General features: G+C 35.2%; 3 protein-coding genes across 4 annotated transcripts; 2 read left to right on the top strand and 1 right to left on the bottom strand.

Moving 5' to 3' along the window:
• Nucleotides 1–15,571: 15,571 nt before the first annotated feature.
• LOC120079685 (ATPase 11, plasma membrane-type-like) lies at nt 15,572–21,871 on the top strand. The gene is made up of 21 exons (XM_039033991.1): nt 15,572–15,625; nt 15,737–15,856; nt 16,096–16,194; nt 16,441–16,578; nt 16,745–16,879; nt 16,996–17,175; nt 17,351–17,557; nt 17,653–17,772; nt 17,866–17,985; nt 18,162–18,284; nt 18,368–18,472; nt 18,573–18,717; nt 18,857–19,021; nt 19,250–19,488; nt 19,619–19,651; nt 19,773–19,854; nt 20,008–20,168; nt 20,542–20,727; nt 20,810–20,992; nt 21,075–21,253; nt 21,554–21,871. The coding sequence occupies exons 1-21, from the start codon at nt 15,572–15,574 to the stop codon at nt 21,648–21,650; spliced, it is 2,871 nt and encodes a 956-aa protein (XP_038889919.1). The 3' UTR covers nt 21,651–21,871.
• Nucleotides 21,872–21,889: 18 nt separating this feature from the next.
• LOC120079687 (protein arginine methyltransferase NDUFAF7 homolog, mitochondrial) lies at nt 21,890–25,852 on the bottom strand. The gene is made up of 10 exons (XM_039033992.1): nt 25,487–25,852; nt 25,350–25,411; nt 24,876–25,019; nt 24,617–24,727; nt 24,287–24,491; nt 23,718–23,776; nt 23,181–23,233; nt 22,874–23,096; nt 22,629–22,737; nt 21,890–22,325 (listed from the first exon to the last, which is right to left on the bottom strand). The coding sequence occupies exons 1-10, from the start codon at nt 25,752–25,754 to the stop codon at nt 22,063–22,065; spliced, it is 1,497 nt and encodes a 498-aa protein (XP_038889920.1). The 5' UTR covers nt 25,755–25,852; the 3' UTR covers nt 21,890–22,062.
• Nucleotides 25,853–49,822: 23,970 nt separating this feature from the next.
• On the top strand, nt 49,823–54,546 carry LOC120079029 (protein CLP1 homolog). 2 transcript variants are annotated; one of them, XM_039033211.1, is made up of 11 exons: nt 49,823–50,081; nt 50,423–50,762; nt 50,975–51,043; nt 51,176–51,271; nt 51,371–51,612; nt 51,734–51,872; nt 51,975–52,031; nt 52,873–53,007; nt 53,233–53,468; nt 54,004–54,048; nt 54,151–54,546. In XM_039033211.1, exons 2-11 carry the CDS (start codon nt 50,553–50,555, stop codon nt 54,236–54,238), a joined length of 1,317 nt encoding a protein of 438 aa, XP_038889139.1. In that variant the 5' UTR covers nt 49,823–50,081; nt 50,423–50,552; the 3' UTR covers nt 54,239–54,546. The 2 variants fall into 2 exon arrangements, with proteins under 2 accessions (XP_038889139.1, XP_038889140.1); XM_039033212.1 differs by lacking the exon at nt 50,423–50,762.
• Nucleotides 54,547–72,089: the final 17,543 nt, after the last annotated feature.

Genomic DNA, 72,089 nt, shown 5'->3' with positions numbered 1-72,089 from the left:
TGAATTAAATCTAAAGGCTCAGAAATCCTATGTACAGATTTATGCGGAGTTTTAGTAATTTTAGCCTGACTACAATACTCGCATTTATCAAATTCATTCGTGGATAATTTAGGTATCATTTTCAGCCTAATCATGTTACTAATTAAATTCTTATTCACATGACAGAGTCTAACATGCCAAACATTCATAGAACACAACGTATACACAGAAAATTTCATTTTATAAAGTCTAAATTTAATTTGAACATTCCCACAGTTGCATATCCTGTCCCTACAAATAAATTATTTTTGGTAAGGGTATATAAGTTTGCCCATATGATTTGAGCAAACCCGACTTTGTTGAAGAGATAGCCCGAGACCAAGTTATTTCTTATCTCCGGAGTGTGCAAGACGTCCTTCAATATAAGGGTCTTTCTGGAGGTAAACTTCAGTTCCACCTTGTCGGTTCTAGCAACTTTCGTGACGTGGCGATCCCCCAACAAAATATTCTTATCCTTAGTTTCAGTATAAGTTTTAAAGAGACTAAGGTTGTGACAGACATGGCATGCAACGCTAGTGTCTATCTACCACCCTTCACAACCACCAATCACATTTACTTCAGTGATCATGGCAACTAACGGTTCTTCTATCAGGTTTTCCTGACTAGCAAGATGATGCCTATTCCAACAATTCCTAGCCATGTGTCCAGGTTTATTACAATTAAAGTAAAGGAACTGTACCGTTTCTCCTGAAAGGGGTTTCTATTTTTTCTGTTGGTTCTGGTTGCTGGAGGCATAGTTCTAACTTTTTCTCTTTGTCCCCTTTGATTTTTGGTCAGGTTTTACCACGGCAGAGGCGAATCTCCCAGGTACGGCATTCACCTTCTCCCTCTGGTCCAGCTTCTAGGTTTCCTCCTCAATCCTTAACCGGGTGATAAGACTCTTCAAAGAAAATTCCTTGGTCTTAGGCCTCAAAGTGTTCTTAAAATCCTTCCACAAGGGGGCAGATTATCAATAATAACATCAACATGGAATTGTCATCTAGATGCATACCTTTAGTAATTATCTCATGGGATATCTTTTGCAGTTCATGGGACTGGGCCTCCATAGATTTGTCATCCGTCTTCTAGAACTTGAGATAACGGTTGACAACATATTTTTTCAACCCGACCTCCTCGGTGTCGTACTTCTTTTACAGGGTATCCTAGACCTCCTTCGCTATCTTCATTGTGTTGTAGTAGTCATACATATCATCAATCAAACCATTTAATATAGAGTTCTTACATAGAAAATCTTTGTCCTCCCAGTCAGCAGTTTCTTTTATCTGTTGTTCAGTTGATTCTTTTAACGGGACGATTGGCTTATCTCTAGTACATGTGTCAGCAACTTTCTTGACGATAATAAAGAACAACATCTTTTGCTTCCACCGTTTGAAGTTCGCTCCTTCGAATCAGAATGGGCAGTTGAGGTTCGATGTCATAATGTCGTTGTTGCTAGTGCGAGCCATTAGTGATATGGCATAGATACGTCTTAAAATTTGTTGTAAATGACAAGAACTTCAAACGAAGAATAGAACAGTAGCAAATGATCAAGAAATGCAAGTGGGGAAATAAAAAATAAGCAGAGGAGAGCGATCGGAATGGAAAAAAGTGTAAAAAAAATGTTGTGCTCTAAGCTGCTGAAGAACGTGCCTTTTATAAGCCTTCAGAGCTTAACTGCCGCGAGAAGGTTGCGCGGTTAGCCTCTGAACGTACGCGCGGAAGGCAAACGACCGGAAGATGCGGACGATAGACGCGTGCGAGAAGACCTAGATGACGTAGCCAACTGAGGAATCTTTTCCTTTTAAAAAACTAAAAAGAAAATAAAAATAATGAAATAAATAAAAAAATAAGAATAATTTTATTGAAAAAAAAATCACACACACATGCCTCGCCCTGATGGATGGTGGTGGTGCACATGTGGTAGTGGTGTTCAAAAAACCCGATAACCCGACCAACCCGGACTACCCAACCCAAACCGCAAGGATTGGGTTAGGTTAGATTTTATTTTGGGTTGGGTTGGGTTAAAAATTTTCAAAAATATTAAAATTCTTGGGTCGAGTCTCGGTTACTCCATTTCAACCCGACACAAATATATATATAATATATATATATATATATATATATATATATATATATATAATATATATATATATATTAATAAAAGCAAAGAGAGAGCGCATCGCACACCGCGGCCTCATGGTGAGAGTGAGAGAGAGTGACGGTGAGAGAGACCGAGAGAGTTAATTTTTTTATTATATTATATAATATATACATTAAAAAAAAACAAAACAAAAATTGAATTGAAGTCCGACTTCGAAGTCAGAACTTGAAGAAATGAAACCCTCGATCCCTCGCCAGTTAGTCGTCTCGCCCTCGTAGTCGCCATTCCCCTTGCTGCTTCCGATCAAAATGATCGAATCTTTGCTCGTCGTCGCCCTCTTCGCTCCCTATCAAAACCCTCACCTCTTCGCTCGCCCTTGTCGCTTCCGTCGAAACGAAACCCCTCCGTCTTAGTCGAACGAAAACCCTTCGCTTCATGCCCCGGTCTCCCTCAATCCCCTCACGCTTTCACTTTTGGTACATTTTTTTTTGGTACTTTTGCTTATCTATTTAATTTTGGGGGTTTTATTTGGGAATTTTGATCCTATTGGCTATTTTTATTATTGTGTTGTAATGTTGACAGTTTTGAAGAGGTTTCAGCTTTCATTTGAACTTGAATGGTGGTTGTATTTTAATGTAAATGTTAAAATTTCACATAGATTACAATAAAAATTAAATTGTTCAATAGCATGTGGGATGTCTACCGAACCTACATTAGCATATCTCCCTACCCTCACCAAAATATGGGTATCTTTTGAGCCCAAACCCATAGTCCAAGGTTGAAGTACAAAAAGGAGACTTATTTTTCAAAATTTTTCAATATGGGATTCTCCAACCAAAGGTTGGTTCCCTTTTGTTTTTTTTTTTTTTTTTTGAAAAAATAAAATTTCACCCAACATCTAGTTTTTTTATTTTCTTTATTGCTCTCTCGGTAATGGATATTGTAGTGTAGATATAGTATAAACAAGGACAAAGGATAAGAGTTAGACATATGGATGACTATTTGAGTGGAGGTTTGGTGGTCCCTTGTTCGAGGAGGAGATGGTTGGAAATGTGGTCAAAATCTCATATTGGATAGAAAAGAGGAATATCATAAGTACATAATTGAAGACAACTATCTCTTTTAGAATGTGAGTTTTTGGGTAGTTTCCAAAAGTAAAGTCACAAAAATTTATGGATCATAGAAAAAGCACATTGGACTATCAAATCTCAGTTTTATCATCAATTTGCACATGCTTCAGTTTTTTGCATGGTTTTAACTTGGTTCCAAATTGGTTCCGTTTTCTAAAAGTTTTATAGTCTTTATTGTAATTTTTTTAGGAGATATAATAAAGGTATTTTTTACTAATATAACTCAGCTAGTCTAGATTCAATGAAAACTGTTGCTGTTCTACATTAATATAAGTCTCCCTTGTATACCGATCATGATTTTCTTATCTCAAAGGAAAATGACCCTATTTTTATACTTAGTTTGGGCAAGATGGGATTTGAATAGCCCTCTACACCGTGGTTTGTAGTCATGTGTTATAATCTTTTGAGCTATAGGCCCCACCTCGACTCCACCTAACTAGATCTATTTGTGGGATACGCTTAAAAAAAAAAAAAAAAAAAAATCCTTTTTCATCCACCCAATTATTTTCATTTTGGGTTAAGAAAATGTGAAAACATCTCTCGTTTGTAAGAAAAGGCGTCTCAAGGTGTGAAGTGAGAAAAAGAAAGTGAAAGAATGAGTTTACCCAATTTTTTCCCTCGTATTAAATAGAACAGGATAATTGCAATGGGTAATATTTTTAGAATTAATAATTAAGCGTATAACAATATTTTTAAAGAATTGCAAATCAGTGATAGACTTTATCATGATAGATCTCTAATACTGATAGCTAATAAGAGTCTATCATTGATAAACTCCGAAAGTTCATCTAAGTTTTACTATATCTACAAATTCTTTTACATTGTATTATATCTGCTGATAGTTTAAACCCAATTACTATCAAATTTTGGCCAGTGCAATTTTAGGCCAATTGTGTATTTTTGTTGGGCAACTTGGTAGTAGTTAATTACCTAAAAAATTTGCCATCGTTTCCCTCCTCATGAGATATATTCAATACTGCACCTAAGGAGTTTGAATTTTTAACTAGTCCATGTTCTTTTATTCATTGGCTCTTATTTGTTAGGATTTCTAACAATTTGTTTAGGAAAGATTTGAAGTTTTCAACTTGTATTTGGTGTAGAATTAGTTGCAAATTTGGATAGTTATTTCAAAGTAATTAAGTAATTTCAATAACATTCCCCACCTCACCTATTACAAATTTCTTTCAAAGAAAGTTAACTATGAATTTTAATTTTTCCTTTTCCAAAATCTTACTTCGATTGATGAACGGTTGTTAAAGTGACATGTTTATTAGGTAAATTTTGACAATGTAATGAAATGGACAACTAGATAGGTTAATGGTCTTGTCACAATTCCAAAATGAACATACTTTAACAATAATTAACATAAACTTCTTTTTTCGAAATCGAAGTTTTAAACATCTGAATCTAGTCTATTTATTGTACTAAAATTCACTTCAATATTCTATTAATTGTGTTAAATGACAATACTTTTTACACATGTTTTAATTACAGGTTCAATTTATATTTAATTTCAAAAAATCGTTATAAATGTTGTTAGCTTAGGTAAGCTAGTGCCCCACTACACCAATATTTAAACTTTATAGTGAAAGAATTCTTCAACTATTGAGAAAGCAATATTTGTTAGATTCTATGCAATAAAGTTTCATCATAATTATTTGAAAAACTATATTACCATGTCAAGTTGATATGTATATATATAGTTATTCGTTATCAATTCCGAATCTAGAGTGCAAACAAATCAAAGCTCAAAATCAGCATCAGAATTAGATGAAGGAGCATGTCCAGACCTGACGAGCTTCTAATTTTTTAAGAAGAAGAGAAGTACAATGTTCATATCTTGAGCATGTCGTTGTCACTATTATCCATCTGTCTGTACAATGACATCATGCTTATGAGAAGAGACTTAACTACCACTCTATCTACTTTTGCAAGTCTCTTAGAGAGCTCATATATTTATACCTTCTACCGAACTCTTAAATTTCTAATGTAGAACAAAAGAAATTTCTTCCATATACGAACTTACTATTGGTCATGATTGTCTAAGTAATTGTGAGTCATTTTGGATCGTTTTAATCTTTAAAAAAAAAATTATTAAAATTTTAGCATACACTTGGATTATAAAACATAAAATATTAATTAATGTAATACTTTAATGATTCCAATACCCCAATGTTCTCCTTTTATTCGACCTAATCTCTACTTTTGTTTTTCTTTTTGCCTTTTATGATGAATGGGAAACTTCTTTCTTCTTTTGGTTTTTTTTCCCTTAATGCAATATGACTCATTCTTTAATTATGCATAGCTAATTAACAAACATGTTGCCTTAATGAAATACTTAAATATAAAAACTTTATATTAAAGATATAAATCGTATTATGTTCATCAAGATATTGATCATTAAAATTTCTCTATTTACTTCTTTACGAACTTTCAATTTTCATAGAAATAAATAACCAATAAAAAATAACAGAAATTATAGAAATAACAAACTGCATGTGTATATTTATTTATGTTATTATTTTTTAAAACAAGAATTAAAAAAATTAATACTTCAGTAACCATTTGGATTTTTGTTTTCATTATTAAAAATCAAGCATATAAACACTACGTTCACCTCCAAATTTCTTCCTATATTATCTACTTTTTACCAATAGTTTAAAAAAAAAAACCAAATTTTGAAAACTAAAAAAAAAAGTAGCTTTTCATTTTTTTTTTTTAGAATTTGATTAAGAATTTAACTATTGTACTTAAGAAATATGCAAAATCAATGTAAAAAAATGAGGAGAAAATAAGTTTAATTTTCAAAAAGTAAAAAAAAAAAAAAAAAAACCAAATGATTACCGAACAATGCCTAAAAAACTAAAAGTCGCGTTCTTTACGTGTAATATAGAAAATGTTTTACTTAATTAGAGTAATTCAAGGTAGTATAGTCAAATCATTTCTCACGAATATTAACTTTATAAAAAGTGAGAATTAGATAGAGCTTCCTTTTTTCTTTTTGAAAATTACTAAAGTAAGAATATAGTTTAGAATGGATTCATTTATATACATACGTATAAGAATAATAAGTAAATTATGTTAAAAAAAAGTAAATTATGAAATTAATATCATTTTTCTAATTTAGAATTAAATTCAATAAGAAATAAAAGACTAAAAAAATATTCTTCTGTCAACCTAAATATAAATTAACTAACATAAAATTTAATCGTAATATCAATTTCAAAGTAAGATATTCGGTTCTTTTATTCTACGTGTTATTAAATATAGTTCTTATTCAATTATAAAATGAGCATAATTTAGGATATTTGTAATAAGTAGAATAAAAAGAGAAAAAATCTAAAAATATGTACCTCTTTAAAGTATTTGCTTCATTTTTCTGATTTTTTTTTATTTTCTTTCTTTTCTCGAGTTTTTGCTTCCATCTTCTCAATCTCCTCATCTCTCCAAACATTTTCCTCTCTCCCTCATCGTCCCACTTCCCACTTCCCACTATAATCATTAAATTACGAGACTGAGTTTTAAAACCCAAGACTTAAAAGTGTAACTCATAAGTGACTTAACACCAACAAGACAATCATTAAGTTTGATTATAATAACAAAACATTAAATATAAATAGTAAATAAAAACGAATCTGAAAGAAACTACTTCTTTTAGTCCTCAAGTTTGCACCATTTTTAGAAATATTTATTAAATATTTGAAATAAGAAGCGATCATAGCTATTAAACAAGTTAATTTATATATATAAAAAAAAAAAAAAGAGAGAGAGAAATGAGAACGTTATCAAACAGGCTAATAGTTTTTTTTTTTTCTTTTTATAAGACTTTAAGAGTATGAGTCGTCTATCAGTAGTATCGTTGATAACATGTTACAATGGATAGCATATTATTAGTGATACTATGATATCATGCTATCAATGAAAACTTTATGCACAATCAAACAATCTCGATGAATCATTTCATCTCACATTACATAATACATAAATACTATCAGTGATATCCTTTACATTGATAGCAATAAAAAGATATCACTGACGTAGCTACCAATGATATCCTTTATGATTATTAACGTAAAAGGATATCATTCTATACCTATATGCATCAATAACTACATAAAAACATACTACATGTATCAACAGATTAATCAAAAGACCCCGATTATTTACAAACAAGTATAACATGATATGACAAACAACAAAAAAAATCAAAACATTACCAATGGAAACATATCAGCAATGGCCACTATTTGGCTATCATTGATAAAAACATATCAGTGATAGCAATGGATAACCCATTTTTCAAATTGAAAGTTATAACTTAATAGTAGCATAACAAATAATAGCTATCAATGATAGCAACTAATAGCACATTTCTCTAAATGAAAGTTATTACTGATAGTAGCTATCAATTGCTATCACTAATAGCAACTATCAATGATATTCATCGATAGCAGCATCACTGATAGCAACTGATAACAGCTATTAGTCATAGCAACTGATAGCACATCTCTTAAATTGAAAGTTATAACTGATAACAATATCATTGATTATAGTTATCAGCGATAGCAACTAATAGCACCCTTCTCAAATTGAAAGCTATCACTGATATCTGCTATCAGTGATAGCAATTGATAACACACTTCTCAAATCGAACAGCTATCATTGATAGTAGCTATCAATGATAGCCACTGATAGTACACTTTTCAAATTGAAAGTTATAACTGATAGCAGCTATCAGTGATAGCTTTTAATTTGAGAAAATCGGGAAGCAATGTGCAAAATGGTGGTTGAGCGTGAGTTTTTTGGTCTTTTACCATTTTTTATTCTATATATGCAATTATTTTATCCTTGTACTACATATTATATTTTTTTGGGCTTGAATTCCATTTATGCATCTAGCCCCATAATTTAGTATAAAGCTTGTATTATTGATCTCGTATTTAGAAGTTTCCTTATTCCATGTACCTCCACATATATATATATTTTTTTAAATTATGTTTTCAATTTTATATATTAATATATGTTTCAATACTTGTCACTAAAAATTCAAAAGTAAGGTGTACCATATTGACTAAAAGTTATAGTTTATAAACCACAATACGACTACAAATGTATCATGTCTAGCTATTATTTAATATAAAAAAAAAAATAAAGAAACTAACATTTTAAGCAATTATTCTTATTTTTTGAAAAATTAAATAAGAACTAAGATAGATCATTGTTTTCAAATAAAAAAATGATTAATTATTTATAAATATAGTAAAATTTCTCTATTTATCCGTGATAACGCAATAGATTGTGATAGACATCTATAAGTATTAGTGACAGATGTCTATTGCGGTTTATCACTGATACATAGTGACATTTTGTTATACTTGGAAATATTTTCGACAATTTTATATTTAAAATAATTATCTTAAGATAAATTTTTTTTTTGATAATATAGAATAAAAATAAAGACGAAAGACAAAAGTAGAATTTGGATCCAATCTAAATCACAACTTTGGCATAAAGGGAAAAAGAATTATTTTATTCAAAGAAAAATTGTCTTGACTAAAAAAGGTTAAGGGTTGTTCTAGATACACAACACATAATGAGATTCTAACATTCTAGACAAAATGGTTGAAAAATAACATACACTACAGGTCCAAGCATATTTCTTCTTATTTTGAAAAAGTAGGAAAAAATAAATATATTGTTTCTTAGGCTTTAATTTAATGATATAAAATATACATTTTATTTTTAGACTTTTTTAATCATTGATTTAAAATTCATACATCCAAACAAGATTTGTTGACAAATCTTTTTCCACTGATGTAATTGTCATTTTATTTAATATTATCATAGGAAAGAAAATGACAAAGCCTATTTATTAAGGGACAAGCTTTTTTAAATGATTTTTTTACTTCTAAAACATAATAAAATTCTCAAATTAAAATAAAATGTGTAGAACTTTTTCAAGAAGTCGCTTTTAATGTTCAAAGTTTTTGAAATATGTATTTGAATGGATAGACTACCTTAAAACTTCTTTTTTCTTTTTCTTTTTTTTTTTTTCAACAAACCGACGAAAAATTATTACTATCTATTTTATTTACATTAAAGTTCTTGCATTTAAATTCTTATACACATGTGAAAGTTATGTATTAAGTATTGATTATTTGAAAATAAAATTCGTATTATAAAGGATCTTAAATTGATTTACTTATTATATAAAAGTTTAGAATTTAAAATTATTAATTTGATATTTCAATTTGATAAGAACTCAAAAACTTAAGACTATATCCTTAAAAAGAATCACAATAAAAAGAAGTTGAGTTGAAAACTACAAAAGGAAATACAATCGTGTGAATGAAAGATAAAATAGAATAATAACAAAGAATCTTTAGAAATCGATGTGATCAAATGGTTGTTTTGGGTAACAATCTAGTCTCTATAAATTCTTTCTTTATTCTCCCATCATAATTTCCACGATATAACAAAAAAAGAAAAATGTAAATATGGCAAGAAAATTTTTATTATTATGGTAGTATGAAAACTTTCTTATACTACCCCATTATTGTTGGTCTCAATAGTAACATAAAAAAATTATGTGCGGTTAATAAAATAAATTAATATATCATTTGATAACATGTCAAATTATGAATAAGAGTAGTATGTATAAATATTTTTCCAATATAATATACTAAAATCTCTCCCATTGTCACAAAATGGTAGGGTTGGCAATGGGTCCCTATCCCTATCCCTACCATTTGAAGGCGAGGATGAGGGCGGAGATTCCCTGACGGGGAAACGAGTCCCATTCCTTGTTTCCTTTTAATTTCCTGGGGATTCCCCTACTAAAACCTAATATGGACTAAATTAGGATTAGATTTGGGCATGGACATTTTAATTGGGCTAAATGTAAAAAGTTAAATACCTAATATACATATATAATATTTTAAAATCTAATCAGGGACGGGGTCAGGGCAGAGATACCCATGCGGTCAAGCTAGGTGTTCACTGTCTCGATCAAGGTGGGACCTTGTAAAGAATTTTGCCAACACTACAAAATGGTGCATGGATGGTTGACATGTGGACGAAAAAGAAGTAAAAAAATGGGTCCCAAAAGAAGTAGTCTATTCAAATCAAATGGTTGAAATACCTTAGAAATTCAACAAATGAGACCCTATGATTTCAAAAAACTTGAACTTGGCATAAAGGATATTTTGTCCCATATGTATGAAAAATTGGCCATTTTGTTGACAATGTCAAAAGAGTAAAGATTCATGGTAAAACTTGGTAGTCCAATATGGAAAAATATTGTTTTCTAGGGTGTAACCTAGCTTTATTGACCAATGAATTCAACTTAGTATTCATAATTATGACATAAGAAAAGTACACATAAATTTTGAAAGGTAGAAAGTTAATGTCAAACAAGTTGTCAATATTGTTGAAATGAAATTAGATGATCGAAAAAGAAAAGAAAAAAACAAAAAAACAAGAGTTGGTAAGAGAAACAAAACCATATACATTAACTCTACGTAAACATCTATTTATATAGATTTATATATTGAAAAATACAAATAAATAAAGAGAGAAATTTTGAGATATATATCTAATACAATGGTTTTTGCTGACGTTTTGATAGAGGATATTGTCATCGTTGAGTTATATGTTTAGGTCAATAATATGATCATTTTTCATTGTTATAAAAATATGTAAAGAAATGAATTAATTATTATAAAGTTGTAAAGAATGAAACAAGAATAAGTCGAAAGAGATTATGTGAATAATCAATATTTAGATTAGATTTTGATTGGTTATTTGAAAACAAAATTTTCAAAAGAAAAAATCAATAAAAGAATAATTTTATTGTTATTTTAAATGTGTTTGGCCTCAATTTAAGAAGTTGGTCAAATTAATATTTATGAACCATAATGTTTAGTATTTTTTTTCTTTTTATGAGAAAACCCATAGTTAGTTAACCCTCTAAATATTTAGTTAAAATCAAATAATATTAATTAATTTTATAACATTATATTTATTAAAGTCACTATGATAAATCTAGTTTTTTTAGTGATGAAAAAAATTTATCGCAAAATCTATATTTTATGGCAAATATTATTTAGCAATGAAAATATTTCGTCATAGACATCTCTAAAATTTAATGAGTGAAATATTTTTGCAACGATATTTAAAGAAACATAGCAAGATGCGATGGATTTATAAAACGTTGTTATTTCTGTTGCAACGAATCATAAAAAGTTGCAATATGCAATGTTTCGTCAAAATCACGGAATACGACATTTATCCCGATGTCGCAAATTGTGACGTTTTATTATTTGTTGCATTTACGATATTTATGTTTTCAACACAATAATCTTGCAATGTTTTACGTTTGTTACAAATTTTAATAATATTTTAAAAATAATTAATATTCTTTGTAGACATTTTTAAAGAACATTATCCTTGATAGAAAACACTTTCGGTGAAATTCTATTTTCAAATGATGAAATTAAACAAACATGAACCAAATATCATACTAGATTAATATATATTTATAAAATGTTTAATATTCACTACAACAAAAATAAGTTTTCAACATAAAGTTTGAATATTGTCTATTTTACCAAAATTAATTCTTTCAGAAAGATTGAATATTACTATCAACAAGTGAAGTTTTAGCCTTGCATACATAAAGATTGAATATTGTCACTAACAAGTGCCTATAAATTTTTTTTAATTATATCTTTTCAAATTTTATCTATATCTATAATTGCTATAGTATATTACAAAGTGAAAATGTTGAAAAAGAAATTTTTTTTGAATACTGCTATACAGAACAAGTTCAATTGACATACAAATATGCTTGAAATCAAGAGATTTGTGATTCAAATTTCCTACCTTCAATTATACATTGTACTATAAAAAAAAAATGCTTTGAGCACATTTAAATTGCAAATGATGTATGTGTCATACCGGTATCTCAAATCTTAAGATTGCCATATTACAACTCAACTTCGATGAAATTGAATAAGATTGTTTGTCTACTCATTGCTATAGAGTATATAGCTGGTTCTTTTTCTAAGTTTATATATATATATATATATATATATATTTGAATCTTTGTTAAAAATAAAAAAATAAAAAATAACATTCATCTATGCCTATATGTATACTATGTATATATAAACGGCTATGATAGACAAATTTTACTGATAATTTTGTGTATGTGTGCATAATTTCAAAAGTGATAAAATTGTAAAAGCTGTAAAGATAATTAAAAATGAACATTATATTGGAACCAATAATTTAGAATGCTTTTATAAATTTGACATATTAAAAGAATATAAAAAATTAGAATACAAAGTTTTTAAAATTAATTTTTAAGTTATGACTTTACTTTAATTATAAATATGAGTGAATTATAAAAATTTAAGTAGTTAAACCATTTTAAAAATAGAAGTATAATATATACTCCACATACTCACATACATATTAACGTGAATAATAATAACGTTTTCTTAATATATTATGATTCGACTTTCTAAGATCTCTCATTAAAGTTATTATTACATGCATGTGATTTATAAAACCAAAATTAATATTTAAGAAGATAGAAATGTTATTACCAAATCTTAAAATTTATAATCCATAAATAGTTAAAAAAAACTAAATTAGTTCTTTCTAAAAAGAAAAAAAAAAGACTAAATTAGTTTTAATTTAATGAACTGCATGCCAAATGGGCACTGATTTAATTGTTAATGTGTAATATTTTTAAAATAAAACAATTACTATTATTATGTCAGTTATTAAAATAACATTTATAAAAGCTAAATTTATAATTATTGCCTTTTAAAATGTGCTATATTCATAATCATAATTACATTTGTTAAAAAATGTGCAAAAAATCCATTCAAGCTAAAACTTTGTTTTTTATACCTGATAAAAATTTCGTGATTATAATTTTGTAGAACTTCTTAAATAGTTAATAAATCAATGCTCTATTATCATCAAATTAAAACTAATATCATTCATCAATGATAAAAATTATGGCTAAATTTTAGCCAATTATAGGAGCAAAAAATAAAAAATAATAAAAATGTAGAGATCATGAAAATCTTAAGGACCATTGTAAATATAGAAATCAGTCTAAAATATTAGCAAATATAATACAATATAAAAAAATTTACAAATATAAAAAAAAAAAATTAGATCCAATTGTTTGAGTCCATCAATGATAGACCACATCGTTAGTAAGAATCTATCACGGATAGATTTTGCTATGTTTGCAATTATTTAAAAGTATTATTATACATTTATTTATTATCCCTAAAAATGTTACTCATTCCAATTACCCAAAACTTTAACATTGCAAAAATGTGCACAACTTAACTGGCATAGAATTTATATTATCAATCTCCAATTTAGAAATTCTATTCTTTCCCCCCGTATATTGTTAAAAGAAAAACTTAATATTTTAAATTAAGTGAGATATGAAAATTGAAATCTACGATTTGAAAGAAGTAACATGTGTTAATTACTATCGAAATATATATATGCTCACAACTTTTGGCAAGTTAACCACTGCTCTTTATTTGAACTTTAAAACCCTATTTATTATTGTATAACAAAACCAAACGTCTTTAAACACACTAGAAATGGGCAAGTTTGGCATGAGTGAATCTTTTTATGGAACTCGGAAAAGACCAATTCTTCCTCACAAATTGTCCCTTTTCTTGCTTAAAAATCTCACACAGAAAATAAGTAACTTTAAAGTTTAGGTCTATTTAGCCCAACAATTTTTTTCAGAAATTTCTAATAGATTTTTAAATTTATAATTTTACGTGAAATAAATTTTTAATCTTTCTTTCAACTTTTGTATCTAATATATCCAATAAATTTAAATTTTTAAAAAGTGATTGGCATAATAAATATAAATATAATTTTTTGTATTGAATTTTAAAAACATGTTTAGCATAAGGAGTAGAAGTTAGGTGAGTGAAGTTGTCAACTCCACACTTTGATTAGTCATGAAGTTCATGACCTCTACTACCAAAAAAACATAATTTTCGTGTCAAACCAAGCATAATTCAATTGACATACATGTGTTTAATAATCACGATGTTGCTCACATCTCTCTATCCCTAATTGTACTAAAAAAAACTTCTTACACTACGAGCTTCAACTAAATAACTCTTCATACTAAACAACTTGCGTCTGTTTGGTGGTTTTTAAGTTTTGAAAGTTATTTTTGTTTCCTAATTTTCTATGTAAACATTTGAATTCTTAGCCAATTTTCAAAAGTAAAAATAAGTTTTTAAAAACTATTTTTTTTAGTTAGTTTTCAAAATTTGGCTTTGATTTTGATTTTGAAAATGTTCTTAACATGTAGACAACAAAACAAAAAAACTAATAGATGAAAGTGGTGTTTATGGGTTAAATTTTCACAAATGAAAAAAACAAAAAGTTACCAAATGAGACATTAATTTCTTACTCCAACATCCTCTAGACCTTCAATTGTGTAATTTAAAAACATTAAAAATACTAAATTACATTGTTTTAAAAGTCTAAAGATTAGCTAGATGCAAAACTCAAAGTTTAGGTACTAAAGGAATGTTTGGAGTTATGAAGTCCGAATTTAATATGTTAGAGTTAAAAAGTACGTATTTGGAATATAAAGTTGTTTAATTGAACTCAAATGGAAGGAGAGAGAAAATAAATAGATGGAGGTTCTCGCTAAATATGTAAGAGAGATAAAGAAGAGAATATGGAGTTCGAGGGAAAGATGATGAAATACTTGATAAATGTGTAAACTTCAATATTAAATATTATTAAAATTGATAAAATTAAATTATTTAATACCGACTAGCCAAACACCCGTAAAATTATAACTTAATCAATCTAATAGCTTGAGAGAGAGAGAGTTGTGGGATGGCATAATTTACCAAAAGTAGGAGTGCAGTCACCAACAATGAAACACCTGTACAAGAAACTTGTACCACTATAATGCAATGTAATGATGGTCAATTACAAAACTCTGAATAATTTTTTCAAAAAAGTGGAATTTTTATGGAAACCGAATGTACCCGCAAGTACATAATCTTCTTAGAGCCTTCATTTCTATCCACGCCAAAAATCTGCCAGCTTTATACAGCCTTTGGGCAGAGTGATTTTGAGAGAAATTCAGAGACCAAAAAAAGAAAAAAAAAAAAACTTCTCCTCTCTTAGAGAGGAAAGAAGAAAGGATCACCAACCCTTTTCCCCTTCCCCTGTTTTGTTTATGCATTTGAACTTCTTTTCACTTCATCTTCTCAAGTTTTTCCTCTGCTGAAGCTCGAACATGGGGGACAAGGATAAAATTTTGGAAGCTGTTGTGAAGGAAGCTGTTGATTTGGTACCTTTAATCTGTTTCAATATGGGTTTTTTCTTCTATGTTTGTCCTGTTCTTGTTCCTGTTCTTGGTGATTTTTGTTTTGGATTTTTATTGAGTTTCTTGAATTTGCAGGAGAACGTTCCACTTGAAGAGGTTTTTCAAACGTTGAGATGTAATACAAATGGTTTGACAACAGAGGCGGCTCATGAGAGGTTGGCTATTTTTGGACACAACAAGCTTGAAGAAAAGAAGGTTTTTCTCTTCACTACTTAGTTGAGTTACTTCTTTGTTTAGTTTTGTATGAACCGAAAAGAACAATATATAAAGTTCATAGCTTAAATCCTCTGTTTTTTTGGAAGATATAAACTGCAATCATTTTAACTGGAGAGAGAGAGATAGAGAGAGAGTAAATTCTATTATATATTTGAATCCTCTATTAAAATTTAGCTCTTGTGATATCTATGTTGATTCTGTGGTTCTTTCTGTTTCAGGAGAGTAAGGTTTTGAAGTTCTTGGGATTTATGTGGAACCCTCTCTCATGGGTCATGGAAGCTGCTGCTATAATGGCTATTGCTCTAGCTAATGGAGGAGTGAGTTTTGAGTTTCTTATCTAAGAAAAAGTATCTGCCTTTGTTTTTATTTTTTTTGTTTTATTTATTATGGGAATGGAATTTTTTGTGCTAACTTATGTTATTCACTTCCCTTCTGATCAACTAGTCAAGAGTTTTCCTACAGAAATGAAGTGTTCATCATGTTAAATAATCTACTGAAATTGTCCAGTGATGTTTAGTTTTCAACCGTAGTTTTCAATGGGCTAAGAGCATGTTTTTTTGCAGGGAAAACCTCCAGATTGGCAGGATTTTGTTGGGATCATAACCTTGTTAATTATCAATTCAACTATTAGTTTTATAGAGGAGAACAATGCTGGAAATGCTGCGGCTGCTCTCATGGCTCGTCTTGCACCGAAAGCTAAGGTTCTTACTATGATCCATATGCTTATAAACCATGAACTCTTATAGATGAATATAATGTATCTGAAATCATGTTCATTGTTCAATTGGTAGTCAGTTCGTCATATAAAGGTATTTGCATTTCAGTTTTTGCGTGTTTGTATCTTTATTATTTTCACTATTTTTGTAGGTTCTTAGAGATGGGAAGTGGGTTGAGGAGGAAGCATCAGTTCTTGTTCCAGGTGATATAATTAGCGTCAAGCTCGGTGACATTATTCCTGCTGATGCTCGCCTCCTTGAAGGTGATCCGTTAAAGATTGATCAAGTAATGTTATAACCATTTCTAATCTCCTTTTTCCTTCCTTTGTCTTCTGAAAACTTTTCAAACAGTCTTCACTGTTTTTGAGGTAACTTACTTGAGTGTCTTGGTTGAGATTGCAGTCTGCTCTCACAGGCGAGTCACTTCCTGTGACTAAAGGCCCCGGTGACAGTGTGTATTCAGGTTCAACATGCAAACAGGGAGAAATTGAAGCAGTTGTTATTGCTACTGGTGTTCATACATTCTTTGGCAAAGCTGCTCATCTTGTAGACTCCACGAATCAAGTGGGTCACTTCCAGAAGGTAATAGATGGCCATGAAGGCTCAAATGGACTTTAATTTAGGGGATGAAAGTATAGATTGGGCCATTTTGCATCTGAAGTCCTTTGAAGTCTGATTGTTTGATAAAATTTGATTGCAAATATCTTGCTAGTCATTGATATCATCGTTGCTAAACAGCTGTTCTCTTGTTAAATAGGTCTTGACTGCTATTGGAAATTTCTGCATATGTTCTATTGCTGTGGGCATGATTGTTGAGATTATTGTCATGTACCCCATCCAACATCGGGCATACCGACCAGGGATCGACAATCTCTTGGTTCTCCTCATTGGAGGAATTCCCATTGCAATGCCAACTGTTTTGTCGGTCACGATGGCGATTGGATCGCACCGTCTATCTCAACAGGTAGCTAAATCTCGATGCTAAAATGCTTGCTGCTAATATATGCTTAAATTTGATTGCTTATGGTGAGTGTCAACTTATCTTGATGGCTTTCTCAGGGAGCTATCACTAAACGAATGACTGCAATAGAAGAAATGGCTGGAATGGACGTGCTCTGTAGCGACAAAACAGGAACACTGACATTAAATAAGCTTACTGTTGACAAGACTCTGATAGAGGTTATTTGAGGATTCCACAATTCATGTTTACATTTGTAATACTTTGATTCTTCTAGTTCATTGTCCTGACTCACTAATATTTGTTCTCATTAGGTTTTTGCCAAGGGAGTGGTTGTGGATGCTGTCGTTCTCATGGCAGCTCGGGCCTCTCGAGTTGAAAATCAAGATGCTATAGATGCTGCTATAGTAGGGATGTTAAGTGATCCAAAGGAGGTTAGTTTGAAATAATGTTTCGCCTTATACAAAAAAAATCTAAGCTGGATATTTGCAATTCATTTTAAAAGAGTGAAATACTTAGACTGGAAGATTAGTATACTGCTATTTGTGTTCATGATTAATAAGTGTACCCTTCCCCCTTCTGTTTCTATTTCATATGACGATGAGAAAAGGCACGAGCAGGCATTCAAGAGGTTCACTTCCTTCCATTCAACCCAACCGACAAGCGAACTGCCCTGACATACATTGATGCTGATGGAAAAATGCATCGAGTCAGCAAAGGTGCTCCAGAGCAGGTAAGATAACATACAGATACTTTTTTGTTTCTTTGTTGTTTTCAGAATGCTAATACAAAAAACTTGTGACATTTTGACATTAGATCTTGAATCTTGCACACAACAAATCAGAGATAGATAGAAGAGTTCATGCTGTCATCGATAAGTTTGCAGAGCGAGGATTGCGCTCCCTTGCAGTGGCATACCAAGTAACTGTTTTGCTCCCATTTGTTTGATTTTACGTTCATTTCATTTGAACTCAGTTATGGTTTGCATATTTGCTCACAGTATCATCAATATATTTCACAGGAAGTTTCAGATGGAAGAAAGGAGAGTCATGGCGGGCCATGGCAATTCGTCGGCCTAATGCCTCTGTTTGACCCACCTAGACATGATAGTGCAGAGACCATTAGAAGGGCTTTGAATCTTGGTGTAAATGTTAAAATGATCACAGGTCTAGTTTTTGTAGAGAAATTTGGAAATATCTACCACTTAGTTGTTAAAGTTGTAGTGCTTCCTGTTCAAGTTTTGCTTCTAATCCACCACAAATTGGTCTTTAGCTGAACTTGCTTCTAATTTCCTTGTCTATTTAGGTGATCAACTGGCTATAGGAAAGGAAACAGGACGTCGGCTTGGGATGGGAACAAATATGTATCCTTCATCTGCATTATTAGGACAGAACAAAGATGAATCAATTTCTGGATTGCCTGTTGATGACTTAATTGAAAAGGCTGATGGATTTGCTGGTGTATTTCCCGGTAATTCTCTCTTTTAAAGTATAGATCATCATGTTAGTTTCGTAACAAACTAAGCCAAAATTAGCCCAAAATAGTTGGTGGTCTAGCAACACGGTAATATAGGGACCTGTGACTTCTGAATACTTTACTGGTTACTTCTAATGTTCAAGTTAGTACGAAAGTTAGGTCATTCAGAATGTTATCTGCCATCAGTATTTGCTAGACTGCAATGCTTGCTTCATTGTACAGAACACAAATATGAGATTGTGAAACGTTTACAAGCTCGGAAACATATATGTGGAATGACTGGAGATGGTGTTAATGACGCCCCTGCTCTTAAAAAGGCCGATATTGGCATAGCAGTTGCAGATGCAACCGATGCAGCTCGTAGTGCTTCTGACATTGTTCTTACAGAGCCTGGTCTTAGTGTCATTATAAGCGCTGTTCTAACCAGCAGGGCCATCTTCCAGAGGATGAAAAATTACACGGTACACCTGCTTTCTCAGCTTAGATATAATGAGTTTCATGTACAAAGTTAAGTTATAATGCTGATTCTATTTCTAATCTATAGAATTCATATTTAATTTAACTTTGCACTTAATCAATTTACTGTTGCAGATTTATGCCGTTTCAATTACAATTCGTATCGTGGTAAGTACAGAATCTTATTGTCAAGAAAATAAATACAACCATGGCCCTCTATCACCCTACTTACTGATTTGTGTCATCTAAATTTTTTGGCTTTTCATTTTTTTTTTTTTTTTTTGGACAGCTTGGATTCATGTTGCTGGCCCTTATATATCAATTTGACTTCCCACCTTTCATGGTTCTAATCATTGCTATTCTTAATGATGGTATGTATTTGATTCCTAAATTTCATGACATTTAGATTTTCTTATGTTTAGCAAACAGAGAGATATATAACTTTGTATATATATATTGATATTTTGTAGCCTAAGTATCTCCTTTTTCTTTGTCTTCACTTACAATATATTTATTCTTGCCAGGTACCATAATGACAATATCAAAGGATAGAGTGAAACCATCTCCTCTGCCAGATAGCTGGAAACTGGCAGAGATTTTTGGCACAGGAATTATACTTGGAGGCTATTTGGCTATGATGACCGTTATTTTCTTCTGGGCGGCTTACAAGACCGACTTCTTTCCTGTGAGTTTTATTAATTTCGAACTTGATAAGAATAAAAAGAGCAATACTTGGCTGTTCCTAACTTTGTGCAACATACTCCAATCACGCAAGAAAAATGTATGTTTATAAAAAAGAAAATGAATGAAGAAAAAAGAGTTTGTCATCACAAAAATGGGTCGTATCTAATTATATTTAGAATAAAAATTAATCTCCAAAAAGTTAAGAATTTTTTTTACTTGGTTTTCTTTTGTTTTCTGCTTTATTGTTTTTTAATATCTTCTCGATGATGGTCCTTTACAAATATGACATTTCTAGAACTTCAATGCTTTTAACCTTCAAAATCTTTAGAAAGAGTTTCAATAGCAAAAGCATTGATCCTTCTGCCTAATTTCAGCGTACATTTGGGGTTTCTAGCCTTCAAAAGAAGGACGAGGATGATTTCAGAAAGCTAGCTTCAGCAATATACCTGCAAGTGAGTACAATTAGTCAGGCCCTCATCTTTGTGACACGATCTCGGAGTTGGTCGTTTGTGGAGCGTCCTGGCCTGTTATTGGTTGCAGCTTTTGTTATTGCTCAGCTAGTAAGCGAACTTTTAAATTCTAGCCACATCTTGACCTGACTGTCGTATCTTTGATTTATTATTAATCATCATACATGAACAGATTGCTACACTGATTGCTGTCTATGCAAACTGGAGTTTTGCTGCAATAGAAGGAATTGGCTGGGGCTGGGCTGGTGTGGTTTGGCTTTACAACCTCGTCTTTTATTTCCCACTTGATATAATCAAATTTGCAATCAGATATGCCATTAGTGGTAGGGCATGGGACCTTGTCATTGAACAAAGGGTACGTCTTTTTGCTGTTTGGACATCATATCTTTGAGCTAGAATTCTTCACTTCACTGATTCTGAGTTTATTTCTCCTACAGATTGCCTTTACAAGGAAGAAAGATTTCGGGAAGGAAGAGCGTGAGCTCAAATGGGCACATGCACAAAGGACACTTCATGGGCTGCAGCCACCTGAGGCTAAGATGTTCTCTGAGCGCACTACTTATACAGAACTCAATCAAATGGCGGAGGAAGCAAAACGACGGGCTGAAATCGCGAGGTAAATTCAATTGGAATTGGAAACTGTAGTCTTAATAATCACAAATGATTTTTTTTTTTAAGTTCACAACATGTGCGGGAGATTTGAACCTCAAACCTCAAACCTTTTGGTCGAGAATATATGCATCAACTAATCACTAAATGAACTTTTCACTAAGAAACTTGTTATAAAGCTAAAACTGAATTGACATGAATAACTTCTATTTGAGAGCATCCCACTGTATTAACACAGCCTAATCTTGAAAAAGAATGATTAAATGCAACTGACTTTATATTGTTTATATACCTTGTTATGGCGCAGGCTGAGAGAGCTGCACACACTGAAAGGTCATGTTGAATCAGTGGTGAGGCTGAAGGGTCTTGATATCAATACGATTCAGCAGTCCTACACGGTATAGAGAACAGAGGCTTTCAAATCTGCATAGCTGCATAGTGTAGTTACAAATCACAGAGAGAAGATCCATCCGTATTTCTTATATGATGTATAAAAGCCCTTACAAACATATAATTTTCCATAGTAGAACAAGTGATTCCAAATCCATAGAATGAATGCTTGTAATGATTATCACTGGTGTGATTCCCCTCGTCTATGAAAAAAATATGTGCCATTTTTGCTGAAGAGTTCCGTATAAGATAATTAGGAAAATAATGTACTCTTTATGGATGAATATCAGACAAAGATAGATCGTTCCGACATTGTACAAATTACAAACATAAACTTATAAACCCTAGATTCTTTCCTCTGTAAGGAAATAGTATTCTATCCAAGATACGTTAAGAAGGCTCCATGATAAATACTTCAATTAGCTTTCATAGAAAGGGCACTGGAACGCCATGCTTCTTGTTTACAATGGCCATGGCCATATAGCGGGTGCCCATTCCGATGGGTGTCTCCTCATTAGGCCCCTCCCAGAAGGGTGCCTCACCTTCACCTACTAAGCGCCAATATCCAGTCCTCAGGGTCTCGGCCTGCTCATCTGTGCAATTTTCCAGCAGAGCCTCCACTCGAAAGTTGATGCCAAGTGAACCCAAAAACTGAGACTGAGTCATGGGGCCATACACAGCAACATCGCCTGAAAGAAAGATAATAACAATCTGATTTCAATCCTCCCTTCAGAATATTCAATGGAAAACACAAATTAAAACCAACAGAACTAGAATCTTTAAACATCCCAGAAATGGAGCAATAATTTTTCAGGGGAAGAGCATCGTATTAATTGAAAGAATGAGAATACAGCAGAGTACCGGGGAGTTTGAAAGCCCTGGAAACTCTTTAAGCTGAACAGATTGTTAACTCACAATTGCGCTAAAAGCTCAAGTTGATAATCATGATAAATTTGATAAATTTAATATTAAGATCTGCTAAAGATAAGCACCTGAAACTTCCTCGGCAGCATGCCGTATTGAAGGAAAATCTACATATGCACTAAGATCAGCTGAACCAGGATTGTCGAGGATGTTAACAAACTTGTGTTTTCGAATTGCCTGCAAAATTCCATAGGGTACCAAATCATTTCATGTTTAGTAATAGGCATAACGAACAGCCACCATGAGTCTTTGTTTCGCAGTATAATAATCTAAAGTGAGAAAATTCAAGAATGACAATAGCAATTTCCTCAACCTGCAGACTATCTGAAACAACTCTATTGAGGCCATAATCAATAATAAGCGCACCACCTCCATCAGAACTTATTCTCTCGGCAATTGTTTGAGTCAACTCCATTGCTTTGGGGCAAATTTCAATTTGCTTAATATTAGCGATCTCTTCACTTGAAGACCATTTGCAGCGTTTCATCAAATAGAGAGTTGCAGGTGTTGGTTGGGGAGATAGAACAAATTTAAACCTATATGATGCAGTTAAATGTGGTCAAATAAATTAGATTAGATTTGCAAAGAGCTGATAAGAAAACGGAACCATTAATCCTTACGTTGAATCTTCTGCTACATCTACCATTTTTTCACTCCAGCCACGAGAAGCTCTCTAGACAGGGTGAGATATCATTTATCAAGTTCAATATTAAATAAATAAATGTTTGAAGTGTCTTCTTCGATGAAAACAAACAATTTACTAGACTTGACAACAGAACCACGGATATGCCAACGATAAGTGATCCATCAGGAAGTATCTAAAACTTATGTGTTGTCATATATTCATTTACTCGGAAATAGGCAACAGAATTTCATTACAAAGTTGTCTCCAGATCGAGGAACCTATGCATATCCTTAGAAGACTATTGGAATAGGTTTATGAGGAAGCTCCCACATCCTTTTTTTTTTTTTTTTTTCATTCATAGTAGAAAAGATACAAGATGTTGAAGAACCAAGATCCAATAGGATGTAAGCGTTGATTTGCAAGTATATCTTGATTTCAATTTATTTATAATCAATTCAATGTAGCCAGTTTCCCATTTCGCCCCTTATAACCAATACAGTGTAATACCAAAGCTGGGATAAAGGATACGAACCTGAAATTGGTGTACTGGTAGAGCATCATAAAACTCATGAGCAATAATGATTGTGGGCACTGGAAGAGAGTAGGTAAACAGAGGAAGGCGAAAACGAAGTGAGAATACTAACAAGTAAAAGAGAAAAATATATGTGAGTATTTAACGTTTAATGATTAAATATGAATCCAGCCCAGCAGTTTGTCATCCTAATTTACATTTCTAGAGCCACAAGGAATGCGCAGACACAACGATATAAATTCTCCACGGAAGAACAATATATATTTACACATATATTACCGTAGGATGGTTGCCACTGCAGGTCTGATGAGATTATAATGATATAAAGAAGGGTAATTCGATTCATAAGCTATTAAAAAGAACAAGAACCACTGATAAATGCTCTCGAACATTCTTGGAATCTAATTTGTCGATGCCTTGCATACTATGAGATAAAGATTGCTGAACTCAAATTCAGTTGCATCATGCTTGTAGAATAAGTATATTGAGAGAAAAAGAAAAATAGCACAGAAAGGGGAACTAAGCATTTTCGATTGAATATGAGAATGAGTAAAGAAATAGATACACACATCCCGAGGGGACCTGCTCCAATGTGGGATGCCATGACACAGGGGTTCCAGCCAACGTGCTAACGCTGATTTTTTCAACATCATCAGCTTTATTATCTTCATCTCTACATTTCAAGGTAGAGTGCTGAAGCTTCTTTAATGCTGGACTACACTCTACAAAGTGTATATGCAACGAATCGGTAAAGTTCTTAAGTTTGGAAGCACCCTGAATTGACAAAGGTGTTTCACTGATTAAAGGGAAACTAAATACAGATCCCTAATTTCACGGGGGGAGAAAAAAAGAAACCTGAAATGCAAATAGAAATCAATTCTAAGAAGTATGTTCCTTACACGTAGCAGATCAGCCATCAGAGTTCCTCTTCCTGGACCCAATTCAACCAAATTCACCTTGTCTGGTCGTCCCATTTGCTCCCAAAGACACATGGCCCAGACACCAACCATCTGACGTTGGCAAGCAGTATTGAGAAAACATTGGTTTTTCTAATATATATATATATATATATCATTGTGTATGACTGTAATATTCACTAATGATGGAACATGGTACACGAAATACAATATTGAGAACTTCAAAGTCCTGATGAATTACCTCGCCAAACATCTGACTCACTTCAGGAGATGTTATAAAATCACCTTCTGCTCCAAAAACATCACGATTAATATAAAATCCAGCTTTAGGATTTGTCAAAACCTCTTCCATATATTCAGCAATTGAAATTGGTCCTCCACGAAACTGGCCATATTAACAAGACAGAATTTATGGCATGCAATGAAAATGATTCAAATAAGCTACGTATGCTTGAAAAACTGAGATCAATGAAGCAAACTACAAGACCACGTCTACAATTACATAAAATGAAACCGTAAATAGAATTCAGAATAATTTCATAAAATGGAATCAGTGACTGAACTTGCCCCACAAAAACGAATAAGAAATTTATCCATATCGTAGTATCCCAGACAAGCAGGAACTTACAGAGGCATTTTTACAAACACCTCATCTACAATTTTAAAGCAGAAGAACATCACAAGAAACATATGAAAGAAAAAGAAGAAATCAAACCTTGATAATGCCCTTGAGATGCTTGACAAGCTCAGTGTCGGAAGAAGGCTCGTGAGAGTGCTCTGTCATTCACCACCCAAAAGAGCGTCTCATTCATCTCGACATGTAAAAGCAAAACGTAAGCAAATGAGATTTACCAGGTGGGTTAAACAGTCCAGAGCGATCAATGGAGATTGTGGATGTGGATGTGGATGGTTCAGAAGAGAAGGGTCGATTAAGGATATCTTCATTCTCCAGGTGCTGAACGACATTACTGTCAGGGATCTGAGACGAAGAAGAGGAAGAAAAAAGGGAAGTTTGACGATAGCAAAAAGCAGTAGCGGAAGCGCAAACGGGAGTTGTAGAGTAGTGGGCACCGGTTGCAAGGCGGCGAGCGAGAGCCCGCGACAGTAGGTGTGTCAGCATTGTGTTTGCGCAACACAGCGAGGGAATGGCCACAAGGGGCTGGTGCAGTTATTTACAAAGTCTCTAACGTCCAAGCCCGTCTCACTCTCGTGGATTTGACTTCTATGGAAGGGAATTTTTTTTCCCTTTTAATTCAACAAAAATTTAAGTCAAAATGTGGATCCAACGAAATTATATATGAATGTATCAATATCACATCCAATTGAGAAATCACAAAGTTTGAAAGAAATTAGGTTTGTTGACTATAAATTCTTTTAGAAAGCACGTTGGTTATGAGGATGTTCTTCCCTCTCGGAAGTTATTCAATACAAATAAAAATGAAATTTTGAAAAAAAATATAATTTTGAAACCCATTAAAAATCTAAATTTTCTAACTTTGAAAGGGTGGGATTAAGATCAACCATAAGTCATTGATGAAAATTGGGATTTTTTTTAAACATCTAACTTTAAAATTGACAGGAAAAAACTTGAGTTGAGTTGTGTCTGTGTTTGCACCAAAATTGGAAACTAAAAGAGATTTTTGTTCGGATGACACATTTTCACCCCTAAATGATTAATTGTCCACCCAAAAACAAATGAAATCTAACATTCTGCTTACATCAAAGTACATTATCTGTGTTTTATATTGATGGTCATATCTATCGTAGCCCTAACGAGATTATCATGTTTATCACGATCTTCATTTTTTCTCCACTCCATTGCAATATGGTCATGTGTCCCTAGAACTTAACATAAGCACCAATGGAGGTAATAGTGTAGTAATAGGCACCATAGGGGTAGACTAACAATGAACGGTCATTAGCATATGCAGACCTGAGTTAAAGGACTTGGTGAAGACCAAGTCACCAAGTCCATGCATGGGAGACCCACCTAATTGTCGGAAGGTTGAGGGTCAAGCGGCGCACACCTTGGTCGAGGGGAACGGTCAGACAAGAAGCACACACATATAAGGGGATTGGGAAGCGTGGGGACAGGGTGGCGGTACAGAAGATCCCACACTAACCTCTAAGCACCCCGCAGATAGGCAACAAGTGCACATGGTTGGATAGGCAAGCGCGAGCATTTCAAAACCCCGCGCACATTCACACGACATGGAAGACGTGCGTGAGCGCATGGGCGAGTGGCACGCTAGAGGGGTACGTGCCACGCAGGGAACATTTTTTCTCTACTAGCCTCATAGTTCTCATTATTTTTTTTTAGATTACTTCTTTTTGTTGCAGCCTTTTTCTTTTCTTCCCTTATTTTTTGGATATTTTCTTTGATGTGTTAGGCCTTAGCCTTTTTCTTCACATCATTTTCCTCGCGCATTTCGCACTCAAATTCCTTGACGACTTTCTCCGCGCTATCTGTATTTTCGTTATCCTCATCGTGCATTTCCTTGTTCAATGCAATAGTAGCAATGAGAATTTGGGCATCCTTTTTTTTTTTTCCTTCTAAATGCTAGCATTCATTTTTCAGTCTTAGCAGCCAGTTCGTCTGATAACCGCTCCACAGAGGACACGAGGAGGACTATCTCTTCTCTTCTTTATAGACTACGTCCCAACTTTTCTACCTCGACGCCTTCACTAGATGGCTCAGTGCCTGTCTTTCTCTTTGGATTTCTTTGAAGGGGCGCATCCTCTTCATCTACTTCCAATTCCACAAGGTCGAAGCTAGATGTTGTCGCCTTGTTTTCTTTCCTTCTTTCCTAAATCATATCTTCTTCTCTACAGTCATCCTCATAACAGACTCATCACTAGAGTGAGTAGGGCTCGGCTTGCTAGATGCGAGCTCTTCAGGGGCGTTCGTTGCACGAATAGACCCACGCAGCAACACTCTTTTCTTCTTATCAACGTTCTTCTACTCAATCACCCTCTTGCTCAACTAATTCACTATACCTTCTTCGTCCAAAATATCCATAGGCTTCATAGTAGCGAGGATGTCTCCAAAGACATCTCTTTCATCTTTTCACCCAACCTCACTAGCGCCTAGTAGGTCACTTGTAGACGGTGGAAGTGGACGCATTCCCAACTTATGACTATTGGGGCAAACCTTCTCCTTATGTGGTCTTGTTGATGGTCTGGTTTAACTTGTCTCCCCCTTAGGTAAATATGAATGGTGACGTGAAATTAGCCGCCAAAAACTTGATGGCTAAAATCATGTGGGACGCAATATGCGATGCATGTTCTTAGTGTATGCGTTGATTATCATGCGTCGGCGGTCATGTATTGGAGTGAACTATGCGTTGACAAATGTATGTGATGACCATGTGTTCCTGTCATAAGTTTTCTTGCGCTCACGTCAAGTATAATGCGAACGTAAGTTTCTCGGGTGATCCGAGGTCGAACTCAGGGACTTGTAGCAAGACATATGCAATAATGTGTATACGGAAGTTGAATAAAAGAATGATGGAGGGGGTTTCTATGCTAACACTACTCCTACTCCTAACTAACAGACAACGCAATGAGAAGTATAAATGAGAGGTAGAGATATGACAACTGTTGACGTGAAATAAATGGATGGGAAAATAGATAAAAGGTGAAGATGTCTTCATCGCAACCTTAAGAGTGACCGCAAGGGCAACCTCAATCAACGCAAGCTATGCGATCATGCTACACACACTTGCACCTATTTCTAGGACATATGCGATGTGTATGCAATAGGGTCGAGATGACCGCATACAGCCACTATATCCTACTTCTTGGACGCAGTCATTGTCCTCTCGTAGGGTGCATACGCTGTGTAATAGCAAACAGAGCTTATTCCTAAGTTCTCTATTCTTGTTTATGCAAAACTAATCTTGCTCTCTCGAGTCTAGATTCTAACCTAGCTCTCTCAAGTCTTAGGTTCTTTCTTTAGACTTTATCTCGAGTAGCTCTAAAGGTGTGATGGATGCATACATAAGGCAAGGTAACCGCAAAAGCCTGGTTGACTCAAGATTATTTCTATCTCTAGTGAAAAATAGCTTACATTGCTTAATGCGACCAACCACTTACCCTCCCAAGCAGTTAGATGTTGCTGACTTTACTCATAGACAAGCGTTGTGTCTGCCTATAGACAGGCGTTGCTACAGCTTCACAAATAAGGTTTTCTTACACACTCGCACAACGCACACCTCTCGGTGGTTTGTTACATGCTTCATATCTCTACTCCGCATGACTAAGTATGCGATACTCTAGCAATCTCATTAAGTGATGCAATGAAAGTTAATGATGCTAAGTAAAGAAAGATGGAGATGGAATCGAAGGAAACATAGAAATCCATTGAACACACAATGTATTAATTTCTTAATCCAAAATTTAATATAATACAATATAAGAAAATAAGAGAAAATGAAATGACCAGTTGGAAGCAAGGTCTTTCTTCCAGCAGATGTGTGTCAAGGCTGCCGGTGGTGCCATGGATGGGCGGTGAAGCTGACTCTCTCGAGATCTAACTCCGGCGAAGGCTCTGGTTGCCACTCGGAATGGATGAAGGAGGTGAAGAACTCTCAAGCTTCTTTCTCACGCATTAGTCTGGATCACAGGGATCCGCCCTAAGGTGAAAACCACTGGATGAATTGAAATTCTGCTCAGCGGCTTCTATTTATAGAGCTTGATTGTCGACAGCATTAATAGACTGCTCTGATTCTGACATTCGCGGCGCGTTAGTCCTTTTCTGAATCTCTGCTGCTAACGGCGTGGTAGGTGAAATGTCAACATCATCTTTTGATTTTCCTGAGATATGCGTTGATGCTTCCATTCCACTAACCTTGCGGTGATTTCACCATTATGCGTTATCGTGTAGCCACAATCTTGAAATGACCGCATTCGCTTGATTACCGCAACTTCTACACGATGACTGCAATTGTTTGACAATCACAACTCCTATGCGATGGATGCATGCGGTTGATTACCGTAACACCCAAGCGTTGATCGTATGCGTTTGCGTTTGCGATGGAGAGTTTCTCCACATGCGGTCGTTTATGCGGTAGCCCAACTTTCGTGTTTGAGTCCACTTCCTGCGTTAGCTACAAAAATAGACAATTGAACGCATAATAACGCATAATAATGGGTTAACCGAGATTCTTAATGCTGAATGTCGCAAATTTTCTCATGAATTCCTAACATAATTGCCGCATATTATGCTTAATAGCTTTTATAATTCTAAATAAAAAGCCTAAGATCACATGCATTTCTGCATGTCATCACACCCCCAAACTTAGAATCATGTTTGTCCTCAAGCATGTGTTATACCCAAGAAATTCTTAACTCACCTTCTTGTTTTCCTTTGCAACGACCAGTTTCTCAGAATATAATTTACTCATACCTCTAACCATCGTCGCAATGCCTTCCTCCACTTTGGCTACTTCTTCGAAAAGATCTTTTCTAAGTTTATATCCGGCAAGCCTTTGCTCAAAAACTTTTTATTCATTCACCGCAACTTTGCGTTTAGCTTTTGAGAATACATTCGTTCAAAACACTTCAAAAATTTACGGTGAATTATTCGAATGCGGCGTTGAACCTGGATACGCTCTTCGTTTTGGCTTACCCCCACGTGTGTCATACGGGCATCAAACTTTGGTTGTGTTCCATATTCAACTTAACTCTTGTCTTGCTTGATTTGGCTTGCACCGGACAAAGGAGTTGCGCTTATGCGTTGATTCTGACAACTCACTTTTGTTTTGGCTTGCCCCCACGTGTGTTATGCGGACATCCAACTACGGGTAAGTGTCTTTCACAACTTAACTCTTATCAACATGGGTTTCCCCATTGCATTGACAGTGGAGTTATTATTCTCAAATTTATTTATTTATTTATTTATTTATTTGCAACATAGAAATGATCACAATGTAATGAATGCAATTCTCCAAGACCGTTGCCACCTCCAAACTTAGAGGTTGGCAGCGTTCTCACCGCAAAGCTAAAAACAAACTCACAGGAATACGGTAACAGACATTTGAGCAAAGGTTTGCACATAATAAAACTTAAGACTTTCAAAATTTGAAAAAGCTATTAAAAGTAAAGTGAGCCTTGCGATACTTATTAGCAGTTGCAGTGAATTACACGTACCATCATAGAAACATCACAAAGGAGCGCAATCGGGAAAAGAGAATTTCAAAAGGATAATGCATGAAAGATAACAAGAAAGGACCTTAGGCAAAATACCGCATGCGATCATGCATTGGAATCCACGTGATCGAAGCCATGCGTTGAATGATGGAAGGTCTTTTTCCGTTGCGCATCGAGGAGAATTATTTTTCGCACCTACAAGGAGCAAACACATCACAACAAAGGAAGCAGACGCATATCCAAAATAATAATAAAAATAAAAATAAACTAACTAAGAAAGCAAGGTAAAGATAGAGTAGAAGACGTCCCTGGAAAAATTGGAGTGTTATCACCACAATGAGTCTTCCATGCAGGAGATTTCTCTCAACTGCTTAGGTCAAGATGCCTTGACCATTGGAACTTCCGGCAATTGTTGGGCGCATGCGGTCGTCATGTGCTTAAAATTACCTTCAGCTCATGCGACTGATTGCTCTTCTACCTTGGGGTCAATACTGGCTTTCGGCGCATCGCCTACACTTCAATATTGTTTGCAACTTGGTCGCACAAGCTACAATACTGCCAAGATAAAAAGGTTGCCTGCAAATACATAAAACTCAACAAACAATTAGCTGCTAAGTCCCCGGCAACGGCGTAAAAAACTTGGTGACGTGAAATTAGTCGCCAAAAACTTGATGGCTAAAATCGTATGGGACACAATATACGATGCATGTTCTTAGTGTATGCGTTGATTATCATGCATCGACAGTCATGCGTTGGAGTGAACTATGCGTTGACAAATGTATGCGATGACCATGCATTCCCGTCACAATTTTTCTTGCGCTCATGCCAAGTATAATGCGAATGCAAGTTTCTCGTGTGATCCGAGGTCGAACTCAGGGACTTGTAGCTAGACGTATGCGGTAATGTGTATGCAGCGGTTGAATAAAAGAATGATAGAGGGGGTTTTTATGCTAACACTACTCCTACTCCTAACTAACAGACAACACAATGAGAAGTATGAATGAGAGGTAGAGACACGAAAACTGTTGACATGAAATAAATGGATGGGAAAATAGATAAAAGGTGAAGATGTCTTCATCGCAACCCTTAAGAGTGACCGCAAGGGCAACCTCAATCAACGCAAGCTATGCGATCATGCTACACACATTTGCGCCTATTTCTAGGACGTATGCGATGTGTATGCAACAGGGTCGAGATGACCGCATACAACCACCATATCTTACTTCTTGGACGCAGTCATTGTCTTCTCTATATGGTGCATATGCTGTGTAATAGTAAATGGAGCTTATTCCTAAGTTCCCCATTCTTGCTTATGCAAAACTAATCTTGCTCTCTCGAGTCTAGATTCTAACCTAGCTCTCTCAAGTCTTAGGTTCTTTCTTTAGACTCTCTCTCGAGTAGCTCTAAAGGTGTGATGGATGTATACATAAGGCAAGGTAACTGCAAAAGCTTGGTTGACGCAAGATTATTCCTATCTCTAGTGAACAATAGCTTACATTGCTTAATGCGACCAACCACTTACCCTCCTGGGCAGTTAGTTGTTGCTGACTTTACTCATAGACAAGCATTGCGTCCGCCTATAGACAGGCGTTGCTACAGCTTCACACTAAGCAAATAAGGTTTTCTCACACACTCACACAACATACACCTCTCGGTGGTTTGTTACATGCTTCATATCTCTACTCCGCATGACTAAGTATGCGATACTCTAGCAATCTCACTAAGTATGCGATACTCTAGCAATCTCACTAAGTGATGCAATGAAAGTTAATGATGTTAAGTAAAGAAAGATGGAGATGGAATCGAAGGAAACATAGAAATCCATTGAACACACAATGTATTAGTTTCTTAATCCAAAATGTAATACAATACAATATAAGAAAATGAGAGAAAATGAAATGACCAGCTGGAAGTAAGATCTTGCTTCCAGCAGATGTGTGTCAAGGCTGTCGGTGGTGCCATGAATGGGCGATGGAGCTAACTCTCTCGAGATCTAACTCCAGCGAAGGCTTCGATCATCACTCGGAATGGATGAAGGAGATGAAGAACTCTCAAGCTTCTTTCTCACGCATTAGTCTGGATCACAGGGATCCGCCCTAAGGTGAAAAACCCTGAAAGAATTGAAATTCTACTCAGCGGCTTCTATTTATAGAGCTTGATCACCGACAGCATTAATGAACTGCTTTGAATCTGACATTCGCGGCGCGTTAGTCCTTTTCTGAATCTCTATGGCTAATAGCGTGGTAGGTAAAATGTCAACATCATCTTTTGATTTTCCCGAGATATGCGTTGATGCTTCCATTCCACCAACCTTGCGGTGATTCCACCATTATGCGTTATCGTGTAGCCGCAATCTTGAAATGACCGCATTCGCTTGATTACCGAAACTTCTACACGATGACTGCAATCGTTTGACGATCGTAACTCCTATGCGATGGATGCATGCAGCTGATTACCGCAACACCCATGCGTTGATCGTATGCGTTCGCGTTTGCGATGGAGAGTTTCTCCGCATGCGGTCATCTATGCGGTAGCCCGGCTTCCGCGTTTGAGTCCACTTCCTGCGTTAGCTACAAAAATAGACAATTGAACGCATAATAACACATAATAGTGGGTTATGTGCTGTCTCTTATACACATCTAGATGTGTATAAGAGACAGCACATGCGTTGATCGTATGCGTTTGCGTTTGCGATGGAGAGTTTCTCCGCATGCGGTCGTCTATGCGGTAGCCCGGCTTCCGCGTTTGAGTCCACTTCCTGCGTTAGCTACAAAAATAGACAATTGAACGCATAATAATGGGTTAGCCAAGATTCTTAATGTCGAACGCCGCATACTCATTTTCTCATAAACTCTTAACATAATTGCCGCATATTATGCTTAACAACCCTCATAATTCTAAATAAAAGGCCTAAGATGACATGCATTTTTGCATGTCATCAATGAACTTGATAGGGTTGATTCAAGAAAGATAATAGCCCATGGTTGGGATTTCAAGGTGGACGCATGGTAGGGGGAAAAGCAATCTGAAGAGAAGTTTGGATGAGTGAAGACAAGGTAGGTGGCTAGATGGTAGGGATTTCCAATGGACGGCGAGTAGGGCATGTGAATACACAAACTTGTTGGGTGTTTTGTGGCTGAAGAGAAGGAGAATAGATTCTACTTATCGAAATCACTAAATGAAGCCGATAAAGATGGGATGGAGAAGATGAGGACGCTAGATTTGGGTTTGGATTTGAAGAAGAGAAGGGTTTGAAAATGTTATCGTGGCCTTCCATTTAAGCTTAAAAAGAAATGGAGAAAATGTGATCTGAAAAGCAGTCGGAGAGCAACTAAAGAGCAATTAGAGACACTACAATTGATAGTTTGAGGTTTTGAAAATGGGAACATGAAAGAGGAAGAAAAAAAGGGGATGGGGTTTATAAAGGCGTTAGTGAGTGTAAGATTTCAGGCGCATAACGTCATCGTAATGATGGCTCATTAAATGACACAGATGTGACCCGTGTCAAGCAATGCATGCTTTGACGTTCTTTAAAATTCCACTAATGGTATAAAACTCTTGCAGTACCCTTTCCTGCGTTGAGTGAATTGGAGGCGTTGAGCTATAACTCAATGCCCTAGCACTCAACACAACACTCACTTTCGTTTTTCCCATAATTCGGAGTCAGACTTATCCACAAGCCATTTCAATCAATTCATAAAATAGTCAATTCTACAAAAAGAGAGGAATCAGATGATATAAAGATAAACAAGAAAGCAAAGAATAAAAAAAGTAAAGATAAAAGATAGAATGCATCCCTAATGAGATGTGATTAATGTTGATGCAAACACCATTCACCTTTCCTCATTCTAGTTTTCCAAGGTCAATGGAGACCTTGTTGCGATCAATCTCGACTCTAAAATAGGGTTTAGTTCTTTGTCCATTGACTTTGAATACGTTAGACCTATTCTCATTTGTCAATTCAACATCATTACGAGGAAAATTTTATTTGTTGATGAAAGGTCCAGACCATCTAGGCTTGAGCTTACCTGGAAATAAATGCAAACGTGGGTTGAACAGGAGAACTTTATGACCAACAGTTAAAGATTTCTTACAGATGCATTGGTCGGGTCAACGCTTTGTCCGCTCCTTATAGATTTTGGCGTTCTCATAAGTGTTCAACCTCCATTCTTCTAGCTCATTGAACTTCAATTTTTGTGCTTCTTCTGTGGCTTCTAGATCTAAATTTAACTTCTTCAAGGCCCAATGTGCTTTGTGTTCGAGTTTAAACGACAAGTGGCATACTTTTTCAAACACAATAGCATAGGAGGACATTCCGATTGGTGTTTTGTATGTTGTGCAATAAGCCCACAATGCTTCATCAAGCTTTTGCACTCAATCTTTCCTTGAGGCATTGACCACATTCTCTAAGATTGATTTAATCTCATGATTAGACACTTAGCTTGCCCATTGGTTTAGGGATGATAAGTGGTTACCATCTTGTGCTGCACATTGAACTTTTGTAGGAGTTTATTAATGATACGATTAATAAAATGCGTACCTTCGTCACTGATCAACGCATGTGAAGTGCCATACCAAGTGAAGATGTACTTAGTGAGAAATTTTGAAATGACCATCGCATTATTATTGCTGCATGAAACAGCCTCAACCTGTTTGGAAATATAATCCACTGTTGAAAGAATATATTGATGTTAGCATGATGGGGGAAATGGTACCATAAAATCAATACCCCACACCTCGAATAATTCAACCTCCAGGATTGATGTTAAAGGCATTTCATTGCATCTTATATATTTCATGTTTTTTTTGGCAGAAATCACATTTCACTGCATACTTTCAAGCGTCTTTGAAAAAGGTGGACTAATAATACCCATTTTGGAGGACTTTGGTGATGGTTATCTTTCCTTCAAAATGGCCTCCGTATAGAGACTCATGACATTGTGTTAGAATGTGATAGTATGTAGTCTTTGGTACACATTGTCGAAAAATGTGATCTGGTCCTTGCTTATACATATTAGGTTCATCTCAGTAATAACATTTACAATCGTGCATCAATTTCTTCTTTTGTTGGGCATTAAATTCTTCTGGGAACTGCTTGCATACTAGGTAATTTACTATATCAGCAAACTAGGATGCGAAGTCATCAATTTTCATCAATATTTCATCAGAAAATTGGTCATTAATTTCAGATTCTCTTTTGTTGGTTGTATCATTCTCAAGTCTAGACAAATGGTCAGCTACATTGTTTTCAATGCACTTGCGATCAACCACTTCGCCATCAAATTCTTGTAGTAACAAGATCCATTGAATGAGTCTTGACTTGGCATCTTTCTTTGTCATCAAGTACTTGATTGTCGAATGGTCTGTGTGAATAACAACTCTAGACCTTAACAAATAAGAACAAAATTTTTCCATTGCAAAAACTACAGCTAGCAACTCATTTTCTGTGGTTATGTAATTTTTTTAGCATGATTTAGACTTTTGCTAGCATACGCGATTGGGTGCACTAATCTTTCCTTGCGTTGACCCAACATTACTCCCACTGCGACATCACCGACATCGCACATTAACTCAAAAGGTTGTGTCCAATCAGGCACAATCAATATGGAGGCAGTCATCAATGCATTCACTAAAGTTTGGAAGGCATGATACACTTTTCATCAAAGTCATGGGTTCTGTTAATCTCAAGTCATGCATTCAGAGGCTTAGCTATTTGAGAAAACCCCTTGATGAACCTCCTGTAAAATCCAATGTATCCTAGAAAACTTCTTAACGCCTTAATGTTGGCTGGAAGAGGATGAACAGTAATCACATCAATCTTGGTAGGATCAACTTCCAACCCATTCTTTGAAATCTTGTGCTCCAAAATTATTCCTTCTATTACCACAAAGTGACACTTCTCCCAATTCAACACCAAATTTATTTCAACATAGCATTGAAGGACAACCTTCAAGTTGATCAAGCACTCATCATAAGAATTCCCAAATACTGAAAAGCCATCCATGAAAATTTCAACTGAATGCTCTAAGAATTTAGAAAATCATACACCATTGGAAGGTATCGGGTACATTGCACAAGCCGAAAGGCATGCATCGAAACACGAAGGTTCCATAAAGGCAGCTAAAGTTGTTTTCTCCTGATTTTTTGGTGCTATCAATATTTGATTGTAACCAGAATATCCATCCAAAAAGAAAAAGAACTACTTGCCAACTACATGATTCAACATTTGATCCATAAAAGGTAGGGGGAAGTGATTTTTCTCTGTGGCCACATTGAGCTTCCTATAATCCATGCAATTTCACCAACCAGTAACTGTTCTGTTGGGTATGAGCTCATTGTTACTGTTGGTAATCACAGTTATCCCCCCTTCTTGGGGGATTCATTACATGGGGCTGACCCAATTACTGTTGAAAATAGGGAAAATAACTCTTGGGTCGATCCATTTAATTATTTTCTTTTTAACAACCTCTTTCACAGCAAGGTTTAGCCTTCGTTGGCATTACACTAATCCTGCATGTTCTTCTTCTAGTCGTATATTGTACATGCAGTATGTTGGACTTATGTCATGGATGGACGCTAGCCTTGCTATGTTTCTTCAAGATTTTCATAAGTGCTTCTTCATTTGATGTGCTAAGTTGGGATGAGATAATAACTAGCAACGTGTTGTTTTCTCCCAAGTAAGCATATTTTAAATGTGCTAGCAGTGCTTTAGTTAAAAAATTGGCAGTTCTTCTAATGATAGCTTTGTCTTATTTGTTTCTTAGTTGTCAAGATCAATGAGTTCAAATTTCCTTTTTAGGTCACTCGATGCATAGACTAATTCCAAAAATTCTTCTTCATTTTTCATTGATAACTCTTATTCACTTTCGTCAATTTCACTGGCCTAATATACATCCTCTGTCAGATTGCATGATTCCAACTTGTCAATGTACTCCAATGCGTCGAACACATTAAATTTTACCTATTGGTCACTTACGTACATAGTGAGTTCACCTTTGTGAACATCAATAAAAAAAACCTCCAGTGGATAGAAAAGGTCTGCCGAGGATGATTGAGATGTTTTTATCAACTTTATAGTCCAAGATAATAAAATTTGTAAGAAAACATCTTCAATCTTATCCTCAGGGTATGTAATTAAACGATCAACAAGTTGAAGAGTTACTATTGTAGGTTCAGCTTTTCCTATTCCCAATTTCTTGAAATTTGACAATGGCATCAAGTTAATGTTTGCTCCAAGGTCACACAATGCATGACCCACATCTATTCCCCCTATTGAGCAAAGAATGGCAAAACTACCAAGATCTTTCATCTTTTTAGGTAGGGGTGTTCACGGTTCGATTCAGTTTGGGGCTCAAATCAAACAGAACCGTAATTTTAAAAAGTGTAATTTCTGAAATCGAACCGAACCACTCAGTTCGGTTTCACGCTTTTTTTTAAAAAAAAAATAATTTTTTTATGCTTTTTCATATTTTATAAATTATAAGCGGTTAAATTTGGTTCGATTNATATACTCTTAATATATTTATTAAAAAAGTGGTTCAATTTGGTTTCAAATCGGTTTTCAAATTTTGCAAACTGCAATAATTTGATTTAAAAATATATCAAACCGAACCAAACCACATTAATTCGATTTTCCATTCTATTCCGGTTCGATTTAGTATTCGATTCAGTTTTAGCTATTTCAATGATCACCCCTATTTCAGGTATGTTGTATTGAAAAAATGTGCTACTTTTATTCATCAAAGCAACGGTTTCAAAGTCTCCCAGCTTCCATTTTTTAGACAATATATCTTTCTGAAATTTAACGTAGGATGGCATCTCCTCTAAAGCTTCCATCAGTGAAATGTTGATGTGCAACTACTTAAGCACATTGAGGAAGCGTTTGAATTGCATTTCATTATTCTTTTCTTTTTCAATTTATGGGAAAAAGGTGGAGATGGACGCAACTCAGGTATTGTGCTTGAAGATGAAGCATTCAAGGGTGAAGCTCAACGTTCATTTTTATTTGTGGATTTTTACTCCTTTTTTCTTTCTTCATGAAGATGAGTGTTCACGCGTTGCTTTATCTTTTATTGATTCACATGTGTTCAAATGATCAATGGTCGTCTGAATTTGGTTAGTTGATGATTGGGTTAAGGTGTTGTTTTTATTTGCATTATCAACAATTGGAGGCTTTCCATTCCGCAGTGTCATCGCGTGACATTTCTCTTTGCCTGAACTTCATTGACCTCTAGGAGCTTCCGTGATAATTGTAGACAGATGGATAACAATGGTAGTGAAAAGCTTTCCTTTCCGGGGAGGACGTAAAAAGAGTCCGAGTTCGCTTCATTTCTCATTTTCTGGTAGTGTCCCACATAGTCTATTGTTTAGTCTCCAGTGATCTACCCTATTTGGAGTTCTAAATTTTGTATGGATGATGTTTGGTTTTGCAGCAACGCATCATTTTTCTGCGTATATTCTTTTAATAGAGCTTTTATTGACGATGAGAAACTTGACGCTTGTTGCGGCTTGTTTTGCATTTATTATCTTTGGTGTCCATGATGGAATCTAGATCGTCCACCTTGATTTATTTGTTGCTCGTCTTGCTGCTCTATTTATGGTTGCTAATTTCCACCTAAAGAAAAGTTAATACGGTTTTTCCATTCAAGATTATAAGTATTTGAATAAGGGTCGTTATTTCAGATGAAGCACACGGATTGTGGATTTTGTTGGCACATGTCAAACGAGTGTGGCTCTCTACATCTAATGCATTCAATTTCAGATTTCCAACTCAACAAGCCTACCATTTTGGGGATTCGTCTTATTGGGGAGCTAGGAACTCAACTACACAAGACGAAATTCACTCTTTCCCTATGCAGGGGTAAATAGATAAATTGTTCCCTTAAGGGTTGATCCGGGTCTTGAACATAGTGGTCACACCCTCTCTTGGGAAGAGAGAACTCAATCATAGTAGGACTATGACTTATTGTTCATTAGAGAAATCAGCGATACTTAAGGAGTTAGAAGTAACTACAAGGGCAAAATGGTAAATTGGCCTAGCTGTACTTACGAGCGATTTGTGAAGGGTCATTGCACTGTTAATTGGTTATATCCAATGGACACAGAAATATATCTGTAGTGCGAAGAGTGCAACTGTCGGTCTTTAGTGGAGTGACCAACAGTTAACGGATGGTAGATCTCATGATTAAAGAATTTAGTTAGTTATTCATGTATCGTTGGAGCTTCAAGCTACAAGTCCATAAGGTCCCCTTGGTAGCTCAATGGGTTCAAGTTGAGAATCAGATTTTGGGTTAGTTTGAAGTGTTCAAATTCAAGAGGAACTTTAATTATATGTGATATAATTAAATTAATTCAATTATATGTGATATAATTGATATGATATATTAGATACATTAATTGGAGGAATTAATATAAATATGATTTATATTAAATACCATAACATAGAAAAAGAACTATGGTTTATATGTTTCATATGATGAAACATTAAAACTATAGGTTATAAATATAATATGATAAGTTGGTTATCATATTTATTTATAATATATTAGTTCTATGATAATTATTCTTTTTCTTTAATAACTGATTGAGTGGGAGGTTATTGGAGGTTATGGTAACTGTGAGATAAAAGGAAAATCGTTTTCCAAAAGTTAGATAATTCATTTGTGTCTTTTGACAAAAGAAGTAACTATCGAGTAAAAGTGTTTTACTAAACAATAGTGTCTCACAACCTATACGATCGAGTTCCGAGTTTACTATATGATAGTTACTCGCTTACTCATTGCTACACGATTGAGTAGCAAAGTCTATACAATAGGCTTCCTTTTACTAAACGATCGAGTACCTAGTCTATACGATAGACTTCATCTATCTCCCACTTACTCGATCGCATACCTTCTGAATTCCTCTATCCAAAGTCATACAGAGCCCACAACTCCTGAATTCTCACACCGAGAATACCAAGGTAGCACTTGTGGTTGTGTTCTAGTTCCATTCGAGGTTCGAGGATCGAGTTGGACTCGATAGTGATCGAGGATTCTTCAGTTCGTGTTGTTGGCTGTATTGATCATTACGTTCGAGTACTTCTGTGGACGCGTTGGAGATTGATCGAGGGATATTTGAAGAAAGAGTTCTTCAAAGGTTTGCATACTCTATCCCTTGTTCATTCTTTTAAAAAGCATGCTTGTAATTTACTTATTGTACATAATCATTTTCATTTAGACTGTAAATTGTTGTGTTCTTTCTCAATGGAATTTGGAACGATTCGTTTCCGCTCATTGGATCTCTATGTTTAGATTTCCTTCAATTGGTATCAGAGCCATGTTGTTCTGATATTCCAAATTCCATTGTTGTATTGAACTTCTTGTATAGTCTTGTGGGTTTTAAGTGTGTTCTACAATGCCTTTAAGAGTTAAATGTGTTTATGGATGGATTGGATGTTTCAGGATGATGGCCTCTGTTTTAATGCTTTCTTTTACATTTCAAAGTTAATTTGTAAGGGTCCATGCGTTTTTGGGCATAATTAACTTGTTATCGAGTATGTATTCAAAGTGTTTGAAGAGCCTTGAGTCGTTCATGATGAAGTTTCACAGAAGCATGGAGATGCTGTTCTCATCGAGGAAGAAGAAGACCAAACGTTGGTCGTATTGTGTAGCCCATGCTAAACAATCGAGTAGAAAAGTTCTACCCAATCGTGTAGTATTTACTAAATGATCGCATAGCTGATGCTAAACAAATACTCGTTGCATGGTAGGTGCACACACTAAACGATCGAGTAGGCCAACATGCTTCATCACATAGTCACTGGCTACTCGATCAATCGATATGTGATACTCGTCGCTTGCTCCTCGATCGTCTAGACGATCATGCTTCATCGTATAGTAGGCATACGTTTAAACTCGGTGCGCTGCACGATCGAGTGGCCTTCATGCTTCATCACATAGTCAAAGGTACTCGATCATTGCTACACGATCGTGGTTACTTATCCAACATTACTCGACGATCACAAGGAAAAGCTACAAGATCAGTGGAACGAGGATTTACCCGGGCGGTTCAAGACCCAGTTCGCTTGTTTAAACCGGTCGACTTGATGGTTCAATGTAATAGTTAGTTTTATTTTGGGTTTTGAGGCATATTATCCTGGTCCATCATTAATTTTAATGTACATGAGATGTATGTGTGTTTATATGTCATAATGTGTGTTTATATGTCATAATGTATGACATATAGATTTAAAACCCACTTTAGATTATGCATTTGTTCATGCATCATCTTTATATTATAAGTGTTATAATATAATAGATTGCATGATTAAATTACCTTAAAGCATGCTTATGCGTCATATAATATAAGAGTTATATTTATGCATGCATTAAGCATATTCATGCATCATCTTTATATTATAAGTGTTATAGTATAAGGGTGTATGAGAGCATGTATGCTTTGTTCATTACTTTGTTATATAGGAGTTATATAAAAGTAGTAATGAATGAACAATGCATGGAGCATAACACTTAGGCTTATTTATAAGAGTTATAAATGCCTTAAGAATGTGTTGCTTCGCATTGTGGTTGATTTTGATTGTTTCATTTTTTATAAGAGTTATAATTAATGAAATTAGAATTAAAATCAACAACCAAGAGTTGCATGAAAACTTAGGTAAAATCATGTTTTAAAATGGTTTTAAAATTTGATTGAGATAGACCTAAGTTCATGGTTCTAATGAGATTAAAAACCTAAGTTTATTCTTTTAAATCAATTTAATAGGATTAAACTGATTTCCATAAAAGATTAAATTTGTAATAAATCTATCTATAAAGGATCTTTTGTCTAAGGCGGGTTCTGACTAGGCTGGGGTATTTAAGCTGGCGGAAACGGAACACCCCTACCTGGGAACCTACCTGGAAAGGTGAATTAGATAGATTTGCTACAAGCATGCAACAGTTGATTAGAGTTCGTTAAAATGTTTAATGAATGATGATCAAAATTTGTTTAACTTTCCAAAGTAAGAGTTACTTTTGGGCAAACCTAAATAGTCACTTAAAATTATTGGTGTTTTTTCTAAGTAAACTAAACCCTAGGTTCTTAAAATACTTAATAGGAGGAAAAGTTATATAAAATATGTCAGTTCCACTCACGTTTTTCTCTGAATGTTCATACTGTGAGATTCATGTTTGGCCTCGTGGTGCCCTAGGAGTATCCCCTTCGGATGGTGTTTGCATGGGTCAATATCAAGGTGAAGGGAGAGAGTATTTATAGTAAGTGGGTGAAGGATGTGTGTCAACATGTCTTGCGGTCTCCTTCATTGGTTTACACCATGAGATCTTCTTGCACGGCCTTGTGGCACCTTGGGAGCGTCCCCCTTTGGATGGTTTGTGTGATTAGTTAATATAAGGTGAACACCAGAAATGGAGAGGTCGCTTTAGTTTTTGCCCCAACTGGATTTTTTCCTTCGGATTGGTTGCTTGGGTCAGAACTCTAGGATCTAAAATGAAAGGTCACACTTCCAAGAAATTATTAAGCAAGTTAATGATTTCTTGACCAAATCAATGATGGCTAGTCGTTATAGCAACAAGAGTTGTTCTGGTATAATGATTGGTTGAGAGTGTTAACCAGTTTCAAAACCTTACACCGCTCACATTTTCTCATAAAACCGGTGAACAACGCTCAATTATTCAGCCATAATCTCCAGGTAAAGGGTGTTTCGTAAACCGTCAACTTATATACCCCCAGCATTAGACAAGATTATATACCGGTTGAGTTTGTAACCCAAGTTTTATAAGATAACGACTTATTTTAACTATTTAAAACAAGTGGTTTACCTACGTGAGCATGCAACTTATCTTTGTTATGAATTTTAAATGTCTAACCAAATTTATAACAACTTATAAGACTTTAAACATGCTTTGCATTCATAACATATATTAGATATCTCATGATTTAATATATCACATATATTTAAACAATTGAAACCCTAAACATGCATACTATATATTATAACACCTTATAACATATTTTCAATGCATGTAACATGCTTCCTATGGTGGAACTTTAAATCTACATGGCATACCATATGCACATACAATATTTATTTAATTATAACATACATCACATGCATAAACAATTAAACACAAACTGATATGGTTTAGCTTTGGCATTTTCAAGTAAATTAAGGCCTAAATTATTACATCAGCAAAAGAGGCTCTAAAACCCTTCTGGACCACACAAATCGACCCGAACCGTTTTGAACTGGACCTCCAAAAAGCTTCAAAGTGGTGAGCGAACCTCAATAGCTCGAACCGATCTCCACAGAACCGAAGACTGGACCGGTTACAGCTAGATGGATACGTCCAGGTTTCGGGATCGACAGAAATGAATTATTGGGCTGTGCATGAGCAGCGTTGCAACGCTCTCACCCCAGCGTTGCGACGCCACGGGTTAACATGAGATAGCGTTGCAACACTACTTAAAGGGCAGTGTTGCAAACATACCTGACAGTGGCTGCTGCTGCTCGACCTTCTTCACTTTTTCATTAATTACAACGTAATTTTAATGATTCCCAATCAAATTATAGACACCTAAAAAACACATTAAGGCCATCATCAAGAGCCAATTACAACTAAATTGAAGAGAATTTAATGTCAAAAACTCAGAACCATATTAAGTTCACACATTTTCATACACTTATGAAACACCACACACCAAGTAAAATTAACACGAATTGAGTGCTTAAATCATGTCTCGATACCAATTGTTAGTTCTCACAAAGCGTGCAGCGGAGAACAGAGATCAATCAAGTACTCTAACCTCATCAAATCTAAATTAAGCATGCCTCATCAAATTGATGGACTCTTATAGAAGAGAACCAGTGGAGAGAAGCAAGATCTTTCCAAGTCTATGTGAAAGCATAAACGCATCTCCATACAAACATATAGGATCATTATGCATCTTAACAAAATATATACATGATTTTACTTATTAAATACAGAAAAAATTAAGAGAACATACCTTTGAAAAAATTTTCTTTATGACATCTCACCTCGTCTCCGTATGTATATCGACCAACTGTTGAGTTTTTAGTCATAAAATTCGTGGTTTGCTAAACTTTAGAAACTTATTCTGAGATATTCAATAATGTTGTTATAATTAATATTAATAAAAATATACCTATATATATAATAATATATATAATAATATTATAGTATATTATATAATATAGTATATACCCCTACAAACCATATACATTAAATATAATAATAAATTAATAATACTATTATTATTTAGAATACCAAAACCTAAGTCCCTTGACTATTTTATGAGTACTTGAACTTTATGTTGAGACATACAAGTGGATCAGATTTGAGTAAATAATCAAAATGATCTATAGTATATGAATAAGGTTGGGTACCTTATTCTGGTTACACTATTGGATGTGGCATACTCTGTAGTTGTTACAAAGAGTTGTAAAGTGGTACATACGAAGTGATCCTAATTCGTGTATGTTGAGACATGAGGAGTAGGGGTATCCTGTCCAAATGAGTTTTGTGCAAGATCGGACCACAAAATCAGTCACTCTTACTTTATAACGTTGTTTACTATTTAAGATTAACTATTTCAAAGCGATGACCTAGGTAACTTAACCTTAATCCTGAGCTAACTATTAACTCCTGTTTGTTCGGGATTATCCTTTGATCTGCAAACGGTGAGAGTAGACCAATTGCCTCTATTCAATAAGCTTACTATTTTGGGGATAAGACCGGATGAATAGCTGGGAACATAGGGTGCAAGAGAGAATTCACTCCTACCCGATTAAGGTTAGTAGAGAGGTTGTTCCCTTTAACTGTTGATTTTGGATCTTGAACAAGAGGCCTCACCCTTTCATTGGCCTGAGAGGGATTCGATTTGTTGATTGGATCACAAATCAATTGTTCATTAGGGGATCGGTGGAACTTAAGGAACAAAAGGTAATTTCGGGGTAAAACAGAGATTCGACCTAACCGTTATTACGAGCAACCTGTGAAAGGTTAACTTACTGATCATGGTTATATCGAGTAGACATAATATATCTACAGTGAGAGGAGTTCAGTTGTGGGCTTTAGTGGAATCACCCATTAGTTAACGAATGGGGGTTAGATCTGTCTAATGAGTTTAGTCGATTAATCTCGGATCGTTGGAACCCATGATCTATAGGTCCGCGGGTCCCCCTACTAGCTCGTAAATGGATAAGCTCTAAAATAACGTGATAAGTTAATTTGAAGTAAATGAATTTGGAGAAATGATATTTAAATATGATTTAAATATTTGAAGATGGAATTGTGTTAAAAATTAATTTAATATTTGATATTAAATTAATTAGAATTATTTAAATTGTTTAAATAATTATTTATTATTTTTATTAAAGAAAATTAATTTATGANTATTAAAGAAAATTAATTTATGAAATTAATTTTGTAAAATTAATATTATATTCAGTTTTATTAAATAAAATTGATTTATGAAATCAATTTAGATAAAATTGAAAAAGAAAAAGATAAACACAAAAATTGGAAAATAATTTTTCCATTGTCTTCTTCTACTAGCTCACCAACAACCCACATTAATTCTTCATTAACTCCAAGCATGAGCTGCATCTCATGCATCAAACTTCTTTGCATGAATGTCTACAATATATTGAAGAATTTGGAGTGTTTTGAAGTGATTTGGAGTGTTTATACCAAACAAAATTTTGAGAAAAATTTGAGAGAAGAAGGGTGTTCTTATACTTGGTTGCTGATGTGAGCTTCTCCAAATTTCCTTAATTCTAACTTATTTTGAGTCTCACTACTCAATCTTGAGCTCCAAGAGGATAGTAGGAAGATCTTGGGGTGGTCTACAACAAGATTCTGTGGAGATTTGCAGCTGAATCAAAGCTTAGAGGAAGTTTTTCAAAGGTATGTCATTAAACCCATTTATTTCTGTCAAAGCATGTTTTCTTTTCTGCCAAAATTAATGAATTAGAGTGCTTATGGATCCTGGTTTCTTCCACTGCGTATCGGTACCTTCCTACACCAAGAATATCTCGCTCTCGTGAGCAATCATCCAGCCAATCGTCTAGCAATCACGAACTATCTGATCCACGAATAGCAGCCCCTCGACACAACCACTCGGCAACCTTGGTATTCTCAGAGTGAGAATCTAGGAGGTGTGGGCTCTGTGTGAATTTGGTAGAGGGAAAGAGGAAGAAAATGATCGAACTACATGATCAAGTAAGTAGGAGAAAAGTTTCGTCTATCGCATAGACTGAATGTAATTGATCATTTAGTAATCTCTCACACTCGTGAGAATCGTCTAGCCAATCGTCTAGCAAATCTTGCTTGATTGTTTAGTCTCTCGCTCAATCGTTTACACGATCGCTTAGTCTCTCGCTAGATCGTTTAGTCTCTCGCTAGATTGTTTAGTCTCTCGTGAGTAAACGATTAGTGAAGCAATTAATGAAGCGATTTTTTTTTTCATAAAATGAAAACTCTTTTCATTTTATCCTTCAGTTATTCAAAACTAAAAATAACCTCCCGCTTACACGGTTAAAGAAGAAATTAAATAACCAACTAAACAATTATCTCATAATTTTTTTATTATAAATAAATATAATAACCACCTTATCATATGATATTTATAACCTATAGTTTTAATATCACATCATATGTAATATTTAAACCATAGTTTTTTTCTCCTTTATTTGATATAAATCATATTTATATCAAATTCCTCCAATTAATGTCTCTTATACATCAAATCAATTATATCACATATAATTGGACCAATTTAATTATATCATATATAATCAAATTCTCTCTTGTTAATTTGAACACTTCAAACTAACCCAAAAACTTATTCTCAACTTGAATCCATTGAGCTATGGAGGGGACCTTATGGACTTGTAGCTTGAACTCCAACGGTACGTGCATAACTAATTAAACTCTTTAATCACGATATTCACCATCCATTAACCGTCAAACACTCCACTAAAGACTGACAACTGTACTCTTCTCACTACAGATATATTTCTATGTCCATTGGGTATAACCAATCAACAGTACGATAACCCTTCACATTATCGCTCGTAAGTACAACTGGGCCAATTTACTGTTTTGCCCCTGTAGTTAAATTTAACTCCTTAAGTATCACTGATTCCTCTAATGAACAATATATCATAGTCTTACTATGAGTGAATACCTTTCAGGCCATGAGAAAGTGTGTGACGCCACATTATTCAAGCCCCGAAATGAGCCCTTAAGGGAGCAATCTATCTACTTACCCCTGCTTCGGGGAATGAGTGAATTCCATCTTGTGTAGTGATGACATACAAAAATGCACAACATCTTAGGCCTTTTATTTAAAATTATGAGGGTTGTTAAGTAGAATATGTGGTAAATATGTTAGGAATTCATGAGAAAATGAGTTTGCCTCGTTCAACATTAGGAATCTCGGCTAACCCACTATTATGTGTTATTATGCGTTCAATTATCTATCTTTGTAGCTAACGCAGGAAGCGTATGCATACACGGAAGTCGGGCTCTCGCAAAGACGACCGCATGCGGAGAATTTCTCCATCACAAAGGCGAATGCATACGTTCATCGCATGGGTGTTGTGATAATCAACTGCATGCGTCCATCGTATAGGAGTCGCGATTGTCAAGCGATTGCGGTCATCGTGGAGAAGTTACGGTAATCAAGCGAATGCGGCCATTGCAACATTGCGACTACATGATGATGACCATAATAGTGGGATGAACACAAGGTTGGTGGAATGGAAACATTAACGCATATCTCGAAAAAATCAAAAGATGATGTTGACATTTCACCTACCACGTCGTTAGCAACAGAGATTCAAAAAAGGACCATCATGCCGCAAATGTCAAAATCCGAGTAGGTCCATTAATGCTGTCGGCGATCAAGCTATATAAATTGAAGCCGTTGAGCATAATTTCGGAGAATCCAAGGTCTTTCGCTTGAGGCTCGCCTTAGAGCGGATCCTTGTGATCCAGACCAAAGCGTTAGAAGAAAGCTTGAGAGTTCCTTATCTCCTTCATCCATTCCGAGTGATGACCGTAGCCTTCGCCGGAGTTAGATCTCGAGAGAGTCAGCTCCACTGCCCTTTCATGGCATCACTAGCAGCCTTGACACACATCTGCTGGGAGTAAGACATTGCTTCTAGTTGATCCTTTCATTTTCTCTTCTTTTCTTATATTGTATTGTATTACATTTTGGCTTAAGAAATTAATACATTTTGTGATAAATGCATTTCTATATTTCCTTCGATTCCATCTCCATCTTCATTTACTTAGCATCCTTAATCTTCATTGCATCACTTAGTGAGATTGCTATAGTATCACATACTTAATCATGCGACATAGGAATATGAAACATGTAGCAAACCACCGGGAGGTGTGCGTTGCGTGAGTATTGTGAGAAAACCTCACGTGCTTAGTGTGAAGCTAAAAAGGAGGGAAGTTGCAAGTAATCTCTCCATAACTCTCCAATAGTACGGTTTTGTAAGTAAGAGTGCTCCTTGAATGTGTATTGTGATTTTTACCGTATTTGATAATAAAGTTCAATTTCTACAACAAAGTGTGCCTTCTCCTCTCCCTCTTAAACATAAGCCAAGCACTGCAACCCACACTACGATTTGTGAGCTTCAGTAGGTGCTTTGGGGAAAATTTGGGTCCAACTTATAATACATGCATACCACGCTTCCGCCCCGTGACAGCATGTCTAGTGAAAGCACAACAAAGCGTGAGAAAAATGAAGTTCGCGATAAACATGGTAGACATGACAATTCCTAATGTTAATACTCAATAAAATGCAGTAGAATGCTTTGATGCAAGTGATTTTGTTTATTTTTGGAGTGGGTTATTAATCATCTAGAGTTGAGAATGAATTATTGACGTAAAAAAAAACCACTATTTATTACCCAAAAAAAAGAAAAAAAGAAAAAAACCAGTATTTATTAATAACTCTCCATTAAAATATTATTGATATTTAGTAAAATCCCAACTAGTAGTAACTAGTAAGTAATAAAGTACGCCCTTTATTCTCAATTCAATTCTCAGCACCTGTGTCTCCGACTCTCCATTTACATCGTCGGACGCCGTCGCGCAGTTGCCGTTCAATCTCCCTCAGTCCTCAATCTCCATCTCCCGTCGCGAGCTCGCCCTTCCAAACTCACTCCCTCCGCCCATCGCCTCTCTCACTCTTCCTCTCTCTTTATCTCTGATTTTGTGGCAAAGCCAAAGTCAGAATCCACCCAGAATTTTATCTTCAGGTGAACAAACAGTATTAATCTGCAATTAAATGTCTCTTCGTTTCTTTGAAACCATCATTATTACTAGCAATATGAGCGAATGACGTCCATTCTAATTCTAAATTCTGAGATTAGTCTTCTTTCTGCCTTGCGAAATAATTCTCTAAACTTTCCCGCTTCGAATTTACAGTTTGAACTTATGTTAATGTATGCAATAAGGCAATGAATGCCAATTTTTCGAGTCTGTAATCGATTTTGTTTCCATTTATTCTTGTATTGACTGCTTAATTTATTGGGGGATTAAAACCCCTAAACCCGCCAACCATTTTCTTTAATTATAGTCAATTAATTCAATGAACCAGTGACGCCTCGTACAACTCGATCGTTTTGTGTCATTTTCGGAGGCACAGAGGCGCTATTTATAGTCTCAGTGAGTGCAAACCAGAAGGTCACCATTTGAAATAAGTTGATCTAGCTTGTATTGGGTGTGGCATGGCGTATGGTGGTCCGGCCATTGTGGCTGGTTCAGCTTCGACTTCGTCTATCAGACAGGTCAAACTGGATAGAGAGAGCGAGCTCAGGATTGAAGTTGGAAACGACTCGCCTCTTCGTCTACGGCTGCTTTCTGGTAATGCTGAGATCTTCGGCACTGAGCTTCCTCCTGAAATATGGCTCACTTTGCCACCAAGGCTGAAAATTGCCGTAAGCTTTAACGAACTAGGCTTTGCTGTTCCCAATATGATTTATTAAAGTCTTAGAACTAAATTTCATTTATTTCCTATAAGTTATCGTCTTTCTCGGTTAATCATTTCACAAGCATGCTTTTTAGTTTGAAAATTGTATTTATGTAAGAGCAAGAGGGTGGTTCTGCTTTGATCTTCCATTATTTTAAAGTTTTGAGTTTGATGTTAAAGGTCTTCACTTGGTATGGAGCCACACTTGAAATGGATGGTGCGACTGAAACTGATTATACGGCAGATGAGGTATGAATTTCGCTGGTTTGTAGCAGCTACAGATTGCGTATATTATTTAAGTATATGGCGGAGATGGTCTTCTCTGTACTACCAAATCTTTTTTCAATGGCTAAGATTCAGTTCTCTATTGTTTGTTTATAGACACCCATGATTGGTTATGTGAATGTTCATGCTATACTTGAAGCGCGAAGAAGCCGTGCTAGAGCATCATCGTCTGATGACTCTGGTTCTACTCAGGTTCTTTTCCTTTCCAATTAAATTGCTTGACTCAGCTAGTTTTTGTTCTGATAGGATTGCCTGCTTATTGATATTAGTATACTGTTTTTGGTTTATTAGGGTCCAAGGGTAATTGTTGTGGGGCCTACCGATTCGGGAAAGAGCACCTTGTCAAGGATGCTTCTTAGTTGGGCTGCAAAGCAGGGTTGGAAGCCTACATTTGTGGACTTGGATATTGGCCAGGGATCTATAACAATTCCTGGATGCATTGCTGCTACCCCCATTGAGTTGCCCATTGATCCTGTGGAAGGTATCCCGCTCGAAATGCCACTAGTTTACTTTTATGGACATACTACTCCAAGGTAAATAAACTTTCTGAGTTAAGTTTCTGTATTTATTCTTCTTGATCCAAAGATACACTATACTGCAAATTTTGATAATTTTAATATGTTCCAATGCCCTAAGTTTGAGGTTCTTTAACAGCAATAATGTTGATCTGTACAAAGTGCTTGTGAAGGAGCTTGCCCAAGTACTGGAGAGACAATTTACTGGCAATGCAGAGTCTCGAGCTGCCGGTATGGTTATCAACACAATGGGATGGATCGAGGGTGTAGGCTATGAGGTACTGAAGCTTCAATTTTTTATTACAAATTCTGTTTGCTAATTGCAATTACCGTTTACCACTATTGCTTATGTATCGTTCCTGTATATTGTCTTGCTGCAGCTGCTTCTACATGCAATTGATACACTCAATGCGAATGTTGTCTTGGTTTTGGGTCAGGTAAGCTGCTACTTTTTGTGTTTTTCTTGATTCGTAAACTTGCTTTATCTGGAAATTGGAACTTGCTGCGATCTCTTCAGGCACATTGTTGTGTTTTCATTCATTCATTGGTTAATTTACCTATGAACTAGAAATTTGTTTTTCTTATAGTGAGCATTCTAATCTCTCAGTATCAAATGTTAGAAAGAAGGAAATGTAGTACAGTTGTGATTGATTCAGAAAAGTTCAATCAAATGTATATGATATACTCTCTAAATTTAAATGATCTGCAGAATAGAAATGCACCGGGCACCCACAGTTCAAACTAGAAAAAGTAGATAAACTGCGTATACTTGCTCCATTTCAGTAAAAATAAACTGCGTATACTTGCTCCATTTCAGTGAAAATAAACTGCGTATACTTGCTCCATTTCAGTAAATACTGTATCCGTACTTCAAATTTTCTCCGTCTCTTCAAATTAACCTTTAATCCTTCTATTCTTCTTTTGATAAATATCAAAGAAAACCCAACCTCTTGAAGCATATATGTTGGGATACTTACCAACAAGAATCAAGATCTGAATTGTATCGAGAATTATAGAAGGAACTACAAGATAATCCAAGTTTATGGTACTTGGAAACCCCTCTTGAGCATACCAACTCAAGTCCTAGATTACTCAACTAATGCCCCTTCTCCCACTTAGCATCCCTCTATTTATAACCTTACTTAGTAACTAACTTCCTCTCTAATTACTCATATCCTTAAACCCATACTAATTACCTAGGTACCTAACAATATACTCACCAGTAGTTTTTGGAATAATTTACTGTAATTTTTTTTTTCATTTTCTACTGTTTTGCAGGAGAAACTTTGGAGCATGCTCAAAGATGTACTAAAAAACAAGCCTAATGTAGATGTTGTGAAACTTCAAAAGTCTGGTGGTGTTGTATCCCGAAATGCTAAATTTCGTCAGAAAGCCAGGAGTTACAGAATAAGGGTAAGCGAGCAGTAAAAATGGTGGATGATTGGTTTCATTCTATCATTCTCCTATTCTGACATTTTCAAATGATGATGACAACAGAATTGACTTCCTCAGTCTTGATGAAATTTGTCCGACCCACATAATACAATTCAATTTAATTTTTTGTCATGGTACACCTCTTGTAGTCTTGTTTCATTTTGAAACTGACAAGACTATCATCAACTGTTGTGGTATTTGCAGGAATATTTTTATGGGCCTGCAAATGATCTCTCACCACACTCAAACATTGCAAACTTCAGCGATCTTTTCATTTATCGCATTGGAGGTGGCCCGCAGGCCCCTCGTTCAGCTCTGCCTATTGGTGCAGAACCTGCTGCAGACCCCACACGATTAGTGCCTGTCAACATTAATCGGGATTTGCTTCATTTGGTTCTTGCTGTTTCATTTGCAAAAGAACCTGAAGAAATTATCTCAAGGTGATCTCTTTTGGAATATCGCTTTCCTTTTCTTAATTTAAATTACATTTTTAGTCTCTTATCTTTTTTAAAGTTTCATCATCATCCCTTTCCTTCCCTTTAACGATAATGACAGCTTACCAGATATTAGATTCCTTTTATTATATTTTACTGATAAGTGACCTTGCCATGCTTTAATTGTGACTGAACTCCAAAAAGAGTAGCAGAAATCCAACAGTCATCATTGGTTATGCACTAAAATAATGTGTTGAGACCTGATTCAAATTCATATTGATCTCTATTTCACTAAAACAAAACGTCGGATTAGTTCATATGTTACATCTACAAGTAACTTTCCACATTGGATTACTTTACTACCACTCCTCAGAATGGTGGGGCTGTTTGCTTGAAGAGCTTTAGCCAAAGCGTAAGGATATGATAATGAAACTTTTAAAAGTGAAGAAACAAAGTTGAAGTTAAGGTTAAAGCATGGAGACAAATTGTAATGCAACTCTTCCTTTACAAGTTAATAATTCATTTCCTTTTCTGGGTGCAGCAATGTTGCTGGATTTGTTTATATTACTGACATCGACATCCAAAGGTTTGAACTAAACAATGAGCCAACGATTTGGTTAAAAACATATGTAAATGTCTGAAACTATATAGCTTCTTTTGAATCTAACAACGGGTTTGTGGATGACAGGAAGAAAATTACATATCTTGCGCCATCGGCCGGGGAACTTCCAGGCAAGTATTTGATCGTGGGAACCTTGACCTGGATCGAGACCTGAAAATCCAGACGCACGAGTTTAATCATTTTGTTTGTGACACTAGGACAGAGGAAGTAAAAGAGGAACCCATAAATTTTCGGAGATCAAAAATCATTGTAGGCATTAGATGTGAATAGATAGTCCAGGAATGTGTTGTGTTGTTCGATGTGTAATTTCAAATATGGGGCTGAATTTTTTCAACTTATTCGAGGTCAGTCAAAGATCGACGTATCAATTGTTGAAAGATAGGGTATCAATGGTATCTTACTAGTATCTTGTTTGAACTAAAAAAACGATTAATATTTTTTAATCCACGCTCAATTCTACCATGATTGGGGAGCCCAAATAACCAGAAAAAGGAAGGAAAAAAGAACAAAGCCTTGGAACTCAAATAACTCAAAGGGGTTCAAAGGTGTTTCTACATAAAAGGCCTCAAAATGGGGTCTATATTACACCAATGTTACACTCATATATATATATATATATTAGACAACGGTTCAGCTACCACATTAGTATTTAATCTTCTTTTTTTTTTTTTTTTCCAAAATGTTCCTATTTCCAATGAATTTTCACCCACATCTCTTCAATTTTCCTCTACCTCCTTCCACCTCCCACCTCTTTTCAATCGACATGGTTCCAATGATCGACGACAAGGGTTCTGACTTCTCCGTTCGGTGACCAACGATCAACGATAAAGGCCATTGGACTGTAAGCGAACATTGGACGAAATTTATCAACGACGAACAAACTATAGGTGAACGTTGGAAGGAATTTCAACGGCAAGCCTAGGTTCCTTCTTCATTTGGCAACCAACGATCAATAACAAAGGCCATCAGAATATCAACAACGAACAGACTGTAGGCAAACGTTGGACGAAAGATCAACGGCGAATAGTAGGCGAATGGATTGTAGGTGGACAAGGTTTTTTTTTACAATATTCAACGACCGTTCTTTTTCTTCTGGCTACGAGCATATAATCGATGGCCAACGACGACGACTATACCTACTGCAATTGATGGCAAAATTGAAAAATTCATAGTATTGCCCTAATACCTACTGCAATCAACGTCCAAATTGGAGAAGGTATACCCCTCTATGATACAACTATAGACAAAACTATGTACTAATATTTATTGAAAAAGGTACATTGTGGAATTTGATGACTGATTTATTTGTGATTCATGAATAGAAGACTATGTACTAGTGTTTATTGATAATAAACTACATGAACATAAGATTATTGATAATAAATTGCATAGACAAAAGGTTTTTATTGATTCTATTCCTTTGACCTTTATTGAAAAAGGTACACTAGGGAACATCTATATTTGCCATAAACAACTAGTAAATTAGGTACTCGTGTCTATTGATAATAAACTGCATAAACTGGAGTTTATTGATAATAAACTAATAGACAAGAGTTGTTCTTCTTGATTATATTCCTCTGGTGTTTATTGAAGAAGGTACACTTAGTTTATTGGTAAGAAATTACATAAACTGAGGTTTATTTATAATAAACTGCATAGCGATAAACTTTTTATCATAGAACTGTTTTGAACTTTATTTTGCTATATATTATTTTATATCTTAGTATAACTCTATATAGACAAGAGGTGTTTTTCTTGAATATATTCATATGATGTTGATTGAATAATGTATACTTAGTTTATTGATAAAACTGCATAAACTGAGGTTTATTTATAATAATCCGCATAGCGAAACTTTTTATCATATGACTATTCTGAACTTTAGTTGTTATATACTATCTTATATAAGTCTTAGTATAACCGTTCTGATGCTTGTTTGCTATATACTATATAGTAGTTTATTTTCCATATACAGAGGAATGGATGAATATGTACAGATGTTTAATTCCATAAAACATATTCTAATATATAAACGAAATGATATGTACACCATAAATTATCCCCAATATGATACACAATGTGTACATTACTTACTTTCAATAACTACAGAGAAATGATATGTGCTAAATTTTCATGCCAAACTTCAAACAAAAGGAGAAGTGATAGACTTTTAGCATCTACTAGAAGAATGGGCTCCAAGGTGAAAACTACAAAAAATGTTGTACTCAATATTTCATCAGATGATGTAAGTATGTTACTGATATATATTTGTCTATACAATTTTCTATAATAAATTATTCTTCATTATTTATCTTATAGGATGGAACAAATACCTCAACACAAGGAAGGAGAAAAGCAAACATCTTCAAACTTTTTCGACCAACTATTAGGAAACATGACAGATGACTTTATACCATTGAGAGTCGTACTAGAAGAAATTGAAGAAGATGATATGGAAACGGTTGCGACACAAATTGTTCCATATGGATATTCTTTTGAGATATATATCATTGACAAAATTACAAGATTATTAGGTTTCGTTGAATTTAATGCAGTACCCTTTCTATGTGAAATACATGTAAGAGAGAAATTCCTAGAAGAAATGCTGTTGGAGAATCATCTACTGAGTCTGAAGATGAAACAATTGATGAGGTAACGTTATAAAATAAAAAATATTATGTTGTCTATTATATACATTAAGATGGAATATAAGGAAAAAACTATGAACTTATATAATTTGTTTCAGGAGATTAAGTGTGAACGCCCGAGATGGATGGGGTAACATAACATTGAAGTAGAAGAGAAGGCTGAATTTTATCCATTGAAGTAGAAGAAACGCTTGCATGTAAATATCACATAAAAACTCTCAAATTATCTATTTCAATATGATAATCTGAGAGTTTTTATGTGATATTTATATGCAAGCACTGAATACCAACCCAATTGACACCTCAATTGGATAAATTTAATGGCCTAGGTGGAATTAAGGAGGTTAATCCACCTCCTACTTCACAAATTGTAGAAAATCCACTAAGGATTCAATTTCCATTTTTTCATTTAGTTAAAATCAAAACAATATTTCAATTTTTGAAATTAAAATAAAAATGAAAATTAACTTGATTTTAATTAATTAAATAACAATTTAATATCAAATATTAAATTAATCACACACCTAACTTTAAACATGAATCCTATTCATGTAATTAATATTTAAATATTATAAACTCTCCAATTTCGTTTAATTTTAATAAATTAAACGTTAATTATATCGAATATAATTATACAAACCCTAATTGCAATTTGAACACTTCAAATTGAAAATCCTAAGTTCAATTTGAATACTTCAAATTGAAATCATTTCAAATTCACTCAATTGTTCATGTTTTACGAGCTAGTAGAGGGACCTTATGGACTTATAGATCATGAGCTCCAACGATTAGAGATTAATTGACTAAAACTCTTTAGACCAAATTAATCAATATTCGTTAACTACCGAGTCACACCACTATAGCTCGATAGTTGCACTATCCTCACTATGGATATATTTTTGTCCACTTGATTTAAACGTAAGTCGACCCTTCACAGGTTGTCCGTAATAACGGTTGGGTCAAATGTTGTTTTACCCCCGAAATTATGTCTTGCTCCTTAAATTCCACTGATCCTTTAATGAATAATTGGTTTGTGATCCAATCACTAAACCGGATCCCTCTCGAGCCAATGAGAGGGTGGGGCCCCTTGTTCAAGACATGGGTTTAGTACTTAAGAGAACAACCTTCTTCTATCCCTAAATCGGGTAGGCGTGAATTCCATCTTGCACCTTATGCCCCTAGTCTTACCCCTGAAATGGGAGACTTATTGAGCCGACGCTGTTAAGCCAACCCTCACCTATGCAAATCTAAGGATAATTCCGATTAAACAGGACTTCATAGTTAGCTCAGGATTAAGGTCGAGTTACTTAGGTCATCTATGCGAAATAGTCAGTCTTAAATAGTAAACAAGATTATAAAGTAAGAGTGACTTATTTCTTAGTCTGATCTTATGCAAACTCATTGCATAGGACGTCCTCACTCCTCATGTCAATACATGAGCTAATCAGGATCACTTCGTTTGTAGTACCTTACAACAAATTTTAATAACTATAGAGTGGGCCGCAACTGATAGTGTTACTAGAATAAGGTACCTAACCTTATTCATATACTATAGATCGTTTTGGTTATTTTCTCGAACTTGATTCATTTTATGTCTCCATATAAAGTTCAAGTATTCATATAATAGCCATAGATTTTAGTTTATTCTTTATAAGTGTAATTTACAAATTCAATAATAACTTTATTGAATAAATGTTATGTTACCCTATCCGTCTCAGGGTGTTCACACTTAATCTCCTGAAACAAATTTTATAAGTTCATAGTTTTTTCTTTATATTCCATCTTAATATATATAATAGACAACAAAATATTTTCGATTTTATCACGTTACCTCATCAATTGTTTCATCTTCAGACTCAATAGATGGTTCCTCAACAGCGTTTCTTTTAGGAATTTCCCTCTACATGTATTTCACATAGAAAGAGTACTGCATTAAATTCAATGAAACATAATAATCTTATAATTTGGTCAATGATATATACCTCAAAAGAGTATCCATATGGAACAATTTGTGTCCCAACCGTTTCCATATCATCTTCTTCCTCAATTTCTTCTTCGGGTAGTACGACTCTCAATGGTATAAAGTCATCTGTCATGTTTCCTAATAGTTGGTCGAAAAGGTTTGAAGATGTTTGCTTTTCTCCTTCCTTGTGTTGAGATATTTTTTCTTCATCCAATATGATAAATAATGAAGAATAATTTCTTCTAGGAAATGGTACATAAACCAATATATATTAATAACATACTTACATCATCTGATGAAATATTGAGTACAATATTTTTTTTGTAGTTTCACCTTGGAGTCCATTCTTTTGGTAGATGCCAAAAGTCTATCACTTCTCCTTTTATTTAAAGTTTGACATGAAAATTTAGTACGTACCATTTCCCTGTAGTTATTGGAAGTAAGTCATGTAGACATTGTGTATCATATTGGGAATAATTTATGGTATACATATCATTTCGTTTATATATTAGAATATGTTTTATAGAATTAAACATTTGTACATATTCATCTATTCCTCTATATATGGAAAATAAACAACTATATAGTATATAGCAAATAAGCATCAGAAAAATTATACTAAGACTTATACAAGATAGTATATAGCAATTAAAGTTCAGAACAATCCTATGATAAAAAGTTTATCGCTATACAGATTATTATAAATAAACCTCAATTTATGCAGTTTCTTATCAATAAACTAAGTGTACATTATTCAATAAACATCACATGAATATGATCAAGAAAAAAACACCTCTTGTCTATGTAGAGTTATACTAAAACTTATATAAGATAGTATATAGCAAAATAAAGTTCAGAACAGTTTTATGATAAAAAATTTATCGCTATGCAATTTATTATAAATAAGCCTTAGTTTATGCAGTTTCTTATCAATAAACTAACTGTACCTTCTTCAATAAATACCAGAGGAATATAATCAAGAAAAACACCTCTTGTCTATTAGTTTATTATCAATAAACTCCAGTTTATGCAATTTATTATCAATAGACACCAGTACCTAATTTACTAGTCGTTTATGGAAAATATAGATGTTCCCTAGTGTAGCTTTTTCAATAAAGGTCAAAGGAATAAAATCAATAAAAACCTTTTGTCTATGCAATTTATTATCAATAATCTTCTATTCATGCAGTTTATTATCAATAAACACCAGTACATTAGTCCTCTATTCATGAATCACAAATAAATCAGTCATCAAGTTCTACAATGTACATTTTTCAATAAATACTAGTACATAGTTTTGTCTATAGTAGTATCATAGAGGGGTAGTTTTGTCTATAGTAGTATCATAAAGGGGTATACCTTCTCCAATTTGGACGTTGATTGCAGTAGGTATTAGGGCAATACTATGAATTTTTCAATTTTTCCATCAATTGCAGAAGGTATAGTCACCGTCGTTGGTCGTTGATTATATGTTCGTAGCCAAAAGAAGAAGAATGAAGAAGAACGATCGCCGAATATTGAAGATAAACACTATCCTCCTATAGTTCGTTCGCCTACAGTCCATTCGTCGTTGATATTTTGGTGGCCTTTATCGTTGATCGTTGGTTGTTGAATGTAGAAGAAGGGACCCCTCTGTCTACCATTGGATTCCGTCCAACGTTCGCCTACATTTTGTTTGCCGTTGATAAATTTTGTCCAACGTTTGCTTACAGTCCAGTGGCCTTTGCCGTTGATCGTTGATCACCAAATAGAGAAGTCAGAACTCTTGTTGTCGATCCTTGGAACCCTTTCGATTGAAAAGAAGTGGAAGGTGGGGAGAGAAACTAGAAGGAGGTGGGGGAAAATTGAAAAGACGTCGGTGAAAATTCATTAGAAATAGGAACATTTTGAAAAAAAATTAAATACTAATGTGGCAGCTGAACCGTTTTTAGTATATATATATATATGTCTGTCTGTATATATATATATATATGTATGTCTGTATGTGTGTATATATATATATATGTATGTCTGTATGTGTATATATATATATATATATATATGTATGTCTATATATATGTGTGTGTGTGTGTGTCTATATATATGTATGTATGGATGTATATATATATATGGATGTATATATATATATGTATGTATGGATGTATATATATATATGTATGTATATATATATGAGAGTGTAACATTAGTATAATATGGACCTCATTTTAATGCCTTTTGTGTAGAAACCCCTTTGGGTTATTTAAGTTCCAAGGCTTTGTTCTTTTTTTTCTTTTTGGTTATTTGGGCTCCACAATCATGGTAGAATTTGAGCGTGGATTAAAAAATATTAATCGTTTTTTAGTTCAGACAAGAAACTAGTGAAAAATTCAATCCACTATCTTCTTAGTCAAAAGATACAATTGATACCTCTATCTTATAACAATTGATACGTCGATCTTTGATTGACCTCTAATAAGTTGAAAAAATTCAGCCCCATATTTGAAATTACACATCAAACATCACAACACATTCCTGGACTATGTATTTGTAGGAACTCTTTGAGAAGAAAACCTTGAGCGGAAGCAAGATCGATCAAAAATCATTTTTTATTGAATATAAATTTTACAATAAACAAGAAATAAGATAAGCATTTATTTATAAATTACAGCATGGCAAAGAAAGGGCTTTAGGAACCTTACCTTTGAAGACCTTTCTTCAAGATTTCCCTCGTACAGAACACGGACCACTTGAAAACTTTCTCCAAGGAAAAATTCAAACAAGTTCGAACATGACCACAAAGGTTTCCTCGGTATTCTCAAGGTGAGAACCTAGGAGTGGTGGGCTCTGCCTATTTTTCATTTAAGGGAATTTTGTGGAGAGGAAAAAGGAATTGAAAAATGTTCACCAACAAAATTCAATTCACACACATAGAACAATTCTGTCTTTTCTCTATGTATCACCAAATGATTATATGGCCAAAAAAGAAGAAGAAACCTTTTCTTTTCTATATGCCAAATATAACCACCACCCACTTACATGAGTGGCGAGAAAAGGAGGGGAAGAAAGTTGTAATTTCCTCCCTTATTATTAAAATAATAATAAATATAAATATAAATATGGTAACTAACTTATCATATTATATATATATTAAATTATATGTTATATCAAATATAACCTATAATCTATAGTTTTAATATTATATCACATACAATATAAGCTATAGTTTTCTTTCTCTTTTATATGACATTTAATATAAATCACATTTTATTAAATTTAACAACTATGATCTAATTCATAAAAACTATATTTGAATCTCATTCAAATATTTATTTCCTCTCATTAAACTATAATGTATAAAATACATTATAATAACTATATCACATATAATTGAAACAACTTAATTATATTATATATAATTAAATCCTTCTATTAATTTGAACAATTTAAATTAATCCAAAAATAAATTCTTAATTAATCCTATTGAGCTACCAAGGGGATCCCATGGACTTGTAGCTTGAAGCATCAACGGTACATGAATAATTAGTTAAACTCTTTAATTAAACTATTCACCATCCGTTAACTTTCGGGCACTCTACTAAAGACCGTAAGCTGCACTCTTTGCACTACAGATATATTTCTGTGTCCATTGGATATAACCAATCAATAGTACGATAACCCTTCACAAAATTGCTCGTAAGTACAGCTAGGCTAAATTATCGTTTTGCCCCTAAAGTTACATCTAACTCCTTAAGTACTACTGATCCCTCTAATGAATAGTAGATCATAGTCCAACTATGACTAAACCTCTCTCAGACCAAGAGAGGGTGTGGCACCACATTGTTCAAGATCCGGAATCAACCCTTAAGGGACAATTTATCTACTTACCCCTGCCTCGGGGAAGGAGTGAATTTTATCTTGTGTAGCTGTGTTCCCAACTCCCTAATCAGACGAATCCTCAAAATGGTAGGGTTGTTGAGTTGGCGATCTTGCCACTCTCACCCATACAAATCTGTGAATCCTGAGCCCTAATTTCTCTACTTGAGTATGTTCCTTACCGAGACCAGTATGGTGAGTAGTTAATGTGAGAATTAATGTTTAATTGCAGAGAAAAGGGTGAAAAGTTAGAAGAAAAGTTTAAGTTTGAAAGCTCGACTCTTGGGTGATGCTAGAAAATTGGCTAAGTGTAGCCCATGCGTTGGAAGTGTTTACCCATGCGTTGGCCTTGTGCTAAGCGTTGAAGTTGAGCCAAGGGCGTCGGCTTTCTCATTTGAGAGGTTAGTTGAGCATTTAAGGAAGCCAAGTGTGGCCGAGAGAAGAAAATCTATGCTTGGACAAGGCATGCGGCAACCAAGTCTTGAGAGGTTACATGCATGCGACAACATCAAGTGTGCGTGAGCGTGGACGCTGGGCATTGGAGTGGGGCGCGCAGATGATCTTGTAGCTACATGCGGTGCTAAATAATGAGAAATGATGCACTAGACGATAGCGTTACACGATAGATGATGGTATTACACGATAGGCGATGGTGCTACACGATCAGCATAAGCACTACACAATGGGCGTGAGCACTAGATGATGGGCGTGATACGCTAGACGATGGCGCTGCATGATAGGCGTGAGTGCTAGATGATGGGCGTGATACGTTAGACGATAGGTGTTAGTGTTACACGATGAGCGGCAATGAGAGCTATGCAATAGGCTATGTGCTAGACAATGAGCGACAGCGAGATCGTTGGGTGATAAGCGACAGCGAGAGAATCACTAAACGATGAGTTAAATGATGGGTAGTCAGCTAAACGATTGAAGCATGTGTTGATCAGTTTTAACCATCGATTAAGGGCAACAACTGTCCTAAACACTGGATTTAACTCTATTTAAACTGAAGGTGTCATGCTAGGCTTTAATGGTAAGCGGTGGAAAGTAGTATAAAAAGGGAGGCTGAACTTCAAAAGCTCACTTTGATCAATTCCTTCGTGCAAATTAAAAGATCTTTATGTTGGTAGAAAGCTCTGAGAGTCTAGTTTTAGAGGTGATGCTGCCAAAAGAAGGCCTCATCGGAATAAGGCCGGAGAAAGGAAAAAGTGACAAGAGGTTCAGTTCACGGGTGAATCCGAGCCGTTGATGAAGAATTGAGGCTCCAGGACGAACCACGAAAATTTGGAAGCTGAAATTTTAAGATAAGCTTCCTAAAATGATTCTAAACAAGTTTCTTGAGATGAGCTCTAAAATTCGAGTTATTAATTCAGTAAGCCGAATCTGGAATTTTATGAACAAGCAGGCAGCTGTTTGGGTTGAGTAAGTTGGTAGCTCAAAGTAGGCGCTCGGACAGATTAAGAGCTGAGCACGTCAATGTGTTTGACTTGTTTTGTGGGTTGAGGAAGGCTTGTGTTGAAGGCTTGGACGCATAGCAACCTTTGTGGATGACCATATGCAACTGAAGGAACACTTAGAGCAAGTGTTGGTTGCACAAGTGAGATGCGTTTGTGTGATGAGTTGGACGCACAACAAGAGACAAAAAAGACCGACGCTCCCCAAGGTGAAGGCTAAACATAAGGCTTATTTCAGAGTTAGTCTCATATAGGAGATCAATGCTAATAGCTAAATATATGCTTTTGTGTCCACAGGATTGAAACCAGTGTTAGAAGCATATCAATCTTTGAGGAGTAATCCTAAAAGTTGTGAGTGACTAAATATTTATAGTGTTTTAAAGAAACCATGTTTTAAGAAAGATTATTCTCATGCTAGCTAGTTTTACAAAATAGTTTTCAAGAAAACTATGAGTTATGTTTTCAAACGCATGCCATGTATGAAAGTTTACTGAAAAACTATTTATGTGTTTAAATACACAAAGCATTCATATTTAGTAATTAGGCAAAGATGCCGAGGAAAAGTGGCAGGCTGAGCAAGCAGACAGAGGAGAGGAATGTTGACCCGAGGCCCTAAAGTTAGACAAGACCTAGATTTGAAGGGGAAGAGAGTTAGAGACCCAGTAGGGCAAGAGACGACTTCTAAAAATGAGTCGAGTATCCCATGAGTAAGAGCGGATCGCTAGAAGAAGGATTGAGTATTTGATAGAATCGCCTAGAGATTGATGGCGAGTGTAGGATCGATTTAGACAAATCTAAAGAAAAAATTCGATGTCGAGAGGCTGAAAGCTTTAGGGGCCACAACGTTCGATGGAGCCACAGATCCAGAAAATGCTGAGGTCTAGTTGGACTTGATTGCGAAATGCTTTAGTGTTATGAGATACCTTGAGGATCATAAGGTCGAGTTAGCGGCGTTCTTGCTGCAGAAAGGGGGTGAGAAATGGTGGAAAGTGAAAGAGGCCAGGAGAAGCAATTCAAAAGCTATGTCTTGGCCTGAGTTTAGAAAAGTATTTGAGGATAAATACTATCCTAGTGCTTTTAGAGAAGCAAAGAGGGATGAGTTTCTTAGGTTAACTAGACATACTACAGACCGGTACAGAGTAGCACAAGACTCCAGTAGAGACGAGCGGTAAGAGTTTTAGATCCTCGTTCTCTAGACAGATAGGTATGAGGAGCCATGGAGGCGTGAGCCACAGGGTTTGTGTAATGCCTTGGGCCCAAGATTCAGACCAGGATTCGGAATCCGGATTCGACCCCTGATAGCCCTGACATTCTCTTGCATCCCCTGCGACCTGGCTACGTCATCCTTCCTTTTGAATGCTTTTTAGTAGTGAAAGTTGTCTCCACAAACCAACACGGGTCCTTTCAGCATGCTTTGTCCTTACTCACCACATCCTAGGAAAATTACCAGAAGATCACCCAACATAGGATTGCTCAAAGCTAAGCACGTTTAACTTTGGAGTTTCTAAGATTGAGCCACTGAAAAAGAAGGTGCATTTTGTTGGTATAGGTAGTAACTTTCAATTCTTTTAAGCCTTTTTTAACCATACATTCATGTCCTCAGGATCCCTTTCATTCGGATGTGATATCGGTTCATTCATGTACCCCTCTTGAACTTGAGTCGTTATAGCTTGAGTCGAAAAAGGTCAAGACCTGCAGCTGAACCGAAAAGTAGATCGGTAGCAGGTCATACTAGCGAGTCAGTAGCTAGTACAGGAAGAAAGCCACTATGTGCAAACTATGGTAAACGCCATGCAGGAGTATGTTATGGCAACAAAAATGTTTGTTTCCAGTGCGGACAAGCAGGAAACTTCAAGAAAGATTATCCCCAACTAGTTCATGGAGCATAGAATGAACAAAGAGAAGTTACCTACGTTGTAGACTAACCTAGAGCACCTGAGCCAGAGGTGAGAGATCCAGTGCAACTAAGCAGAAAGGGGTAGCAAAACGACCCCAGCAACACTAGCAACAACAGGGTAGAGTATACGATGTGACACACCAGAAAGCGAACGAGTCTCTAGATGTCGTAACTGGTACGATAACTTTATGTAATCAGTCTACTTATGTGTTATTTGAACCTGGTGCTATGCACTCATTCATATCTAGCATGTTTGCATTGCATATAGATAGAGTGCTTGAGCGTATGAACGAGGACTTGTTTATTTCTATGCCTGTAGAAGATACTCTAGTTGTGCATGAGTATTACAGGAATTTTGAAATAGTTATTGGGAATTAGAGTTTATGGTTTGACTTGATTCCACCACAGTTGCTAGAGTTTGATGTTATCTTAGGCATGGATTTCCTAAGTAAACATTATGTCACTGTGGATTGTTTTAAGAAAGAGATAGTATTTAGGAAGCCAGGTGAATAAGAGATAATGGTAGGAAGTAAAAGAATACTTCTAAGAAGTTTAATATCAACAGTGAAGGCTAGGAAGCTGTTGAGTAAGGGAGGTGAAGCTTATTTAGCCTATGTGGCGGTTTCACAAGATAGGAAGCCAAAACCTGAAGATGTACTTGTGGTACAAGAATTCTTAGACGTGTTCCCTAAAAAGTTACCAGGTTTACCATCTGACGGGGAAGTTGAGTTTACTATTGAGTTAGTTCTAAGTACAACACCTATATCCCAGGCACCATACAGAATGGCATCAACAAAATTAAAGGAGTTGAAAGTTCGGTTACAGGAATTTGTTGATAAGGGGTACATCAGACCCAATGTGTCGTCTTGGGGAGCGTCGATCTTGTTTGTCAAGAAGAAAGACGGTACTTTCAGATTATGTATAGACTATAGATAGTTGAATAAGATGACAATTAAGAATAATTACCCATTGTCTCGTATAGATGATCTCTTCGATAAGTTAAAGGGAACTACTATGTTCTCTAAGATAGATTTGAGATCAGGTTACCATCAGTTGAAGGTGGAGGAAACATATGTTCCAAAGATTGCTTTCAGGACCAAGTATGGACATTATGAGTTCCTAGTAATGTTGTTTGGTTTGACGAATGCTCCTGCGGTATTTATGAACTTGATGAACAAGATATTTCATCCTTAACTGGACCAGTTTGTGATAGTTTTCATAGATGATATATTAGTATATTCCAGTAGTGCAGAGAAGCACAAGGAACATTTAAGGTTAGTGTTGCGAATGCTAAAAGAAAAGAAGTTATATGCCAAGTTTAGTAAGTGTGATTTTTGGTTAAATCAAGTTGTATTTCTTGGGCATATAGTTTCGGCAGACAGAGTCAGTGTAGATTCCCAAAAGACATAAGCAATAGTTAACTGGGAACGACCCATGACTGTAACAGAGGTACGCAGTTTTCTGGGTGTAGCAAGTTATTACAGGAGATTCGTGGAGGGATTTTCTAAGATAGCTCTACCATTGAAAAACCTAACCAGAAAAGATGCAAAGTTTGAGTGGTCTCTAGAATGCGAGCATAATTTCCAAGAGTTGAAACAGAGGTTAGTAACAGCACCACTTCTAACTTTACCTAGACCAGGTAAAGAGTTTGAGGTTTATTGTGATGCGTCTTGACAAGGATTAGGATGTGTGTTGATGCAGAAAGGAAGGGTAGTGGCCTATGCTTCTCGTCAGTTAAAGAAGCATGAATGTAACTACCCTACACACGGTTTAGAGTTAGCAGCAGTTGTGTTGGCTCTAAAGTTGTGGAGACATTACTTGTTTGGTGGACGTTGTTATATATTCACTAATCATAAGAGTCTAAAATATATCTTTGATCACAAAGAGCTAAACTTAATACAGAAAAGATGGATCGAGTTGGTCAAAGATTATGACTGTACAAGTGATTATCACCTAGGTAAAGCAAATGTGGTGGCTGATGCTCTAAGTAGAAGGATCGAATCAACCAGAGCTACTATCTGTTCAGTAAGAGGTGTACTGATACATAAGTTGTATAGTACTAAAGCGACATTATCAGTTAATCAGACAAGAGGTTTGATAGCTTTGTTTCAAGTACGTCCTACTCTCGTAGATGATATTCTATGTGAATAGTTAAGAGATGTTAATCTCCAGAAGTTAGTTGAAGAAGAAAGTAAAGGTCTGAGAACGGACTATCAGTTAAGAGCAGATAAAGTGCTACTGAAGGAAGGTAGAATATGTGTACCTAATACCTTAGCACTTAAGTAGGTTATTCTGAAAGAGGCACATAGTTCAGCTTATGTTATGCATTTAGACAGTACAAAGATGTATAAAACATTAAAGAAGTCGTACTGGTGGCCTGGTATGAAAAGAGAAATAACAGAGTAAGTTGACAAATGTTTAGTGTGTCATCAAGTTAACCTGAACGACAGAGGCCAGCAGGATTGCTTAATCCACTCCCAGTACCAGAGTGGAAATGGGAGCATGTTACGATGGATTTCTTATTTTTTACCCAGGACACCAGCGAGCTATGATGGTATATGGGTAATTGTTGATAGATTGACAAAAAAAACTGTTAAGGTTACTTTTACCCAAGACCAGTTAGCTAAGCTATATGTTGACAGTAAGTTAGTTTGGAGCCCCAGTTTCGATTGTATTAGACTGAGATTCTAGGTTTACATTGAAGTTCTAGCCTAACTTGTAGAAAGTTGTGGGTACTAAGCTATATTTCAGTACATCTTTTCATCTACAGACGGATGGTCAGTCTAAGCGAACGATTCAGACACTATAGGATATGCTAAGGGCATGTGTATTATAGTTCAAGGGTAGTTGGGATACGCATCTATCGTTGATCGAATTTGCGTATAACAATAGTTATCATTCGAGTATCAGAATGGCACCGTATGAGGCTTTATACGGGAGACCATGTAGAACTCCGGTATGTTGGAATGAAGCGGGCGAAAGGAAATTATTAGGCCCAGAACTTGTTCAGCAGATGTCAGACAGTGTTAAGATTATAAGAGAAAATATTAAAATAGCTCGAGAAAGACAAAAGAGTTATGCAGATAAAGGGAGAAGAGAATTGGAATTCGAAGTTGGTGATAAAGTATTTCTTAAGTTGTCTCCGTGGAAAGGAATACTTAGGTTTGGTAGGAAAGGGAAGTTAAACCCGAGATACATTGGATCTTACAAGATAATAGAACGAGTTGGCCCAATGGCTTACAGGTTAGAATTACCTCCAGAGTTATCTCGTATCCATGATGTGTTTCATGTGGCAATGCTAAGAAAGTATGTGCCAGATCCTACCCATGTGTTACCTGAGCAACCAGTGCAGTTGAAAGAAAATTTGTCATACGAAGAGGAACCAGTGGAGATTCTTGATAGAAAAGAGCAAGTCTTGAGGAACAAGAAAATACCTTTAGTAAAGGTACTATGGAGAAACCATAAAACTGAAGAAGTTACATGGGAAGCTGAGGAACAAATGAAAAACAAGTATCCGCAGGTGTTTAATTGACAGACTTGTAGCAGAATGTCGAGGATGAAATTTTCTTAAGGGGAGGTAAATGTGAACCCTGAGCCCTAATTTCTCTACTTGAGTATGTTCCCTACTGAGACCAGTATGGTGAGTAGGCTAATGTGAGAATTAATGTTTAATTGTAGGGAAAAGGGTGAAAAGTTAGAAGAAAAGTTTAAGTTTGAAAGCTCGACTCTTAGGTGATGCTAGAAAATTGGCTAAATGTAATCCATGCGTTGGAAGTTAGAAAAAAAATTGGATAAGTGTTTGCCCATGTGTTGGCCTTGTGCTAAGCTTTGAAGTTGAGTCAAGGACGTTGGCCTTACTCATTTGAGAGGTTAGTTGAGCATTTAAGGAAGCCAAGTGTGGCCAAGAGAAGAAAAGCTATGCGTGGACAAGGCATGCGGCAACCAAATCTTAGAGGTTAGCATGCACCGACAGTATCAAGTGTACGCGAGCGTGGGCGCTGGGCGTTGGAGTGGCGCGCGCGGAAGATTGTGTAGCTACGTGCGGTACTAAACAATGTGAAATGATGCACTAGACGATAGCACTACAGGATAGATAATGGCGTTACACGATAGGCGATGGTGCTACACGATCAACATAAGTGCTAGACGATAGCGTTACATGATGAGCGTAAGCGCTAAACGATTTGAGCTTCAAAAAACAACAAAACTTCTACTGCGGAGTTTGATATTTACACGAACTTCTACTGCGGAATTTTATATTTACACAACCTCCGATTGTGCCAAACTCTTTCACAACGACCACATTTCACACTCTTTTTAAACTCCATCTGAGAAGGGATTCTCAACTTCTTTGGTCTACCAACTGGACGCTTGACATTAGAAGGTAAAACGAAAATGCTAAGGTGCTTTATGAAGTATTAACCATTGACTAGCACTCACCTCCAAATCTTACTTCTTCAGGTATGTTCCAACCACGTGGATCACCTACCGGATGGATCAAGTCTTTGTATATTGAAGAAAGATTCGTATTAGGATGGTATGGTAAAACATAATTCTTAATTGATAAGTGCTTCTTACTCAACATAGCACATGCATGAGGGCACGAAATCTGCAAAATATCTCACATCCTGTAGCTACAACTACAAGAAGGCAAGGTGCACATCATGTTGAATGGTTCCATCTATCACTTGATATTGAATGTTATTCACTGGAAAAACCTGCAAATTCAATTAAAAAAATATTATTATGTATATCTGATATGTACTAGAGTATATACAAAATATACTTACCTGTATCGATTTGCCTTGAGCAATTTGTTCCCTTAAATGGTTCTCTGCTTCTTTGGTAAACTCAGTCACTTGGTATTATGCTTCATTCCTCCTATCATAGAACCATCATTGCATAATCATCCTTAAAACATCAAGCATCAAAGTAATTGGTAGATTCCTAGCATTCAAAATGGCAAAATTTAGACTTTCAGACATGTTCATCATCATTATGTTATACCTCCTACAAGGGCATAAGGCATAATACCATTTTTCAAAACCAATAATTTGTAACTTATCTTGCATGCCTCATGCACTCAAATCCAACAATTGCATTAGAACTTCAAAATCAACAATATCGAAAGCTTTTGCACATGAAATAAATCTGGAATCTATGAGCTTCTCCTTATATCGAGGCTTTATATTCCGTAATAAATGCATGATACACATACAATGGAATATGTTAGGCTATATCTACTCAACTGCTTTTACTATACTCTTGTGCCTATTAGAGACGATCAAAACATCATTCTGATTCCCAATAATTTTTTTAAATGGATCATAAACCACTGCCATGAACGGTCATTCTCAGAATCAACAACACAAAATTCTAAGAGAAATATTTGATCATTGGCATCTAGGACACATGCCGTTAAAAGGGTCCCACCATACTTGTTCTTCAAAGAAGTACCATCAACCGATAACAGGACGACAATGCTTCCAACCCGAAACACAAGCAGATAAAGCCATGAAGAAAAATAAAAACCGCCCATGATCATAAAGTTTGTAGTCAATAATAGAACTTGTAAATATATCACATATACTGCAGTATATTAAAGAATCTAACATAGACAATGGGATATATAAAAACAATAACAATATATTAAAAATATTCCAGGTTTCTCACAGCCAACTGAAAAGCAAATGTTGGAATCATCTTGAAAGCTTCTTCAAGTGATCCTCGAATTTCATTCAAAGCAGCTTCTCGAGCACACCAAGCCTTTTGGTAAGTTATGTCTAATCCATGCTCAATTCGAATATAATTCACTATAGCCTTAGGCATGATCGAATGACTACCATCAATGCTAATCTTCTACTTGATGCACTCCTTAATAACAGAAAATGATGCTTGTCTATGGCCAGTCAACACAATATCCAAAGAGCATGAATGCTCATGATCAAAACTTATAATTATCCACATATAACTCCCATCATCTCTAATTTAACGAGCACGGCGCGACCATTTACATCCATTGACAGGAAAACTAAGTACCAAAACTTGCTTATTTGATTAAACAGCCTGGTATTGAAAGTTATTTCTAATTGCAATAACGCGTATAACATTCAACAACACATCTTAGGAAATCTTCAAGAAATCAATTGTTTCGTAATAATGACCACCATCATCATTAATATTACTTATAG

The sequence above is a fragment of the Benincasa hispida genome, chromosome 6 (genome assembly GCF_009727055.1).
Source record: "Benincasa hispida cultivar B227 chromosome 6, ASM972705v1, whole genome shotgun sequence".
NCBI classification, from domain to species: domain Eukaryota; kingdom Viridiplantae; phylum Streptophyta; class Magnoliopsida; order Cucurbitales; family Cucurbitaceae; genus Benincasa; species Benincasa hispida.
This window is presented reverse-complemented; position numbering and strand designations above follow the sequence as displayed.

Excerpts from the sequence above, each read along its gene's own strand:
- LOC120079687 (XM_039033992.1), bottom strand. The coding sequence starts at position 25,754 with ATGCTGACACACCTACTGTCGCGGGCTCTCGCTCGCCGCCTTGCAACC. Across the intron at positions 24,492-24,616 it reads TGATGGCTGATCTGCTACGT|GGTGCTTCCAAACTTAAGAA; the intron begins GTAAGGAACATA and ends TTGTCAATTCAG. Across the intron at positions 23,097-23,180 it reads GATGTAGCAGAAGATTCAAC|GTTTAAATTTGTTCTATCTC; the intron begins GTAAGGATTAAT and ends TGCATCATATAG.
- LOC120079685 (XM_039033991.1), top strand. The coding sequence starts at position 15,572 with ATGGGGGACAAGGATAAAATTTTGGAAGCTGTTGTGAAGGAAGCTGTT. Across the intron at positions 17,773-17,865 it reads TTGACAAGACTCTGATAGAG|GTTTTTGCCAAGGGAGTGGT; the intron begins GTTATTTGAGGA and ends TGTTCTCATTAG. Across the intron at positions 20,993-21,074 it reads ACCTTGTCATTGAACAAAGG|ATTGCCTTTACAAGGAAGAA; the intron begins GTACGTCTTTTT and ends TTTCTCCTACAG.
- LOC120079029 (XM_039033211.1), top strand. The coding sequence starts at position 50,553 with ATGGCGTATGGTGGTCCGGCCATTGTGGCTGGTTCAGCTTCGACTTCG. Across the intron at positions 51,044-51,175 it reads CTGATTATACGGCAGATGAG|ACACCCATGATTGGTTATGT; the intron begins GTATGAATTTCG and ends GTTTGTTTATAG. Across the intron at positions 52,032-52,872 it reads TTGTCTTGGTTTTGGGTCAG|GAGAAACTTTGGAGCATGCT; the intron begins GTAAGCTGCTAC and ends ACTGTTTTGCAG.